The 71,573-nt window shown below is 40.7% G+C and overlaps 5 protein-coding genes across 6 annotated transcripts; 2 read left to right on the forward strand and 3 right to left on the reverse strand.

Moving 5' to 3' along the window:
* Nucleotides 1-11,985: 11,985 nt before the first annotated feature.
* Nucleotides 11,986-16,030, reverse strand: LOC311038941 (leucine-rich repeat-containing protein 14). The gene is made up of 3 exons (XM_084048573.1): nt 15,440-16,030; nt 13,673-14,551; nt 11,986-12,830 (listed from the first exon to the last, which is right to left on the reverse strand). The coding sequence occupies exons 1-3, from the start codon at nt 15,724-15,726 to the stop codon at nt 12,263-12,265; spliced, it is 1,734 nt and encodes a 577-aa protein (XP_083904699.1). The 5' UTR covers nt 15,727-16,030; the 3' UTR covers nt 11,986-12,262.
* Nucleotides 16,031-18,035: 2,005 nt separating this feature from the next.
* Nucleotides 18,036-27,924, reverse strand: maf1b (MAF1 homolog, negative regulator of RNA polymerase III b). Of its 2 annotated transcripts, XM_084048053.1 has the most exons (8): nt 27,365-27,924; nt 25,574-25,661; nt 21,658-21,798; nt 21,267-21,429; nt 20,986-21,107; nt 20,755-20,874; nt 20,553-20,645; nt 18,036-19,274 (listed from the first exon to the last, which is right to left on the reverse strand). In XM_084048053.1, the coding sequence occupies exons 2-8, from the start codon at nt 25,654-25,656 to the stop codon at nt 19,250-19,252; spliced, it is 747 nt and encodes a 248-aa protein (XP_083904179.1). In that variant the 5' UTR covers nt 25,657-25,661; nt 27,365-27,924; the 3' UTR covers nt 18,036-19,249. The 2 variants fall into 2 exon arrangements, with proteins under 2 accessions (XP_083904179.1, XP_083904180.1); XM_084048054.1 differs by lacking the exon at nt 20,553-20,645.
* Nucleotides 27,925-30,639: 2,715 nt separating this feature from the next.
* zfand1 (zinc finger, AN1-type domain 1) lies at nt 30,640-34,458 on the reverse strand. The gene is made up of 8 exons (XM_084048610.1): nt 34,336-34,458; nt 33,231-33,273; nt 33,071-33,110; nt 32,575-32,702; nt 32,004-32,095; nt 31,695-31,813; nt 31,390-31,545; nt 30,640-30,903 (listed from the first exon to the last, which is right to left on the reverse strand). The coding sequence occupies exons 1-8, from the start codon at nt 34,433-34,435 to the stop codon at nt 30,730-30,732; spliced, it is 852 nt and encodes a 283-aa protein (XP_083904736.1). The 5' UTR covers nt 34,436-34,458; the 3' UTR covers nt 30,640-30,729.
* A 553-nt stretch (nt 34,459-35,011) lies between these two features.
* Nucleotides 35,012-39,045, forward strand: chmp4c (charged multivesicular body protein 4C). The gene is made up of 5 exons (XM_084048868.1): nt 35,012-35,402; nt 36,277-36,454; nt 37,842-37,950; nt 38,172-38,298; nt 38,626-39,045. The coding sequence occupies exons 1-5, from the start codon at nt 35,159-35,161 to the stop codon at nt 38,685-38,687; spliced, it is 720 nt and encodes a 239-aa protein (XP_083904994.1). The 5' UTR covers nt 35,012-35,158; the 3' UTR covers nt 38,688-39,045.
* A 1,080-nt stretch (nt 39,046-40,125) lies between these two features.
* gimap4 (GTPase IMAP family member 4) lies at nt 40,126-47,892 on the forward strand. Its single transcript, XM_084048441.1, has 3 exons — nt 40,126-40,262; nt 45,340-46,125; nt 46,431-47,892. Exons 1-3 carry the CDS (start codon nt 40,232-40,234, stop codon nt 46,433-46,435), a joined length of 822 nt encoding a protein of 273 aa, XP_083904567.1. The 5' UTR covers nt 40,126-40,231; the 3' UTR covers nt 46,436-47,892.
* The last annotated feature ends 23,681 nt before the right edge of the window (nt 47,893-71,573 follow it).

Below are 71,573 nucleotides of genomic sequence, written 5' to 3' on the forward strand. Positions count from 1 at the left end.
GGGGATGTTCTGGTCGTTTCTCTTTTTTCATGTATTTGAAGGGAACTGACATTTACACTCTATTTTCACAGTATCTCTGCACGCTGGCAACAGAGCCTGTTTCTGACATCACCCAGAATAAAGCCATGTCCAACAAACACAGGTAATCCACTTGGACCACTTGAACCCTGGTGCCCCTATTTTGGACATGTCATTATAGGCGGAAATGTTAAATATATAAAAAATAAGTTATTATTTATTTATTTACTTACTTAATTACTTACTTAATTACTTACTTATTATTGACTTATTGACTTATTGACTTATTGACTTATTGACATATTGACTTATTGACTTATTCATTTGTTTGTTTGTTTTCCTAAAAAATAGTAGAGCTACATCCAGCAATGCGTTACATTGACGCATTGTGAGGTTGTAGACCTAGGTTATTGTCAGAACATTTTTTAATAGGGCTTAAGGAAGTAAAACGACTATGAATAATATGTGGTAATGACAAAGCAAGCTGTGACCATGATCTTTACAAAAACTGCTCTGCTAATAGGGCCACAACAAAGGAAAATGGGAAAAACATTAGAGGCGTGGCCAGGGATTCATTACAGTGCGTTGATCTACATGTATGGAGACAGGTACAGTATGTGTGTGTGAGTCTGTCTTATATTTCCATCATATTTTTACACTTGTGAAACGGCACAGTGCAAGAGAAACAGACACAACACCAGTGAATCTCCTCTCCATCTCCCAACCTGCAGGACCATGAGGCTTTGCTGGCACGGAACAAAGACCTGGCTTCCCTCCTACAAGGGGCCGTACAATGCAAGAGAAGGAAGCCGGCCTCTACGCAGAAAACTCAGAAAGAGGCTTTTGATCGCTATATGAAAATGATTTATGGTACACCTCCAAACATTAAGGTAAGTTAAGTTAAAACCCACAAACGAATAGAATATGCACATCACTCGGTTGAGGTGCTGGGTTGGAAAGTATCGTGTAGAAAGAATAAACACACGCATCATCTGCTCCAATGGAATTTTAATGACAACGTTCCGAGCCGTTTGACCCAATGAAGAGCCTTGGCTCGAAACGTTCTCATTAAATTACGTTGGCTCTAAACGTTGTCATTAAATTACATTGGAGGAGATAAGTGTGCGGGTTTATTCTCTTTCTTCAAGTTAAACCACACCCACACACACACACACACACACACACACACACACACACACACACACACACCTGTTCCTGTTCGCAGATGACTCGGCTCTGCTGGTCTCGGACAGGGACAGGCTGCAGGTCGAAAAATCTCTCAGCTCTGAACTCAATACGATCCACATCTGGCTCTCTGACAACAAACTATCATTACACCTGGGTAAACCGAATCCATTTTCTTTGGGTCTAGTGTTAACCTTAACAAGGCTGAGAGCTTCACAATCAAAGCGGGTGACGATTTTATCACATGAAAGGAGGAAATTACCTACCTGGGTTCCATCCTGGAGGCAAACCTCTCTGGTGATAAGATGGCAGAAAGAGTCATCAAAAAGGTCAATCAAAGAACACGTTTTCTGTACAGGATCAAATTTCTATTCAGTAAGAATACCCTGAAGATTCTAGCAGGGGCCCTCATCCAAGGTCATTTCGACTATGCATGCTTCTCATGGTATCACAACACCACTAAGGCCTTAAAAACAAGGCTCCAGACATCCCAAAACAAACTGGTAAGGCTACTTCTTGGCCTCAATCATACAACCCATCTAACCCCTGCTCACTTTGCTAGGGTTGGATGGCTCAGGGTTGAGGACAGAGTACGGCAACTTGCCTTGGGCCTGGTCTACAAGATTTGACACAACATTGGGATCCCCCTATATTTGTCAAAATACTTCCAAAAGTCCACGATCATAACACCAGAGGCAGCTCCACTGATCATGTTCAACCCAGATTTGGCACAAACAAGGGAATGAACTCTTTTTCATGCTATACAACAAAAATGTGGAGTGCCCTACCCAAAGGAGTAAAGGAGTGTAAAACCCTACTCATTTTCAAAAAACTGCCCTAAAGAATCCCTTTCAGGAGGCTGCAATTCCAAACTGGCCCCTGTCAAAGTCCTAACCTACCCCCTCTCCCCCTCCCCTCCTCCTCAAACTGTCTATTGTACATATTTCTTGTTTTTCATACCAGTAACATGTAAGCTGATTGTATGACGTCCTGCATAGTAGTGATTATTTGTATGTCTTAAATGTCATCATGATTTGAGTGCACGGGAATCTCATTTTAAATAAGCCAAGTGCTTTTATGAGCGATCCAGTTTAGAGGACCTTGTATTGTGATTTGTACTTCCATGTACTGTTACCATGTCTTTCTAAATAAAGTATTCAATCAATCAAAAACACGCACACACACACACACACACACACACACACACACACACACACACACACACACACACACACACACACACACACACACACACACACACACACACACACACACACACACACACACACACACACACACAAATTAGCCCCAACAGACATACATACACACGTCTGTAGCAGTTTGATCAAACATTTGTGTACCAATCTGCATGCAGTTTACATCCCACAGAAGTAGATCACTAATTATATACTTTGATTTGAGATTGAGGAGGAAGATCGGAAAGCTCTCCGGTTTCGGCCCAAACCACGACAAGAACAGCCCTGTTCGGCTCCAATATTGGTAAAAGGCTTCTTCTCTGAGCCTAAACTGGCCAAGCGTGTGGATTCAGAGACTAAGAAGAACCAGGTAAAGACTCACTGTATGCATTGATCATTGGTGGTAAAAGTACTCACATTTGTTACTTAAATAAAATCAATTAATACTGCAATGTAGAAATACTCTGTTACAAGCAAAAGTCCAGAATTCAAAACTGACTTGAGTAAAAGTACAAAAGTACCAAAAGTAGAAAGTACTCATTATGCAGAATGTCCCATTTCACAAGTTTTCAAATGTATAAAAATCTACAAGCTCATAATGCGTGACATTGTGACACACTGTGAGCTTGTAAGATTCTCAAATGGCCGAAATGGATATATATAAGGCTGAAGTGGGTAATGTATGTTTTGTAATAATAATTAAAATATACAAAGTAACTAGTAACTAGTTACGCTAAGTTTTAAAATAATTGTACTGGAGTAAATGTATAATATTTGCCTCTGAGTTGTAGTGGAGTAGAAGTAAAAGTATTGAGAATTGGAAATACTTAAGTAAAGTAAAAACAACACCTCAAAATTGTACTCAAGTGCAGTACTCGAGTAAATGTACTTAGTCACTTTCCACCACTGGCATTGATAGGATGGTGAGATTGGGGTTAATTTTGGATTGCTGGTGTCTCACACTGTAGGATCAGTTCATATTTTGAGGTTCAGTCAGAAAATGTCAAATTGTATCATATTTTCTTAGCTCAACACCTTGGCATATACAGAACAATATGTGCTACTGCCTATGAAAAGCTACACTTGCATCAAGCAAGTCCTCTGTCTTGAAGGAATACTCCACCAATATGGAGGTTAGGATATGGACAAGTACAGTCTAGCTGCTATTATGTGCATGAACGTCATACAATAGATAGATGTAGAATAGTTGAAAAATCACAGAATATTCCTTGAAGTCTTTCTCTCCTATTACAGAGAAACCAGCAAACGCCAGCTCCAGCCCAGAGCAACACATTAGAATGCATACCCAACTCAGTAGCCGTAGCAAAGCTGTGGCCTGATGTAGGGGCTGAACCAACCATCCCCAAGGAACGCTTCAGACTGAAGGATTACTGGGGTTGGAATGCTGAGGAGGTGAGACTCTGTGTGCATATATATTCTTCTTTTGAGATGGAAAGTGTCATTATTTGTGCGAGAAATTAGCAAATTGCTTTAAGCTAGGGGTGTGCCGATACACTAATTTCACGAAACGATACGATACGATATTTGGCTCACAACTTCGATACGATTTCGATACGATACGATACGCACTTTTTTTATTATGAAAATAAATAGGGGAGAAAAAAAGGAAATGCAAACAAATAATTCTGTTTTTGCATTATTCAGACATGCAAACTTGTAGCTTTTCAGCCGTTTTGAATCCAAATAGGGCAATAGTGTGACACCTGACCCGAAAAAAAACAACATGTTGTCACCCTTTTCACCTCGGGGCTGTTTGCATAACTGATTATTTTGATTTTTTTATTTTTTTTTCAAAACGATATTTTTTTTTTCCAAAACGATACATATCGTCGCGAAAACGTATCGCGATATATCGCGGGACAATATATCGGCACACCCCTACTTTAAGAGGTTTTGATGTCCCATACAGAGCAAAGAAGAGGAAAAGGACTATCAGGATAATACAGAATCATTAGTGGAGGTGAGACAGTGAACATAGAACATCTGCACCTCATAATGAATTGTTGTGCTGTGGTGAAAACACATCACTCGCTATGACAGCATGCACTGTATGTCTGAATGACTTTTAGCTGTTGTCTCCTAAGAACCCTTCTCCAAGAACGTCTATTAAGGCCCTTTCTCAAAGAAAACCTCCCAAGACCCTTTCTCCAAGAATGCCGCCCAACCCCAGATCCCCTACTCCTCCTTCTTCTCTACCAGCACCACTTCCGCCCCAGACATCTACGCCTGACATGCAATGGTTCCTAGAGCAGTTTGCAGAGGAGGGTTGGTTCAAGGACATCTATCCAGATCATAGGGTAATACAAGCTATCTTCAAGTGACATGCACCATTGCATATTCCCACCGAGCTCTGGTTCAAGGTTTCGTGTGTGTGTGTGTGTGTGTGTGTGTGTGTGTGTGTGTGTGTGTGTGTGTGTGTGTGTGTGTGTGTGTGTGTGTGTGTGTGTGTGTGTGTGTGTGTGTGTGTGTGTGTGTGTGGGGTTGTAGTGGTGTAGAGTAACTAAGTACATTTACTCAGGTACTGTATTTAAGTACACCTTGGAGGAATTTTTACTTTACTGGAGTGTTTCCAATTTTCAATACTTTTACTTCTACTTTTACTTCTATCTCAGGGGCAAATAATATTGTACTTTTTACTCGCTACAATTATTTGACAGCTTTAGTTACTAGTTACTTTGTAGATTTTGATTATATACAGATACATTCTGGTCATTTGAAAATAGCCGATCTAGCAAGCTCAAAATGTGTCGTGATGTGACGCATTGTGAGCTTGTAGATCTGCTATTTTCAAAAGATTTTTATACATTTGAAAACTTCTGAAATGGGACATTTTGCACAATGAGTAGTACTTTCTACTTTTGGTTATTTAAGTACATTTCGATACCAATACTTTTGTACTTTTACTCAAGTAAAATTTGTATTCCGGACTTTTATTTGTAACAGAGTATTTCTACATTGTATACATTGATATCTTTACTTAAGATTCACCTTAAAAATGTGAGTCCTTTTTCCACCACTGTATTTTTTATATACAATATGTGCCCCCTTATGCAGTGCATTCCATGCATGCTATCTCCAGAGGACATGTCCGTGCATCTGCTGGGCTGCCTAAACAACTGCAATACTACGTCCAAGTTAAAGATCCTGGCAGCACTGCAGACGCTGCACAGCCAGAGACCTCTGCAGAACACGGACAACGTGATCAAAGGCCTCATCGATTCTGTGTCTAAATGCGTGAGCCCAAACATGGTAATCCATGCCCAAGCTTTCCTCTTTGTATTTGCAGCATTAGATCAGAATGCCGTGTCCAAATCTTCACTTGATTGCGTGTGTGTGTGTGTGTGTGTGTGTGTGTGTGTGTGTGTGTGTGTGTGTGTGTGTGTGTGTGTGTGTGTGTGTGTGTGCGTGTGTGCGTGTGTGTGTGTGTGTGTTTCAGGGGCTCGAGGAACGAATCCTGATTAGTGAAACGTTAAAATTATTAGTAAATCTGAAGCCTGACAGCCATAACCTGACGATGACGCTTCTCTCTCTACTGGCCTATAAAGACTTGGCTCTCCAGTAAGATGCACAGTTCTACACTACGACTATACAGTAAACGGCAATGAATGGACAGCCTTTGTTTCTTCATATCGTAATTGAGCAATTAATTGACCATAATTGACCATATTCACCACACTCATGGGATCGGAATCTCCCACCTCACATTTGACGAGAAAGCAATGTGGCCTCCAGATGAGGCCACATTCTCCACACGTCTTACTGGTACTTCTTTAACCCATTAAGGCCTGAGGTTCCGATTCTACAAAATGTCTTCTAAGTGTTTTTTGAAAAAACGTACGTTGCTATGTCAGTGGTTCTCAAACTTTTTCATGTCAAGGACCCCAAAATGTATATGTAATTGGCCGCGGACCCCCATCTCAAAATATGTTGTTCCAGGGACCCCCAGAATCTAAGTTTTGAGTAAAAAATGTTTGCTTTAAAAAAATATATATATATTCAAAGATTTGCACACATTTTCTTGATTTAAAAAAAAAATAGCCAAAGTGTAAAACAATGCTTTTTAGCTCAAATCTATGTTCAAATACACATGGAGCAGAATATCAGTGAATGAGTCCAAATATATGTATGTGCAATGCTGCCTTCCTGTGTGCGAGCACAGAAAAACTGTGCTGAGCTTGCTGAAGGAGATGGGAGTAGAGGAGGCCGAGGAGTGGCTGTGGCCAGAGCTGGAGAGCTGGGAATCCGAGACCCAGGAGCACCAGCACCCTGACACCTGGAAGAGTCTGCAGGATAGAGCTGACAGCTGGCTGGAGTTTTGGACCACAAAATATAAGGTAAATGAAAGTCTGGTGCGAGTTTAGCTCTGTCTGTCTGCAGATTGAGTTTCTTGTGGTTTCAATAAACAAAAAAAAATGTTTTAGATTACCCATCGCCATTCATTTAACCCATTAAGACCTGAAGCCGATTCTACAAATGTTTCTAAATCCCAACAGTATGCTGAAAAACGTATGTTTCTGTATCAGTGGTGCTGATAGTTTGTTCCAGGGACCCCCAGAAGCAAAGATTTGAGCTAAAAATGTTTGCTTTAAAAGAATAAATATTCAAAGATTTGCACACATTTTCACGATTTTTCAAAAATAGCAGATCTACAAGCTCATAGCGCGGCACTCTGAGCTTGTATATCTGCTATTTTTTGATAGCCAAAGTGTAAAATAATGCTTTTTAGCTCAAATCTAAAAATGACACAGATGCGTCCCAGGTCTTAATGGGGTAAAGTATTTTTAAACATGACAAAAGAGCAGAGCGGGTGCTTGAAAAATGAGAGCATCCGTCTTCATGAATCATCTCTCCACTGTGTTTGTCCTTTTCTCTGACCCCAACACCTCTAAATACGACAGTGTTGATGATTGCCGTGACAATGTGGTGGGTCTCGCTCAGTGGTGGAAAAAGTACTCACATTTTTTACTCAAGTCAAAGTATCAATACCCCATTGGAGAAATAGTCTGTTACAAGTACAAGTTCGGTATTCAAACTTTACTTGAGTAAGTACAAAATATACTATGAAGTACCAAAAGTAAAATTACTCATTATGCAGAATGTCCCATTTCCCAAGTTTTCAAATGTATAAAAGAAATGTATACAGGCTGAAGTTGTTGTAATAATAATCAAAACCTACAAAGTAACTAGTAACTGAAGATTACAAATAACTGTAGTGGAATAAAAAGTACAAAAATTGGAAATACTCCAGTAAAGTACAAGTACCTTAAAATTGTACTTAGTACAGTTCTTGAGTGCATGTACCTGGTTACTTTACACCACTGGTCTCCCCAAAACTATTTTCCTTCTCTTTTTCATACCTCCAGGAACACAGCAGATGTCTTTTCCTCCACAGCAGCGCAGAGAACCCTTCCACCGTCATGATGGTGGACGTACTGAAATACTTCTGCTCAGTCCAGAGAGAGGACCCTGTGAGGCCCCAGTATGTTGCACCTGAAGGGCGCAAAGATGCAGTGCTTCTCCACACGTCTTACTGGTACTTTAACCCATTAAGGCCTGAGGTTCAGATTCTACAAAAATGTCTTCTAAATCCTAAGAGTTTTTTTTGAAAAAAACGTATGTTGCTATGTCAGTGGTTCTCAAACTTTTTCATGTCAAGGACCCCAAAATGTATGTATTTGGCCGTGGACCCCCATCTCAACATATGTTGTTCCAGGGACCCCCAGAAGCAAAGATTTGAGTAAAAAAAAGTTCGCTTTAAAAATATATATATTCAAAGATTTGGCACACATTTTCTCGTTTTTTTCAAAAATAGCAGATCTACAAGCTCGTAGCGCGGCACTCGGTGCCGCGCTATGAGCTTGTAGATCTGCTATTTTTGAATAGCCAAAGTGTAAAATAATGCTTTTTAGCTCAAATCCTACTGCATACAATAGATCCTATATAAGCTGTTATGTTGGTAGTCATGGTAGAAGTCCAACTTCAAGAATTTATCTTGCACTGTCTAGTATAATGACAAAATTCTTTCTTGAATGTTACACGGTAAAAACTGTATTCATATGTTTTAAAACACAACTAAGTAAGTAACCTTACAAAGTTCCTTGCCATTTACGATCCAACACATTAAATGAGAGTAAATGTAACCTTACCTAACAATAACTATTGGGGACATTTGTAGTTAGGGAGGGAGAAAAAGGTGGGTCTTCTTCAATACATACCATAGATCTGTAGGCTTTAATCTGTTCCTCTAATACTTACTGTACATCTCTGTGTTCAATAGCTCTCAGCCAGTCCACCGTCTAGGAGAGAATCATTACACGGCTCGGACCCGCAGGCCAGGTAGTACATTTCATAATTCATCTGGATAGAAACTAGCCTACTTGTATACTAGCCCATTGAGGCCTGAGGTTCAGATTCTGCAAAATGCCTTCTAAATCCTAAACGGTTTTCTGAAAAACATATGTTTCTGTATCAGTGGTTTTCACATTTTTTCATGTCAAGGACCCCCAAAATGATATGAATTTGGCTAAGGACCCCCATCTTAAAATATTTTGTTCCAGGGACCCCCCCCAGAAGCAAAGATTTGCGTTACAAATGTTTGCTTGAAAAAAAAGATCTGCACACATTTTTACGATTTCTCAAAAATAGCAGATCTACAAGCTCATAGCGTGGCACTCGGTGCCGCGCTATGAGCTTGTAGATCTGCTATTTTTGAATAGCCAAAGTGTAAAATAATGCTTTTTAGCTCAAATAAAAAAATATGCAACACAGATGCGTTCCAGGTCTTAATGGGCTAGTATACAACTATCTATCAGAGGAATAAATGCATGTTTTCTAACTCGCAGTGGATTCTTGTCCCACAGGCATGATCCTGCCCCCTGTGTCAAACCGGCCTTTCCTCTTTGGCTCTACGCGTGTCATCACCTTGCCATTACCTCGGGTCAGTCTCAGCCCTTTCTCCCTGATCCACCTACAATACCCAAAGGCCATACCACAACGACATTTCATTCTCAAACGCTCTTATGTAGAGTACTACAGATCATGACAATGCCAGATATGTTGCCAGGCAAAACGAATCGGGCAAATCTTGCAAACCTAGCAACAAGTTTGTATGTGTAATTGAGGGACGCAAACACATCTAGGGTATAAAACATGACAAAACCCAGAAGACACATTACCTGTGTCATGTCAAGGACCCCCAAATTGACACTGACGGACCCCCCCCATTTCAGCAGTGATTTTCAACCATTTTAATTTCAAGGACGGTTTGACATGCATTAGGGCTTAGGACCCCCATTTAATAACATTTCTATCTCTGGGACTCCAACTTGTATTGTAAAATCAATGTTAAGTTAACTCTGAGAGTGTACAAATGGAACCAAATGGACCTGTTAGGGTCCATTTGGTTCCATTTGTACACTCTTAGAGTTACAGACCCATAAGGGTCCATTTGGTTCCTAACTATTTTTCATTTACCTGGGGACCACCTGGAATCCCTTCAAGGACCACTGGTGGTCCCCGGACCACTGGGTGAGAACCTCTGACCTATAGCTATATTATCCCTGGAGAAGTAAAAAAAATAAATAAAAGCCCATTTCTAAATTTGTAATGAAAAGTTTATGACAGGATTAGGCGTTTAGCAGATGTTCTTATACAGAACAACTTACAAAGTACAAGGTCAGAGAAAGCGGCATGAACCCTAACAGAATAATTAAATGTAGAATCAAAAGTGCAACTTACGCAGTACATTACGAATTGCAAGGACATGCGTCACAAGGATGACCCATTTCAACACACACAGGCCTACACTCACACAATAAAGCAAATTTGACAAGTTGAGTGTTTATTGGATGTATTCTTGCACAATGGAGGTACAACGGTGGTTTGGTTCACCCACCGATTCTTTGGAAGTCGTATAGACCAAAACACACAAAATAAGAGTAATAATTCAATCAGGCATTTTCAAGTTATACAGTATGCCTACTACATGTATATGAATGTGGCACATATCGACTAATAGAAAGTGTCCGAAAATGGACTCCTATAAAATATATCAAAAGATAAAGTAGGAAAGCCACTTGAATGCATGTGTAATTGCTCGGATAGTGTACAATTACTGTTGGACACAGTTATCTTTTCTTTGTTTTGTCCACTTCTTTCATCATTTTTCTTTTTTAGAAATGTCAATTATTATTATTGAAATTTAGAAGCCTCCTCTCATCCAACTACACCTTTTGGAATTGACTAATTTAAGTTTTGGAACGTGTCATTTGGATTTAGTTAGCCTTTGGCATTTCCTTTTTCCTCTCAGGGTAAAAGCTTCCTTTCTATGTTGCTCTTGAACAGGTTGTTGTATTCTTTGTATTTTATTTTGAAAGGCTCACTTACAGACAGGATAAGGTTTTGCTTTAATAAGGTGACTTGACTTGAGTTTATAGGACAATGGAAAATGTTTGGTGAGGTCTAGGAGGCACACAGTTTTTGACCGCATGTATTTATAGAAAGGGTATTTTTGTTGTTTATTATTTTTTGGGAAAATATTTTTTCGTTAAAAGACAATTCTTCTCAGCACCTTTTATTTGGAAATAAAGCGAGTCATGACACCCTGGGCCTTCACCATGGAATAGAGGTTTGGTCTTGAAATACCTCTACAATTACTGTAAGTAGAAACTCATTGAATGCATGAATGAATACATTGATAAGCCTTTAGTGTGCTTCTAAAATGTGCACTATTTGAGCAATTAAATATTGTAGTTGTGCACCTTTCCTTTATAGAGATACCATATATGACGGTGATTAAAATAACAGGAATAGCACAAGAATAAAATAAAAACAATATTAGCAAAACACCCTGGAATACCTAGAGTAGTGATTTTTTTAAACTGACTGCAAAAACACAAAGGTGTCCTTGATTGAATTAGTTGTACTTATTTCATAGCCTATTTCCTTTTTAAGGAATAGTTTAGCTAGCATTTACCAAGTACAGTTCACTTGCAGTATAATGCCAACAGTCATAATATGACATTATGCAATGTTACAACATGTTTTTCACATGCATGGCGGAAAGGCCATCCCTACTGCAGGTATCTGTGGAAGTGCCTTTCATTGACAAATACTGGTGCCAGATGTGAAGGCACATGGGTGGACAGGCGGTAACTGCACACCTGGTGAGCTTGATGATGTGTGGCTATCCCGACTATGTTTCTACTCTGCTTATATAACAGAGGTCTAATTTACCCTTAACTAATCGTACAAAATCAATGCCTGGTATGTTACAACTGGATTCATACAGTTAGAAATAGCAATGAAAGTATTTAGGCTTTAAAGGGGAAATCCACCCATTTTCAATATTTAACTATGTCATTAATATAGCATAAAGGAGTTGTGTGGAAATAAGAAAAAAGTTCCCCCCTTTCTGTGTTGCCTTGAACTGGAGGATTGATTGTGGGTTTAACATTGAAAATTACAACGTGATGACTCATCATGTTGTAATTTGCAATGTTAAACCCACAATCAATCCTCCAGTTTAAGGCAACACAGAAAGGGGGGAACTTTTTTCTTATTTCCACACAACTCCTTTATGCTATATTAATGACATAGTTAAATATTGAAAATGGGTGGATTTCCCCTTTAAGCACCGTTTAATATAACAACAGAATATTGTTTGCGGTTTTACTCCAAGAAAAAGAAGATGATTAGAAAATAAACTGAAGATATTATACTCTAGTGCTTTTTAAAGCACTTAAATTCTCATACATTGATACTTTGATTGTCAAATTGCTCATTGCTTCAGTAGATGATAGTGAGGTTTAGAGCTCATCGGAGCTTTCCCCTTGACCTCTGTACTAGTCCACTAAGTCTTTGTCATAGTTCAGCAGGTCGCAGGTCAAAAATATGTCAGAGCGGCCGCTCTCTGTGAGCACCCTGTTTAGTTTGACGCTGGTGTTGTTGACTTCCATCAACTCATCCAGAGGCCAATCTAGCAGCTGTGAGCTGGAAGGCAAGTCAGGCAATCCCGGCTGGTAGTCTTCTAAGGGGTTGGGGTAGAGAAGCTGGCGGAGGGACGGCATTCTTGAGGCCGTTCTCACCAGATCCAGGAGGCCAGCTAACGAGAGTGGGTTGAGGGCCAAGCCCAGGCTCTTCAGGGAGCGGCAGCAGCTCAGAGAGGGCAGCAGGGTCCCCAGCAAACTGTCAGTGAGGCCACAGCCGCTCAGAGTGAGGTGCTGCAGGGTGCCGGAGGCCTCGGAGAGCAGGCGGCGCATGGAGGGCAGGGTGCTGTCGTCCAGGTGGTTCTCACTGAGGTCCAGCTGCTGCAGCATGGAGGCGTGCTGGCTGCAGGATAGATAGGCGAGGTCGGCCGGGGTCAGTCTCAAATAGGGCAGCTCCAGTATCTCCAATGGCTGAGACAGAGAGCTGGAACAAACGTAACAACAGGAGAGAGAACATTAGTCTAGTATTGAACACATACATCAGGCAAGTACTACAATAAGTTCACTTTTGAAGTGGAAAATTCTAAATCCATATTGAAGTAGAATACTTGAACTTGAAGAATGACAGGATAAGTCAATTGATGTACTTACGTTTGAAAGTCTGGTTTGAGAAAATTTCAGTGGACCAACAGAGGTTTTTAAAATAACTTCCAATTGTGTATCGTTAACCTTCTGGATAATATGATACATTTCCAAGTCCTTGTAATTTAAGGCATGATCACTGTGATGTATGCTAGTTCGCCTAAAAAAGGCAACAATTTGGCAAACAAACATGATGCCTCACATAATCAGCATGAGTTAGGAAACAGAAATCCATACCTTGGTAACAGGACACAGCTTTGAAAAGCCTTGACATTTGCAGTTTACTGTACTCAATCAATCAATCTATATTTAATTCTCGTAAAACACACTGAGGGTTACTTTAGACCCTCTTTTCCAGTGGTGCCGAGATTACAAGTTTGGAGAAAACACCAGCAATAGTCGACTCATCGTCTAAATCATATATGCAACATTAGACCCATTAAGACCTGGAACGCATCTGTGTCACTTTAGATTTCTTTGGCTATTCAAAAATAGCAGATATACAAGCTCATAGCGCGGCACCAAGTGCCGCGCTATGAGCTTGTAGATCTGCTATTTTTGAAAAATCATAAAATAGATTTTTTTCAAAAAACTGTTAGGATTTAGAAAACAGAAAAAATGATCGCCTCAGGTCTTAATGGGTTAATGGATGATTACCATGTTATATAGAGGCTAGAGCCGTACCTGAGCAGCATGCGTAGGTGGCCAGGGAGGCGCAGTGCAGTGAGGCTAATGTGTCGCAGTTGCTGCAACTGTCCCAGACCCAGTGACATGTCCCTCAGAGCTTCTTCCTGCCCAGGCTCATCTCTGCGGAAGTCCAGATTACAGTAGTGCATGCGGAGGGAGCTCAGCGCAGGGAAGGTGGAGAGCTGGGGCAGCAGCAGAGAGAGGCCGGTCACGCCCAGGCTGCTGTAGCGGATGTCCACTCCCAACAGGCTCTGGCCAGGCAGGAGATCCAGGAGAGTCCTGATGCTAGACACGGAGAGCTCCTCCACACGGAGGTATCTACACTGGAGCTTCAGAGGCCCCGTCGTGCTCAGGGCCGCACGCACGCGCTCCCAAGAGCGGGCGTTGACGAACAGATCGGCTCTCACGTGCACCAGCACCTCGCTGTCCGGATCTACGACGTCCCCAGTCACCCCTCTGCTACCCTCTGCCAGGCCCTTTGCAGCAACCTGTCTCATCCTCTCCATCTTCCTCCTTACCCCCTTAATCAACTCCTCTTCACCTGAAGGCCCCGGGGCTCCTATCTCCTCTCTAACAATTCTCACGGGGTCCCCGCTCTCCGTGCTCTCCTCACAGGGACCCTCTCCTCCCAAAACCTTTGCCGCGTCAGGCTTCCCTTCTTGTCCCCTCTCTCTTTTGGCATCTTTTTCTCTCTCCATGGCCAAGACCCTTTTTCTCTCCCGCTCCCCGTCTCTTCTCTGTGCCCTCTGAACTCCAGTTCTGGCCTGAACAACCATGGTGCACAGAGCTACAGTCAGAGACCAGCCACCCATGGGGTCTCCCATTCCTCCTTCCTCGCCTTGCAGGTCACAGAGGTCCAGCACCTGCAGAGCGCACCTAGAACATGTAATAATAGATGTTATAGATTTGAGGCAGCCTCAATACATATAGCATTGCAACATTAATGATGATGAAGATCAATATCGAATAATGCTACGCCAGTAACGCCACACAGTAAAATCCTCAGTGTAAGCATATCCATTTCCAACAATCCAACCCTGACTGAGAGTGAACAAATGTAACCAACAGGGCCATTTGGTTACATCTTGTACACTCTCAGAGTTAAATTAAATCATGTCTTGTAATATTTGTTTATAAATAATAAAGCAGGGGCGGCCATAGCTGAGTGGTTAGTGAGCCCACCTACGGACCCAGAGGCCCTGGTTGCCACAGGTTCGATTCCCGGCCAGGACAGCATATGTGTCGATGAAATGAAATTTGTCCCTGACTCTTAACCCCTAATTGCTCACAGGTTCTCATTGGAAACAAGACCGCAAGGACTTTCATAAACGACCTGTTAAAAGGAATTATCCTTATCCTTATCCTAGCACCTTTAGACAGGCATAGACACGTGCTTAAAAAAAAGACAAAAAAAACTTGACAAGACATAAAATAGACATTATTACATATAAACAAAAAAAATAAAAATAATAACGCATTACAATAAAACTTTCTACATTTCTAAATTGTTTGAAAATGTGCCCATTATAATTATAACAACAGCATAATATTGGGTTGTGCAGGTGAAATTTAGAAAACCCTGTGGGGTTTATAAAGTTAATCTCACCTCATTTAACATTAACAACATACAAAGAAAGTAATCAGAAAAATTAAAAGCAAACATAAATGATTTGTCAACATAAATGATACAACAATGGATACACAGCATGATTATAATGATGACATGCAGGTTGAAAGTTAAGTGCAAGCATTGCATCGGGTCACCTTTTGTCCAACAGTCCTCGGACCACAGCCAGCAACAGAGCCTGGATGCAAAGCCGGTTGGGGGTCCTGTGGCCCCGTCTCCTCTTCCCACCCACCTTCAGGGTCCTCTCGGGCCACCGCTGCACCAGCTCGCCCACGGCCAGCGGCCTCAGGGTGCTGAAGGCGGCCTCCAGCAGGGCGCCGTACAGCTCCCTGGGGACGCAGCTTAGCCAGTGTGGAGAGGAGCTGTGGTCACTCACCACCTCCCTGGCACAGAGGTTCACCAAGGAGAGCATCACCTGCACCATGGTGTCTGGTTGGTTGTTACAAAGACGTTTAAAAGATGGAAATGTTGTGGTTTAAGGAAGCAAACCACCCTGGAGGTGTCTGGTCTTATTAGACTAGTATTAAGCTGAATGAGCTTGTAAGTCAGCTAACATTAGTTTTATGAGAGTATAAGTAATTCGATGCGGTCCAATAAACCCCCCAAAAAGACTTTATAAGACCACCCGATAGCTTGCTATGATGCTGATATTAAGAAACTATGCTCCCAGTGATTGGAAGCATGCTGAGTGTTAAATATAAAACGTTCCAGACGTGTCTGTCTGTCTGTCTGCTCACTGCTGCTGTTGTTTACATACATGCACTGCCTGTCTCTGTCGCACACCGATGACGTTCATCGGAAAAACAAAACGCTCGCCCCAAAACACGGCCGGGCAAATCCGGCGACCGTTCACCTGGTATTCCTTAACGTAACTAAAGGCCTAAAATAAAACCTAACCTTATTCCCAAACGTAACCTCAGTGAAACAGTGGCACAACCTAGCTTTATTCCTTAACTTAACGTCAGTAACACTATGATTATATTCCCAACCTTATCCTCAGTAAAACAAATCGCTGGGGGCGTGCGTGTTTTGGGGCGAGGCTTCCGGTTATCGTTCATCGTCAACGCGTCATGAATAAGTCATCGCGTGTATTATTTTTTTACGTTTTCCGGCGCTGCAATTTATTATAACGTGACGTACACATCCACAGCCAAGTACTTAATTAATTGCGGTCCTCAGTTGTTAAGTGGTTATTAATTATGGTCATGTAATGTAATAAAAACACACGTTTAGCAAAAGAGCTGGTCGTGGAGAACCTGCAACTTCATCAGTCAAACTCCTGTCGACACTAGTGACCAGTTTAGTCCCCTAGTCCCCAAATGATCAGCACGTGACCCATGTTGTTGTTGTCAGCAGTGGGTAGGAAAAGTACTCTATTTTTTACTTAAGTAAAAGTATTAATACTGCAATGTAGAAATGCTCAAGTAAAGTTAAAAGTAAAAGTCCGGAATTGGACATTTTACCGCTGGTGCAGCGGTAAAGGTACTGACAATTGGAAATACTCCAGTAAAGTAAAAAATACCTCAAAATTGTACTAAAGTACTGTACTTGAGTACATGTACGTAATAGTTACTTTACACCACCACTGCTGTCAGTAAACTCAAGATGCTGTCAGTAAACCCAAGGTCAGCTATTGTAGCCTACTGTCCCTGGCTGCTGGCTCAGTCAAATGAAAATACATGTTTGAGTCGGGATACCAATTTAATTCAATCAGGAACAGAGCCCATTGTGTGGCTCTGAATCCAGAGGATAAACAAGTGAAAATAAAAATGAGAAGACAAAATTGGAACTGGAACACTAATCTCTCTAATTGGATGAAATTGATGCCCCACCTGAACATTTATTTTCTGTTTAGCCTATATACAAGCCTGCAGGCCTGCCATGAACTACGCTTGGTTGTGTGAACATGTAATATAGATTATAGATTTGATTTGATTAAGACATACAAAAGGAAAGTCATTCAGTATTGTATTCGATTTCTCATTCTTTAAATGGACTACATTGTTCAAAAAGTAGATGGGTTTTACCCATGTGAATATGACAACAGTAAGGAGGACCAACGAGGAGGCTGTTGATTCTCCCCCAACTCTATGTTCTCCCCTCCTTAATGTTTAGGAAAACGAAGGGTACGTTAGGTTTAGTCTTCCTCCCTCGTCAGTATACTGACATCTAGTGGCAATATTGTGAAACAAAATCACAAAGTTTGAATTAGATAAAATGGAGTTTAGGGTCGGTATGACACTGTTATAATGTAACGCTCACAAGAATGTAACTGACAAATAGTCTGCTGACAATCTTCAATTCATGAAGATTAGCACATCTTCACAAAACCAGGATCAGTTTATTGGCCAGATATGTTCACATAAAAGCAATTTGACTTGCATGCATTGCATCACATAGAAAAAGAAGTGTAATCTGTACTACTATGGTACATTTGGCATGACCTGTTTCTATTTTTCAAACTTATTGAGTTCAGTTGTACAGAACCACAAGTCACAAGACTGAGATATTCCTCTTTACATGGCTTATTACACAACTTAAAATGACCAATATCATCCAAGTAAATTTGCCCCTTGTGTTTTCTTTGCATCTAATCTGGTCATCTTGTTATTGTTCATATACGTATAGGCTGTTGGGCAGGGTTTTCATCCCAAACTATTATGAGCTTGTACCTTAACTATTTTCACGTTTAAAAGGTGTAATCAATACAGTTCCAATCAAACCACACAGTAATTTCATTCAAACAATTTTATTCACATATTCAACATACTGTATTACTCGAGAAAGTAATGGAATTCCAACCTATTTGTATGAAACATAAAAGAGGACTTTCTCAAAATTCTAAAACTACAATATAATTATTTCAGGGGAAGTTTCTGCAGCCACTGTCTTTAAGTACTGTACATTCACTTGCACCTCTCAAAGCCTTTGCAATGCAAAATGAAACAAACTGAGACAGACACATTGAATTGTGACAGGAGTTGGATCTGTAAAACGATATAGAAATATATGAACAGAAGCAAAAGAAAGCACACTGGAACTGTATAATGTGTTGTGTAGCAAAACAAATGGGTATCTTTTAGATTGAAAAAACAAAATGTTGTCTTACGTAGCTGCAAACTGGGTGCCCATAGTACTTTCCTTGGCAGTGTTCTCCCTTCTGATATTGAGGAGCAATGTGCAGTAATAAGATTCAATAGTACAAGGTTCAGTTACAAATGCAGCATTTAAATTCAAACTCAGTGCTAAAGAGTATTTAGTTGTCACAGTAACATCAACAAAAAAAGCAACACACAAAAACAAACAAAACACAAGAAGCAAAAATAATTATAAATGAGTCACACTGTCAATCACATCAACTCGCACGGCCAGCCCAGCTCCCTCTCAGGTAGGGATGCTACCAAGTCGCTCTCCTTGAACGGTTTCTCGTTAATGCTGGTGATGTGTAAACTCTTCTTCTTGTTTTCTGGATATTCATGACATCGTTTGCAACCAAATCTTACGCTTGCCTTGCCTTGCGTTGATCTGTGTGATCACCTGTCCGTCACAGAACCCACCTCCATTCAAAAGTCTGCGATGGAATCTCTTTGGAAGTGCCTCATCCAATTCAAGGCTGGTGCTGAGATGCCCCAATGTGTCACAGGAATGGGAGCCAAGGGTCAGTAATCACATTGGCCAAAGGAGCTGGCTGGAGCCTGCTAAAAAAAAGTTACCCAGGGGTATTTCCAAATGTCCTTCACTTATGGTACTTTTCAATATTAAGTCCAACTGATGATGAAAAGGCTTCAAACATGCATGTCTCTATAGGAAAAATGTCTTTATGAGACAATGGCTTTGGATCAGGCAGCAAAAAAAAAAAACACAGACAAATGGGTAGATCAAAGAACAGAAATGGGATATGTAGAGGCCTAGACTATCTTTGGCCCTGGAGTTTCTTCTGGGGAGCTTCACACACAAAGAGCTCTGGGGAACCTGCAGATGGGGAAGACAAGAACAAAATTATTTATTTGGATGCAGTGACCATATCTTCCATACCAATATGAGAAAACTGACCTCAGGGTATCTGCATGTGTCAGCACTTTAAAGACCTTTACATTTAAAACCAATTTTACATCAAAACGATTCACTGTTAAATGTCATCGGCCATCCTTAACAGTTATAGCAATGCAATGTTTCCAACTTTCAAGGATTGGTTGGAGGGGGTTATGGCTGCACAAATACTGTATATCATATGTTTACATATACGGTAATATGTAAACATGTTATACAAGTCATTTGTATCAGTAAATAGCCGATCTACAAGCTCAAAGTGCCTTGCATCGCGACACTTTTGCTATTAATATGTATTTTGTGAAATTTAACATGGTTAAATGTGTTTGTTGGCTTTATAAATATTAACCAATGAAAAAAATAAAATAAAGTTTTGGACAAGGTTTCCACCCAACAGGGACGGTTATATGAGTCACGTGACGTGATATATTGATTAGAGATGCATAGCTGTGTCTTTTCTTTTTAATGGTACTATCGAAAAGGTGGCATTACTATTTACGTGCTCTTTTCTCTCCCTCCTCATTGCTTTATATTTTTTATTTTCTATATTTACTTTTTCAGTTTTCTCTGAATTAATATGCACCTCCATCACATGACTTCTGTTCTGATTCTGAATCCTTTCCCTCTTATTTCTGTAGATCATCAATCAGCTGCCCTTCATGCACCATCTCCTTTATCTGTCTCTCCCGAGTCTCCATCCTTCCTTCTCCCTCTCTCTATATCTTCCTCCACTGTCAGTAATCGTTTATCGTCCATACTGTTATCTGACACAATATCGTATATAAGTATATATATTTCTACTGGTACTAGCTTAGAGTTAATTATAACAATAGAGGGATTCATAATTATCTTGTTTTCCTGTGGTATTTTAAAGTAAGCTAAAAGACTGTCCGTAAGCCAGACGATTCTAACTGTTCTTCTGGCTACTTGATAAACAAATAAAGGGATCTGGAACAACTATTAGCTTCACATTCGGGTCCTAGCACTCTTTCCAACCCTGCCGCCATCGCTGTGATTGGCTGAGACGCACAAAAGGAAATAAGTCACGATAAGGAAATCAAATCATCTCCAAATTTGATATCATGTTCTCTTTAAATGACACAGCAATTTAAAGGTTTCTATACATGCCATAATGGAGCACGTCAGTGCATTTAACAAGGTGATTATGGTAAGCTGTGGGGGATGGCTCTATCTATCTACCTGCCCTCTGTGAACCCATCCATCTCCTCCTCATCATCCAGCTCCATGTCCAGCTCATTGTCGAGGGAGCCGTGGCCATACCCGCTCATGACACTGCAAGGAGGAGGACCTCATTTAAAAAATATATATATAGAGTATATGCTGATGTGAACGTATTATTCAAATCCAATAGAAGATGAAAGGCCTTGTTGTGGCTGCTAACCTGACGGAGCGACATGTGAAGAACACAATCCTCTTCAGCTTCTTGTTGTAGAAGAAGTAGTTGAACGACCAAAGGCTGCCCTCTTCGCCGAAGGGGTCAGAGTCCAGGTCAGGGTTGTAGCTGTGGGCAGACATGGAAACATCCGTATTTCAAACCAGTAACATAGCAGTTTTAATGCAAAAAAAAAATGCATAGCTACCCTCCTTGTACACACAGACGTCAGACACACACCTATAAATGTCACAGCCCTGTAGGTTGATCTCCCCGTCGATGGCGTTCCACAGCTCCGGCCCCAGGGAGTTGAACTCCTCTCCGACAGCTGAAAATAAGCTGCTGTTCACTGCATTAGCCACCTGAGGGAGAGGTACACAACACAAGTCACACGTGTGTCCAGTTTGGAGGAATGCCCTTGTCAGTCCCCAAGGGGAGTGCCTCACGCATACAACTTTCAGACAATTCCAAGGTATCCCTCATTTGTCTTTTTATTCATTTAGGTTAGCAGCAGCACTGACCCAGTTGATGCTTGGCTCCCGGCTGAACTCGTGGGCCCGCGCCGTGCTGAAGTCGTAGTCGGGCCTGAATGACTCGTTGAGCGTCGTGATGAGGTAGAATAAAGTCTTCCTGCAACACTTGTCACTCAAAGGGTTCTCCCCGTCCTCACTGCTCTTCGCCAGTCTGGATAAAAGGACAGAGTGCAATAAGAGATGGAGAAAGAATTTTGAGGGAAACCTTTATACCGTAATCATAGCCATCTCAATCTTCTTTTTCTGTGTTTACATCCCATAGAAGGAGGTCATATACTCCTTTTCCCATTACCTAATGTGAGAGTTATGACTGAGGTAGAGCTGCTACAAGTCAAACCATATACTAACTAACTGTACGGTGGGCTGCAGTACTACTCACTGTGAAGGGCTGGCGGCTGACGGGCAGCTGGCAGACTGAGGCGGAGATAGGGCCTCCAAGACATGCGGCTCCCCCTCCTGGCAGAACTGCTTAAACATGTGTTTGTCGTCCCCTGCCATCTTACAAGAGTAGCTCTCAATCCTACAAAGACAGACAGTGATGTGTTATTACTATATCATTATACATTATGATGCATATGGGAGAATAAAAGGTGATAGTGATATTGTGCCCCAATTCCTTTACACACAAGTAACACTTGTTGTATTGTTTATTTATTTTCAAAGTACATTAGGTTTTAGCAAACGTGATCAACTTGAGCAATTTTAAAAGTGGCCTTTCAGTGTGCTTATTTTTTGTCCATCAGGACAGCTGTAAGCTACTTTACAAGCAGAAGGCTGATGATGTAACATGCCAATGTTACAATTTCCCCTACGGTGCTGTAAAAGTGTTTCTGGGTCAGATTCCACTGTAGGCAGAGATAGGAACAGGGTTGACTCGGCTGGTGTGTGTTTATTTTCCCCCCCACCATATCCAACACAGTTATGCAAGAGCAAAGTTTGTGAAACTTAAGAATGGCCTGTCTCAGAGCCTCAGATAGCCTGGCTAGTCTAATTATAGGGGCAATGGTTTTGCTGAGGGTACGCGATGCATTGTAAGTTCGTAGATATACAATGCACCGTGAGTGATGTGGTTCTGCTATCATCCGCGTTGTATTGTCATCTTGTAGATCTATTTTCATTGCGCAACATGATGCACATCCAAGTATAAATCAGGCTTTTAAGCTTGGGAACTGCTGCTGTCATGATGGCTGCTGTACTAATCCACTAAGCAGCCTAAACACCAGCAGACTTGGCAGCTACAGCAGCACTCAGCTGTGATATGGGGGTGTGTATACGTGTGTGTGTGCCAGTGTCCACTTCTATTATGATCTCCATTACAGTCTTCAAATAGCCACAAAGACATGTTAGAGGACACCGTGTGATGCGTCAGAGCAGGTCACGGCCGGTATGGAAGCATAATCGATGTCCTGAACAGAACATTACACTGAGGCTAGGTTGCTTAGTACCAATTGCTGTTTATGTGAGTACAGAGTATACAGAAATACACTGAGCCAACAGCAGGGGTTCTGAGTGTTGGTGCGTGGTAGTCTGTAACTTTGTGTGTATATTCTTTTGGCTGTAATCAGAATTCACATAAGAGGTTGGAAGTCTGATTTGTAGACAGTCAAGTTCAGGTCAGTCAGCATAATAGTTGAGTAGGAGAAGGGATGTGGGGTGGTGGCATTTTCTGCACAAAGAACTGTGGTTGTTGTGCAAATGAGAAAGTGATCCACTGATGTAATGAGAGCGCTCTGTCTGAGAAATTGCTTTGTTCTTTAAAGGGATCACAGCTACCTCAGCGAGCATAAACTGTTGTTTGAATTCCAATCGGGCTTCAGAACCTCCCATTCCACTGACACATGCCTGATGTATTTGACCGACTACATCAAACGTGAGGTAGACGCGGGCAAATACTGCGGCATGGTCATGTTGGACCTCCAAAAAGCGTTCGACACTGTAAACCATTCAATTTTACTTGATAAGCTGAGGGCGATTGGTTTTGACTGCACATCATTAAACTGGATGAGATCCTACTTGGAGGGTAGAGAGCAAGTGGTTGACATCAACGGAACCATGTCCTCTTCCCTCCCGGTGAGCTGTGGGGTTCCTCAGGGCAGCATTCTTGGGCCGTTACTGTTCCTTTTATACATTAACGACATGAATGCTGCCTGTAACTGCAAATTGTTCCTGTTCGCTGATGACTCGGCACTCCTGATCTCGGGAGAGGACAAGTTGCAAGTTGAGGAGGCGCTCAGCTCTGAACTCTCAAAAATCCGTACTTGGCTTACCGATAACAAACTGTCACTACACCTTGGGAAAACTGAATCCATTCTCTTTGGGACCAAACATTCCCTCAGACAGATGGAGGTAAATGATTTCAAGGTCAAAGTCGATGACACAATTATCGCTAGCAAAGAAGAGATTACCTATTTGGGTTGTGACCTCAGTGTCACTGAAGACTAAGCTTCAAACCTCCCAAAACAAACTGATTCGGCTACTCCTCGGATTGGGGCCCATGACCCACCTTTCTCCCGCCCATTTTGCCAGCCTAGGCTGGCTCAGGGTGGAAGACAGGGTTAAACAACTAAAAATGGGACTGGCCTTCAAAATTGTAAACGAAAATTTGCCCGATATGCCCCCTATTCCCGCATATCTGAGTAAATACCTCCAAAAGGTTAGTGACACCCACAGTCACAATACCAGAGGGAGCGTTAACAACAATTTGGTACCACCCACCCATAAAACAAACATGGGCAAATTCTCCTTCTACAGCACTGCCACCCAGGATTGGAATGGGCTAACCCCATCCCTCAAAAAATGCAGTTCGCTGGGCTCATTTAAAAGAGCCTTAAAAAATCACCTTTCAGGAGGCAAAAAGAGGAGGTAGTACCATTTTCCCATTAGATAGCCGACCCCCCCCCCTGTTCTTGTACATATCTCCCCCCCCCCCCCTTTTTTATTTTTTTTATTTTCTTTTGTTGTACATAGTATTATATGTATGTATATATATATATATATATATATGTGTATGGATATATATATATATAGATATATATATATTCTTGCTGTTTTTTTTATTTTCTTTGTGTAATGATATTCGAACTGTGATGCCACTATATATGTCTATGAATTGAATACCAAGGCCCTCATTGGAAACAAGTCCGCAAGGACTTTTATGAACGGACCTGTTAGACAAAGTATTTTAAATGTAAATGTGTTGTTTTACATTTTTTGCCTAATAAAATATTCAATCAATCAATCAATGCCGACCCTTGCTGCTGTGACCCCTGCTGTTGTCAGCCGGTTGTCAATTTGGTTTATTTTGGCCTTTTCGCTAGGTCCCCCAAATAACAGAGAATTTCAATTTACATTTAGATAGATGGACCTTTAATTTATCCGGTGGGGGTTATTGAGCCACCAGAGGCAGCACAAGTACAGATTTGCAGAATCAAAAGGGTTTGTCAATGTCATAAATTATATTAGCCAGAAATGTACTCATTCAATTGTGTTACATAACATGCAGAGGCTTGTTTGCTCTCCTGCCCTTAGCTATCAGCAGTGTCTGTGATCTCTAGAACAGCCACACCTGATGAAGCAACCTCATATGCCCCGTTTACCTACTTTTATGACATCTGACATAGAAAACCCCCAGTGTGTTTGTGAAAGTAGTCATGTAGGGACTTGTTGTTTACACTGACTGCACTACTTCAATGCTTCTCCTTCCAACTACTTGGGCACAAGTGTTTGTCTGGCAGGACTGTTGATGATGTGCCCATTGAGCTTCCCAGTCTGGACTACGAAAATAGAAACACTAAAAAACAAACACACTCATAGGGGGGCGTGAAAAGTGTGTGTGTTTGTGCACACACACTGAGTCAGGGGTAAGGCTTGAACCTGGCCCCTAGAAAAACACAAAACCGTGGTATTCATCACAAAAGCTTTAAGACCCATCTGTTCCATGCCGATTTAATTTTGACAGACAAGTAAATGTCTGGCCCTGCAAATCGCGCAGAGCTCTGGACTCTGTCACTCTATTTATATAGTATGCATATTACATAATTATAATCTGGTATTGTTGCTGTTAATGTAAGGGCCAGTCCACACCAATGCAACTACTTGCAACATGCCACCATTATCCCCAATGGCAGTTTCAAGGAGTCGCATTGGCGTGGACTGGCCTTAAAACTGTTTTGTTGCAGTGAGTTGCGACTAGTTGCATTGGTACGTTCTGACCTTTAAAGATGAGGCACATTCATGGCGTGCAGAGACACCAGATAACATTGGGACAAACACCAAGGCCGATTCGACCCGTTTACCTGCCAATGATGCGAGACTCTCCCGTTTCAACACACAGCTGAGAGCTCATCGCCTCGAAGCTGGAGTTCTCCAACAGTTTCATGTTGTCTGCAAAGTGTGGAGGGGGGTGAGGGTGGGGGGTGTACAAAATACAAGTTAAAACCTCAAACGCAGATAATCATATGGAGTGAGTTGGCATTAACATGAATTAATAATTAGCCTTGGATCAAGGCTATCATAGATGTATTTTATCGAATCTGACTTTTACTTTCGTATCTATGATAGTCTTGGTCTCTCCCCTATAAGTCACTGGGGGGTAAAGACCAAGACTATCTTAGATTTGCAAATGTCAGAATCGATAAAATACATCTATGATAGTCTTGATCCAAGGCTAACTAATAATAATAATCATCCATACAATTTATATACCGCTTTTCTGAGTACTCAGTCTCTTTACAAAACAACAAAATAAAACAACATTAGGAAAAACTAGTTAAAAGGTTAAAAGCTATAGAAGTAAAAGGTACAAAGGGGGGATATTAGAATTAGGTAGGGAATGCAATTAAGGTTACAGTTTTGTATATTTGGGCCAAGCAGCCACTGTGTTGCTGCTAAGTGTCAAATGACAAGATAATCAGGATGGAAACAAACTCAATACGTATCTCTCTTACACGGCAGCTTGGTGTTAGTACTGAAATACACAACTAGCCTTGGATCATGACTATCATAGATGTATTTTATCGATTTTGACATTTGCACATCATAGATACGAAAGTAAAAGTCAGACTATAAAATACATCTATGACAGTCTTGATCCAAGGCTGATGTTATGTTAACTGTAGCCTTGGGTCATGACTATCATAGATGTATTTTATAGAGTCTGACTTTTACTTTCGTATCTATGATGTGCAAACGTCAAAATCGATTACAAAATATATATATACACATTTATGATAGTCTTGATCCAAGGATATGTTAACTGTTGACACAGACAACTACTTACAAAGAGAACAGCCTTGGAGCAAGACTATCGTAGATGTATCGAGTCTGACGTATCTATGCAAATGTAAAAATCGATAAAATACATATATGATAGTGTTGATCCAAGGCTACAAAGAGAACGACGACATTATTGCCATGTTGCAGAGATAAAACATGGCTATTGACGTCGCTCTGAAACATCATTTTATATTACAATCAATAATATAACTCAGGGGTTTTCAACCAGTGGTCCGGGGACCACCAGTGGTCCTTGAGGGAGTTCCAGGGGGTCCCCAGCTAAATGATAGATAGGAACAAAATGGACCCTTATGGGTCTGTAACTCTGAGTGTGTACAAATGGAACCAAATGGACCCTAACGGGTCCATTTGGTTCCATTTGTACACTCTCAGAGTTAAATGAACATTGATTTTATAATATAAATTGGGGTCCCAGAGATAGAAATGCCATTAAATAATGCACATCAAACTGGGGGTCCTTGAAATTAAAATGGTTGAGAATCACTGCTAGAGCCCTAAAAAAAAATCTATTGGGGGTCCCTGGCATATCTTTTCAAAAGGGGGTACCTGGGCTAATGCGTGTCAATTTGGGGGTCCTTGACGCAAAAAAAAGCTTGAAAACCACTGATATAACTGACAGTTAGTATGACAGAGAACACAGCGCCCCCCTAAGACCAGTTACAGTAAATAAAACTCTGTGTAATCTCTACAGCCCGCCCCTCCCCCACCTCAATTCAACTAGAAGTTGCTGTAATTTGTCTTCCTGGTTCTTATTTAACACAATTTACACCCGTTTCACTTCCACAACTCACCCAAATAGTAACAATATCAGCACGAGCGGAAAGTTAGGCTCTTCTGAGACACTCGTGTCGTAGATAAAGAACAGTTATTTCGTGGATTTTCGACGTATCGTCCCGCTTTGTTGTTGTTGATCTGCGTTCGTTGCTGCTATTATGTATTTAATAGCTTCTTAATTCCAGGCTGATATTAAGCATCTTTTTCAAAGCACTCGGTCGAGAATGATTCGTTCTTCTGCAGACGTGCGTCGTCGTTTTTATAGAGAAACTGCTCTTGCCGATTAAATGCGACGAGATTAAATCCAGGGATCGTTTGGGTCCGTCTGATTCGCTCTGCAGCGGCATCCCTTTTGACCTGGTTTTCACTAAACGCTTTTTTTTTTGGTGCGAGCTTTGGATCAAGTCGCCTCCACAAAGCGCGACTCGATCACAAAAACGATAGTGGGAGAAAAAAACGAGCTGTCTAGATCAAAGAATTATGGGCCACAGTTTAGCTCCAAATACTCCGTGTTTTCCTGTGCAAAATATTCTCTTCAGTGTCGTCGATCGGAGCCACACACAACAACTGACAACAATCCCTCCTCCACTGTACAATGATGAAGCGGTGTTGCCGAGTTTAGCAAGAAACAAGCAAACAGGTCTATGAAATCAAGGCAAGCCCCAAACGATGCTACATGAGCCCTTTTAAACCGATTTGAAAATAGCAGATCTACAAGCTTACAACGCGTTGCATCGCTTGCAGATCTGCTATTTTCCCAAAAAATCTAAAAGAGAATTTGAAAAATGTGGAATATTCTTTTTAACATTTTAACAACACAAATCTTGTATAGTCCCTGGCATCAAATAATTTCAGATGGGGGTGTGCAGACAAATACATATTAATTTGGGGGTCCTTGATATGAAAATGTTTAAACAACATTAGGAAGCAAGCCCAAAATAAGCAACTATACTTAAGAACCCCCCTTCCCCCTACTTATATTTGTGATGATATTGTATTTTGGTTATTTTTTATGCTATGTTGATGAATTGAATATATAGGATAGGACCTCAATGGAAACAAGTCCACAGGACTCTGTACTCGTGCTGTTTGAATAGCTGTGTAATAAAATATTCAATCAATCAATCAATCAATCAATCAATCAAAACAAAGCAACCAGGTCCCTTTAAAATTTGAAAATAGCAGATCTACAAGCTCACAACGCGTTGCGATGCGACGCGCAGTGAGCTTGTAGATGTGCTATTTTCAAAAAAAGATCCAAAAGAAAATGTGAAAAATATGGAATATTTTTGAAACACAACACAAATCTTGTATGGCATAAAATATTCCCTGGCATAAAATATTTTCAGATGGGGGTCTCAAATCCGAATATTTCCTTGGCATGAAAATGTTTGAGAACCACTGGTTTAAACAACTTTAGGAAACAAGCAAGCAAATGAAGCAACTACACTTACTTTAGAAACAAAACCAAAACTATGATCAATATTTACAAGCCTAAAGTCGCTTATAATAAGCTGACATGGCAACCCTGTGATGAAGTCACGCCCCCTTTTCTTATAATAATTTCTTCTTGACACACGACACGCCTACTCTGCGTGTCACCGTGTGTGATTGGCTGTCAGACCTGTCCGTATCGTTAAATCCGATGAAGCGAATGGCTAAAGATTTATTTTAGCCAACAAAGCCTTTTTTATATAGAAGATTGTTCTGCTTGGGATTGGGAACAACTTTACATACAAGTTGATACAACATTAATATTCTAATATAATAAAACATAACAGAGTCAGGTTCGGTTCGCATGGGGATAAAAATATATATATACATAATTGGAGAGCAAAAAAATACAGACAGCCCATCGGGCTAAAGGTAATGTTTAATTGGTCTATCTTGTGTATTCATCAGATGCAGCTTGTGGGCGGTAAAACAATTCGAAATGCAGCTTTTATAATGGCTTAAAGTTTATCATGAAGATAGATCTGTTTTAGTCATTGAAAATATCAATTCCTTCATTTGACTGATTTAATAGTTTTGTTTAGTTTTCTTTCACATTTTGTGCAGCTGTGCATTCTCCTGGGGACAATTTTGCATACCGACGTATGCAGACTTATATTGTCCCTACTCCCTAGCAGTGGTTTTCAACCCTTTTCATATCAAGGTCTACTATTTATTCGGAAGTTGAGTAAGATTTTGTCCACAATTCCATGCTGTATTGATGTTGGTGGGAGAGATAACAGGCAGACGTTGATCAAAAAAGCAATTCTTCTACATTCTCTGATTGTGTAGACTTCTTGTAAATTAAGTAATGAAGACGTTAACAATAATTTTAACTCTTCAGTGCGTAAAATGAAACCAAAAGTTAAACATCTATAAGGGTCCAATTGGTTACCAACTCTCCGTCATTTAGCTGGGGACCACCTGGAACCCCCTCAAGGACCACTGGTGGTCCCCGGACCACTGATTGAGAACCACTGTTCTAGGCCTGGTAATTCATGGATGGAATGAATGCATGTGTAACCGCTGTTAAACATATAATGAAACACATACTGAAGTACTGCGTATTTTGAGAATGTGTGGGTCGTACTGAAAAAAGCGACAGACTTTCAATACCAACGTTCAGAATTGTGTCTGTTCTACACGACCGCATACCTATTTACGTATTTGTTTAATATTAATAATACCCATTGTCTTACTGTATAACAATAGCGGGCCCAGTGGCCTAATGGATAAGGCATCAGCCTCCGGAGCTGGGGATTGTGGGTTCAAGTCCCACCTGGGTCGAAAAATGTCGGATTTTGACCAACAACCGTCAGCGAAGCCAGATGAGTTAATTGTGAACATTGTTATCTCTTAAAACAGAACGGTTGGACTTTGACCTAATTCTCAGGTTGCAAGTGCTGCCACTGTGTGTTGTCATATCTTAATCATGCTGTAGTTATAAAAAACACCTACACATTAAACAAAGGCATCTTTTCTGATCCTATTATGCATTATATCTATCTTATTTGCACAAGACACAGAGGAACTCTTTTTTTATTACCCTCTTTACTACAATTTGTTTTGATATTTTATATATTTTCTATTCTTATTTAAAATAAAAAAAAATTTTGAGGGCCGCACAACATTGCATTTAGCTTCTTGTAATGAATAGCGATAAATAAAACCTTCCGATTATTCTGATTCAAGTGGGAAGCTTGCACTAAAGAATTTCACCCACTGTTACACACCTATAAACTTGCGATGTCATAATAACGTCAAGATGGAGTTGAAGTTGAAGAAGGTAATTATTGGAAAATTGTTTTTAATAAGAAATGTATTAACACAAATATACAGTAAATAGCAAACAATATGCCAATGGTCATAAAGAAAACACCCATGCAGTGAGTCACTCAGGCACATAGTCGAGCACATTGTCCAGGCATGTGGTTTCATTGTCCAGGTACTCCAAGAGCACATTACCCCCACTGTATAGGGGTGTCTCTGGGTGAGCCAGGAGGGACTGCAGCGTGTCATCCATCCGCAGAGCTTCACCCGTCTGGGGATGGCACAACCGCAGCTTCTATAAGATCAACAAGACAACATCAGTAAAGAAGACAGAAGCATGTTGTTATCTACATGTGTAAAGAGAGTGGTGCAACCGTAATTCACACATTTCTTATCAAATGAAAAGGTTGGAATGTATCTTTAGAAAGATACTGATAGGCTGAGTGTGAAATATCTAAAATAAACAAAAGGTTGTTGACATTATTCTTTTCTCCTTGACAAGTATTATTGTGTTACATTTTTATGCTATGTTGAAGAATTGAATACATAGGACCACAATGGAAACAAGTCCCCAGGATTTTTTTGTGTTATCCTTTTAGCCTTAATGTATGACTGTACCACATGCTGTTTACATTTCTGACTTGATTCAATCAATCAATCCTCCCTGGGGAGGAAAGGGAAAGATGGTTTGGCCAGGGTAGAGGCGAGGGAACTGGACGCCTCCTTTCTGTACTTTGTAAATGCATAATATCGCTGCTCAGAAATGGTATTGTGATATTACCTTAGCTGCCAGGACATTGTTGTTGTTTTTGAGGCTGGCTAGAGTGGCAGCATAATCCACCACTTTTCCCACACTCCACTTAGAACAGAAGAACATGGGTTTGCTGGAGTCGTCAGACTCTTTGGGGAGATGCACCTGAAAATAGGTCCTCTCTGTCTGGAAAGCAAAATGTAATATAAATACATGCACTAATCACTGATAATCATAAGAAAACTGCAGGCTGCATATCAACATTTTGATGATATATTAAACAAATTTCACAATTAACAACAACCCAGCTCAAAATTATTTATATTAGGATGTACCTGTGGCAGTCCTTTGTCTCCCACAGCATGCAGTTTCAATTTCATCAATGCCACCTTTGCTGCAGTTGCACTATTTTTTGCCCCCTTCCGTCCCTTTTTGGCGGGTGCCGACTTTGACTCTTAAAAATAAGAGGGGGGGGGAATCAAAAAACACAATTGGACTAGTGATACAGACCACAGAGTAGCCAGTGATACAGAGCAGAGTGTATTATACTGCCCTCGTGTGGATAAACAAAGAATGGCATGAGAAACATGTAGTGACATGTAGGCAATAGGCATAGCATAAGGTTGTCAAAATTTGTCACAGACCCACTATCCTTTGCACTAGCTCTTTGGTGGCAGCCATTCGAGGCTTGGGTGTCTCCAGTTTCTCACACTTGTGATCATCTTGATGCCGATGGCTGTAAAGCAAAAACAAGCAGGAGATCACAGGAGAAATGGGTGGATTCAAAAAAAATTTTTTTGTTATACTTATTGCATTCTTTGTATTTTGGATGTTGTATATTATTTACATATAAATAGTTCTGTCTTACTATAGGCTATTTTGAACTTGAGTAAGTCAACAGACACTCGAGCACACTGACTGCCCCTGTGTGATAACTGCAGCCCAGCACTGATTGGTTGCTAGTCTGAGGTCTATTTAAAGTGCCGTTTGTTCTATGCCTAATTCTGAGGAAGACTATGTGTCAAATGTTAATCTATAACAAAGCCTTGATTGGGAGCTTTTGAAAAGTCACAGTGTGCAGACTTCTATTTTTTATCTTGCATTAAAATGTTACACTACCTTTTGAATCAAAAGGCATTCTGTTGCTTAATACAACAATATGTAGTGTACAAATAAGACTGGCTTAAAGAATAAGAGATGAAAGTGGGAACCTACGCCAAACAAAAATGCTTTTCACACTGTGGGCATATAACTGGTAACAATTCTTTTCCCTTGCATTCTTGAAATGAACACGGATAACTTGAACTGCCGCCCGAGGTCTGAAACTCCCTTTGCACCGACACCTGTAGAATGAATATACAATATTAACATTATGTGCAAAAACTATATGTATAGCTAAAGGCTAATTCACACCAAAGGCGGCAAATGCGCTCGTCGCTGTCGGGTGGAAATCTCATCCATGTCCAAAACCATTCCTTTGTATTATTAAAAAATAATAATACACACCACTCAAGTAGTGAGCGATGCAACGTTCACGTGTTGCATAGTGTGAGCTTGTAGATCTGCCATTTTCATGATGAAGTAGGACATAGATTTACTTTAAAAAACTACAAAGTTAAGGTTTCTGCCAAACAGCGCTAATTTGTATATTTTTTATTAGTTAGTTTGTTTAAATCAAGTAAGAGTTTACTGCACACTACAGCCAGCCTACCTCTGGACATGAATGGGATGCTCTGCTTCTGTGCTCAAGACTGTAAAAGAAGGTAGTGTGGACATTTAATATAGTATACAGTAAAGGAACAGCCAAGTATAATTGGTGGTTAAAAAAAGTGGTTAAATGCTGTATGGGATACATTAATCTTACCACTTACCAGAAAATCCCACTACATGAAGCACATACAAAAGGCAGGAAATCTATCGGAAGAAAGTAAATAAGTTATTCATCTGACACTATAACGGGTTTCAAGGGAAAGCTCAAAACAATGAACAATGAATGAATACACCTGCTAATATGCCGTTGACATTAAACTGATTTATATTTAATGCTATAGCGTGTTGGCACTAAAGGTTTAACACACATAAATAATAGCTAACGAACTATGTTCTCAGTGACACTTTTCATATTAAGCCTCAACCTAGGAGCTTCCAACAGGATAGAATATCTAACTACCAGTGGTGGAAAAAGTACTGACATCTTTTACTTAATTAAAGTATCAATACCACAATCTAGAAATACTCAGTTACAAGTAAAAGTCTGGTAATTAAAATGTACTTGAGTAAAAGTGCTGGCATCAAAATACACTTGAAGTAACAAAAGTATTACCATTTCACAAGATCAATATGTACAAATCTTTTGAAAATAGCAGATCTACAAGCTCACAACAGCTTGTAGATCGGCTATTTTCAAATAGCCAAAGTATATAAGGCTTAAGTGGTTAATGCATGTTTTGTAATAATAATAATCAAAATCTAAAAAATAACTGGTAAATAAAGTTTTAAAATAATTGTAGTGGAGTGTACAAGTATAATATTTTCCTCTGAGATGTAGTGGAGTAGAAGTAAAAGTATTGAAAATTGGAAATACTCCAGTAAAGTCAAAATACCTAAAAATTGTACTTACAGTACTTGAGTAAATGTACTTATAGTTACAGTGTAAAGTAAAGTTTACACCACTGACATTAGCTAACGTGGTACATGTTCTCAGTGACACATTTCATTTTATAATCCTCAACCTATGTCGTAGGAGCTACTATCCAACAGGAGAGAATATCGAACTACTATATAGTTATAATATAGTTATAAATACACAATTCTGTGATGCTAGGCCTACGAGCTTAGCGTTAGCTTAGCTAGCCAACATTGACAACTAAATGACTGACAAAAAGATGAATTGATCGATTATATGGCCAACAGAGGCTCATAAGTGGATATTCATTTAGTATTCCATACAACGTCGACACTACTTTCGACACAAACCTTGTTGATGACATGTATCGATCTGGCAATGAGTTCCGATGTCTATTTCAGCCATGATGACTCTCTGGATGTCAACATCAACTTTGACCCGATGAGTCATGTCACGTGACTATGCAGCCTCCCCCTGACCCCCCCTCCCCCAGTGGTGGAAAAAGTACTCAAATGTTTTACTTAAGTAAAAGTATCAATACTGCAATGTAGAAATACTCTGTTAAAAGTAAAATTCCGGGATTCATTTACTTGAGTCAAAGTACAAAAGTGTTGGTATCAAAATGTACTTACAGCACGAAAAGTAGAACATAAATTAAAAACCTGGAGATCGAGGCTACTCATTAGAGCTTAGATCTGCTATTTTCAAAGCATTTTTATACATTTGAAAACTTATGAAATAGGACATTCTCATACTTTTACTTTCAGTACAGTACTTAAGTATACTTTAATGCGAATTATTTTATACTTTTACTCAAGTACATTTTGAATACTGGACTTTTATTTAACACTGTAACAGAGTATTTCTTGTATTGGTACTTTTACTGAGTAGCCAGTACTTCTTCAGCACCACTGCCTGGAGTTTCCACTTTCCATGATATTAGAGGGCGTCGGTCTTCAAGATACGTGGCGTGACGTCACACAGGTGGTGTGAAGGTTCACTGGCTGGCTCTCTTTTGAACGCAGGTAGAAGCCGTTGGGCAGGAAGATCAACTCCATACCGACTTAAAAGACCAAGTTTTGACGCTGGTGCTGAACGTGGACGGTTGGCTTATCGTCTAAAAAGTAGTGTAGGCTTACTGTAGACTGAAACCCCCAAAAACCTACTTTTACAATGAGCAAAATTGCTAAACTGTTCAAGGGGAGCTCCTCCAGCCATTCCCCCTCACATTCCTCCAGTTCTTCTCGGTCCAAGCAGCATCGGTCGGGGGACAGACGGGCTGGACCGACCCCCCAGGAGGCCATCCACAGGCTGCGGGAAACGGAGGAGATGCTGACCAAGAAGCAGGACTACCTGGAGAAGAAGATAGAACAAGAAATAACGATAGCCAAGAAGAATGGCTTGAAAAACAAACGGGGTAAGCAGGCTGTTTTGTCTTTTGCTGTGTGTGTGTGTGTGTGTGTGTGTGTGTGTGTGTGTGTGTGTGTGTGTGTGTGTGTGTGTGTGTGTGCGTGTGTGTGTGTGAGAGCGTGTGTGTGAGAGCGTGTTAGATTTTAAAATGTAGAGACAACAACAACACTAGGGCTGTCATGATTACAAATTTAAGTTGACTATTACATGTCACAGAAATAATTGTGATTAACGATTTAATTGTGTTTATGGCATTGAACATTGAAACATTATGAATACAAAAGTAATCTGTTTGCCTTTTAGCCTTCATAATAAACAAATGCAATTGGGCAAATCACTTAAATACATAAAGAAGAAAATAGCTGATTTACAAGCTTACTGACGCGTTGTAACTTGTAAGCTTGTTGATCTGCTATTTCAGCTATTTTTGGCAAATGTTTGAAAATGTATGCAGTTTTCAACATGAAAAGGATTACTGTATGACGATTGTGCAATAATAATTGTGATTATCTCAAATAATTTGGATTAGGCGATTATATAATAATTGTGACAGCCTACACACTACAGTACATACCAACAGATATAGAAGTAACCCCACATGAGGGAGCAAGTGCAGGCTACAGTACTTAATGACAAAAATATACCTCATTTTACAATTATTTGAAAATTTAGTTACTAGTTACTTTGTAGATTTAGGTTATTACAAAACATGAACTAGTAAATTATTATTCTAGGTTACGCTACCCAGCAGCACATGAAGTCCAAATTAAAATCATCCCCAGCTTATTTTTCGTAATCTACCCTGTGCAATTGTTGTTTTCAAAGCCTAAAAGGTAAACAAAAATGTTTTTTTGTTAATGTAAATGTTTGTGCTGTTTCAGCTGCCCTGCAGGCCCTGAAGAGGAAGAAGCGTTTTGAGCAGCAGCTCACCCAGATTGACGGGACCCTCTCCACCATTGAGTTCCAGAGGGAAGCGCTGGAGAATTCCAGCACCAACACTGAGGTTCTGAAGAACATGGGCTTCGCTGCCAAGGCTATGAAGGGAGTCCACCAAAAGATGTAAGTACGGCTGGGCAATTAACCGAAATATATATATTACATCGAAACCGATATTTAGAGCCAAAAATTGACTTCTTAATGAATAATCGAGAAGAAAGGTATGTTAAGCCCTGTATTTTTGTACAGTGGGTGGCGTCAACAAACAGTGAAAATAGCCGATCTACAAGCTCACAACGTGTTGCGCTGTGAGCTTCTAGATTATCATTCATTAATCATAATCGAGGCAAAAGTAAAAAATAATAGTGATATTGATTTGAAGTCATATCGCCCAGCTTTGGGCAAGAGACATTAAAGTGTACGACTGACGTAAAATCTGTATTCTGCCACTACGTCTTTTAACCACATGAACTCTAGTCTAGTGTCCCGATTCTGGGCATGTCATGATAGGCAAAAATAGGCAACACGTTGTGAGCTTGTAGATCGGCTTGATCAGACAACTGACTTCCATTATAAAATGTTTTAGAAAATATGTTAGTAGTCTGCTGCCTACTAACAGCGTGCACAAGAATTCTGGTGCCGGTCCCAAGCTGCTACCATTACCTTCACTAGGCTACTTAACGTATAACAATACATGTAGGGTTTTACGTGGTTAATATTCGATCTAGGAATGGTGTAGTGTGCAGCATCGGCTCGTTTCTGCAACTGTGGAGTCCGTTCTGATTTACGGTTGTGACTGCTGGACACTGACCAAGTGTATCAGAGAAGATGGCAATCAGGAGAATGACAGTAGCCGGTCACTGCCATCGACACCGGGAACTCCCTGCCAGCAAGCTTGTACCAACACACAGGCATCAATCAAAAGGACATCCCACACCTACCTAGTACCTACGTGGATGTGCTAAAGAAAGATGCTCGTGCAGGAAGCACAAACGAGCCGGCCAGATGTTTGGAGAATCGAGATGACAGGAGATGCTGATTGATTGATTGACATTTTTATTGACAAAACGCATGATGCAAAATACATGAACATATACTGTACTAAAATAGAAACGGTAGCAAAACAACATGAGTACTGTATGGAACCTGCTACAAACTCGACTAATTTCCCGATAACCGATTCCGATACCTACAACTTGAGTATCGGTCGATACCGAGTACAGATCCGATATACCAGTGTGTAATTTAAACAAATCTAGGACAGGGGTTCTCAAAGTGCGGTCCAGGTGCTTAGGGGATTCCAAATGGACCCTTATACTGTAGGTCTGTAACTCTGAGAGTCTACAAATGGAACCAAATGAACCCGTAAGGCTAAACGAAATATCATCATGTGATAAATTACGTGGTATCGGATTGGCATAGACTGGCATACTCACCCACCGATACCAGCATTTTAGGTAGTAAATTATTATTTTTTTACCACTCACTCTCTACTCTGTCTCTTTCTCAGGGACATTGATAAGATAGACTCCCTCATGCAGGATATCACAGAGCAACAGGAAGTGGCTCAGGAGATCTGTGATGCCATCTCCCGACCTTTCGGGGACACATTTGATGAGGTAATTACTTTTTAATTTATGTATCAGAATTAATCACTTCTATTTTGCCTCTTTTGTTTTTTCTTCCTGTCTTTGTAAATCCATTTGTTACCACATAATGTTACTGCTATGGCACAGGTGAATTATGGCACATGTCCTTTTGCATGTCATGTTACTGATCTATAATCATAGAATGTCGTAATATTAATTCACAAATTTCTGCTTATTATCTTCTTTGTTAGGATGAGCTGTTGGCAGAGCTTGCAGAGTTGGAACAGGAGGAGTTGGAGGAGAGCATGAAGAACAGGAGCAGGCTGCCCAGTGCGCACTCCGCCAAACTCCCCTCCACACGTCCGAGTCAGCGTGCATGTAAGTATCACAACATTTCACTTTTCACCTTTGAAAAAAAAAAGTTAACCCATTTGAACCTCAACATCCATATTCTGGGGGGAACATTAGCCAAACATAGCAGCTCTACAAGCTCGAGCTTGTAGACAAACAACCTTTTTATATTTTCTTTTTTAGAATAGAATGCGATCTCTGACAAATGGCTAGTTACTGTTAAATGTCAACAAAATTGCCAGCCATAGTCATACCAACTTCCAACTGATTAACTACCATATTATGCCCAAACAATAGTAGAATAATGATGTATCAACTATATAGTTGATGTAATGGTGTCTCCTCCATTTGCAGCATCCAAGAAGAAGGTTGAAGAGGACGATGACATGCAAATGCTTGCTGCCTGGGCAACTTAGGTCCACTAATGTGAACTGATACGGCACACATTTTGTATTATTAGCTATTTTGATGGGGAATATGAAGTACTTATTTTTTTTTGTTTTACGTCTTTCTTTATGCACACATACTGTCATGTGTCTTGTTTATGGTTAGGGAATGCATGAAGGATTCAATAAATGGCTCTATGCTTGTATGTTATTCTGTTCTTCCCATTGTTTCATCCTCAAAGGTTACTAGCAGTCATTCTAAGTTATGAGTACATGGATATTTTAATATGATTGATGTTTGTACGGCAATTCATGTTTAACATATGTCAGAACTGTAAATAAATGTCATATTTTGCATTTAGATGCTAATCAATAAAAAACAAAAAGCTATGTATATTTTGTATTCTGATTTGTTTACTTATTTTCTGTTATTTAAAACCTTGGTATGTGTGTACTGATTTGCAGAGATGTCATCTGGAGGTCTCCAGGGTAACAAGTCTTGCATCTGCTCTGCCTGTCAACAAAACAGGAAATATAGCACTGGTGCAAACAAACAACTATTGAAGCTTGCAGAGAGAATGCTTTAGTTTTTTTGGGGGGGGGGTTAATGTATTGATTTCAGAATGTGAGAAATATTCAGGAGTATCTGGAATTATAGTCTACTTGGGCTGTTAACAGTGGTGTAAACAAAGTAACTAAGTACTCAAGTACTATACTTAAGTACAATTTTGAGGTATTTTTTACTTTACCGGAGTATTTCCAATTTTCAGTACTTTTAGTTCTACTCCACTACATCTCAGAGGCAAATATTATACTTTTACTCCACTACAATTATTTGAAAACTTTAGTTACTTTGTAGATTTTGACTATCATTACAAAAAGATACATGACCCACTTCAGCCCTATACATTTCGGCCATTTGAAAATAGCAGATCTACAAGCTCACAATGTGTTGTGATGCAACACATTGTGAGCTTGTAGATCTGCTATTTTCAAAAGATCTTTTTTTACATATTTTGAAAACTTGTGAAATGGGACATTCTACATACATTTTGATACCAATACTTTTGTACTTTTACTCAAGTAAATTCTGAATTCCGGACTTTTATTTGTAACAGAGTATTTCTACATTGCAGTATTGATACTTTAAAGAATGTGAGTACTTTTTCCACCACTGGCTGTTAATTGTTTCCTGGTATGTTCATTTTTCCTACACTGGCATTTTTATGGGCCATGCCATTGCTCTCGTGCCTATAAAATGTACCAAATGTACAATGAAAACACTGTCTAGTCTCTCTCTTGTGTGTGTGTGTGTGTGTGTGTGTGTGTGTGTGTGTGTGTGTGTGTGTGTACACGTACACACTGTACTGTACTGTACTGCCACTGATAAAGAAACTAATCAGAGGGGAGTTTTATTTTGAAGATCAAGACAGGACGTCATATTCCCCTTAGTGACTCACTTCACTTTAGAAACTAGAGCCGGAAGAAGTCCTTGTTGTTTCTTGCCTCGTCTCGGCCTTTTAGAATCATATAACTTGATCTTAATCAAGACTTAAAGTAGTATAAACTCAAGAATGGAGACGAAGACACCGATAGAAGCAACAGGTGAGTCCTCAAACAAACACGAAGTTATATTTATTTGACCAGTAACCATCACCAGTGTGTGGCGAAACATGGGGAGTTCACGGGATTTTACTTTGTAAGGAAGCGTCGGCTTTACGATGTAACCCGGGAATGCGACACGTTTCACACGCCAGTCTTGTGTGTCACTGGTTGACGTTTAGAAGGCCAAAATGTCACTCAGAAAGAATAACTTTAAACGTTGACGTTCTTCTGAACGTTGAATACGTCCAGAAGCTCACCTTGCTCTGACTTTGGCTGGACGCTTTATGTAACTTGATCCTGACTTGTATATTATCAACAGAGGCTACACACAACACAGCCTGCTGGACGGTTCTTATGGCTGAACCTTGTTTTATGATGTTATGCTGAAAGTTTGGGACAGGAAAGCAGTAAATAGAAAAATCCGAAATTGTCCATTTTTCAGGCAGATTTATTATTATTATTATTATTTTTACAATTACGAGGTCGAGAACACACAGACACACACACGCACACACTCTGTCAGTCTGTCTGTGTCTATCTCTCTCTCTCTCTCTCTCTCTCTCTCTCTCTCTCTCTCTCTCTCTCACACAGTCTCTGTTTGTCTCTGTGTCTGTCTGTCTGTCTGTCTCTCTCACACAGTCTCTGTTTGTCTCTGTGTCTGTCTGTCTGTCTCTCTCACACACGCACTGTCTCTGTGTGTGTCTGTCTGTCTGTCTGTCTGTCTGTCTGTCTGTCTGTCTGTCTGTCTGTCTGTCTGTCTCTCACACACGTACTGTCTCTGTCTGTCTCTCTAGGCGGCTGCAGTTATGAAAAAAAAGCACCTAACCCAAAACTAATTGCAACAAAACGTTTTTCAACTGTTTCTTGCAGTATTAGGTGTCCCTAATAACATACTCAAAGTTTACCAAAGTTTGAGCACTGGAAAGGTGTTATTTTCAATATGGCGTCCAAGATGGCCAAAACATCTTTAAAATAACCTAACTCCTTCATTATTTATCCTAGACAAGTACTTTTTGTGTCTTACCCTATGTTTTGGGGGCCTAGACATCCACTGGAATTGTCCAAATTGCAGAGATACAATTAGATAATTGTGAAATCCAATATTTTGTTTGTGACTCTATTAAAACCCTCTGAAATGGTCACCCGTTTCAAGTTAACTAAACTAATTATGCAATAAACTAGTTATATATTTTTTTACTGGAACAAGGCTTCAAGATATCCTTAAAACACAAGTCACAATTTTCATTTTTGTCAATTTTGTCATTCAGAAGGCATGGCAGAGAAAGAGAATATTGTCAGTTGATATAGTATTGCATGCAATATTGAAAGGTTTTGGATAGCTCTGTGGATCAAATGTGAATCAAAGTGTCATCTTGTAGACACAAGATTTTGAAAAACAATAAATAGATTTTTGAAGAACTTTTTAACACATTAGGAAGGCAATCAGTGTGAGTGAGTAAAGAGGGGTGGGGGTGGCTACGGAGGTTAGTGAAGAGCTGTCAAAACCCATGTCTCTACTGGGGGCCTAGGCAGAGGGGAGTATGCGGGGTAGGGTTATGTGAGGAGGTAAAAAGGGGTCTGGTGTAGAGTTTAGAGGGCCTAGGGTTCCCCTCAGGTGGGTGGAGGGGAGTATGGGGAGTGGGGGTCACTGGATTGCTCCCTGGGCACCTGGGCAATTTTTAAGTGACAGCAATTATGACGTGTCACACAGTTGGATTGCTTCTATTTCGGAGCTCGGAGGGTTGTCATGTGGAGGAGGAGAAATTATATGCCACCACGCATTTCAACAAAGACAGTTCCGCAAACGATACATGAAAGATATACAGTACTTGGCTTAGGGAGCCTGCGCTCACCTGGTTCTCAGCAAGTCCAAAAGCAAATTAGCATTTGGGATGCAAACAATTTCTAAGTCACGCTGGAGGACGGAGTGAGGAGGAGGCAGAAATTAAAGTTATGCGTTAGGCTGAGAGGAGTGTCCCTATGTCGCCTGGCTCACTGGATAGTCCCACTGGTGCCAAGTGGACCTCCATGCTGGCTCCTATGCCCTATGGCACTCGTGAGTGGCCATAGTTAGTGAGGAGGGACCCCCCATAGTGGTGGTTGTAAGACCATGTGGTGCATGACTGTGTGTCAATCATCCTGGGGGGGCGGGGGGGGGGGCTGACCCCCAGTTTGGGAACCACTGCCCTAGGGGACTAGGATTATTATTTTATTTTTTGGCAGACACCTTTACAAACAAAATAGTGAAGAAACTTCTCTGTAAGGAATTTCTTCCAAGATTTGTGTAACATTCCCAGTCTGTGAGTTACAGCCATGTTTTTACAAATGTCACAGTAGCCTACCACCCAATAATAATGAATTTATTCCTTATTGTTATCAAAAGAAATCTCCTGAAAGCTTCAACAGTGAATTCATGTATAGGTGATGAATTCACCAATCCTGGGCATTATGGCACGTAGAAAAGGGAGAAATGTCCAATTACATTGTTAAATATGCTTATAACCAATTGCTTTATAATTCTATACTTAATCACTTGAATATAATTTATATTATGCTAATTAGATCCAAGATCACCAAAACCTGGGGTTAGGCACCAAAATTACTTGTCTAGGATGAATAATACAGGAGTAATGGTATTTTAAGGATCTGACGGCGGCCATTTTGAAAATCGGACCTTTTTAGTGGTCAGATTTTGGTAAACTTTTGATATGTTATTAAGTACACCTGATACTACAATAAACCATTGAGAAACCTTTTGTTGCAATTTTTTTTGGGTCAAATCATAACTGCAGCCGCCTACTCTCCTTTCAGGTTTATTGGCGGTTAGCAAACCAATTACTAGGTGCATTACCGCCACCAACATAGTGCACTGCTGTTCAACCTACATTGTCCATATAATAAAATAATGTCAATATAGTCCATTCTATAACCTAGACCCAGCGGCCTGAGTTGGAGCAAATCCTTCCCTCAAGATAATTATCAAGGTCCTCTCCATTTATGTCTTCAATATTCAGAAATCTCCTGGCTGCATCAAATATCATCTCGATTGTTTCTGATTTCCTCTTCATCTCGACTGCACAATTTTCCTAGCCTCGCATTGGCCAGACTAACTAACTAATAACGTGGATTCACTCTCACATGAGAGTGGATCCACGTTATCAGTCTGGCCAATGCCAGGCTATAATTTACCACCATGGAGATAAATGCAAAAAACTGTCTCTTGTCCATGCAAATTGTTTGCTCATCTATTTTTGTTTTTTTCCTCCATTTCATGTTTTTCAGCCGCCCTTTCATTTCCTCCCTCCATTCTCTTTACTGCTTCTGCATACGTTAGCCCTTTTTCTACTCTAATCTTAGTCACATTTCTTCCCTTCTTCTTTTAGGACACTGTTGACCCTGTGTAATGCACGTCATACACGTCGGTTCACTCCTCTGTGTTGACTCATTATTACATTTCTCCTCCCCACATCTCCCACATTTCCTGACGACTCTACAGGCTGCCGCAGCATGTCCATATATATGCCTGGCAACAGAAACATCTGAGAGGACCTCTCTCAAATGGCCTGACCTTATATGTCACATATTCAACATAGATCCTTTCTGGCAGATCTCCATGAAACATGATGTACAATGACTGGCTATCCTCTCTTTTCATCTCTCATGAATCATTTCAACCTCTTGACTTTGCTTACTCCCACCAGGTCGAGAAATGGGTCCAACTCCATTGAGAGTGGCACCCCACTTATCACGCCCATCCTATTTGATTTACCCCTAAAGATCAAAACAAGATGTTAATCATTGCATTCAACACTCAATCACCACTATTCCACTTCTAACTTCCTTCCAACAAACATTGCAACACTGTGCAGATCCTTAAATATCCCATCCGCTTTTTTGACCGCTCTCATTCCTACTACATGGCTTTCTTCCAACTGACTTTCATCATTTTATGAACTAGTTCCAATACTCCTTTTCTTTTCATTTCCACTTGAGTCCTCCTGTTTGTATTTCACTCTCTCTCTCTCTCTCTGTCTGTCTCTCTCTCTCTCTCTCACACACACACACACACACACACACACACACACACACACACACACACACACACACACACACACACACACACACACACACACACACACACACACACACACACACACACACACACACACACACACACACACACACACACACACTGTCTCTGCCTGTCTGTCTATCTGTGTGTGTCTCTCTCTCACACACACACTGTCTCTGCCTGTCTGTCTCTCTCTCTCTCTCACACACGCTGTGGGTCTGTCTCTCTCTATGGTAACAGTAAGAGTGGGCACTAAGGAAAAGTGGGCACCTCGATGTAAAATTGCATGGCTATTTTTCCCAAAATGTTCAAAAATTAAATATTTGGAAAATGTTTTTTAAGTATTCATGATTAGAACATGATTGAACATTTGTCAAATAAGGCCTAATATTTCTGCAATTGCAACAAATTCACTACAAAACCTGTTTATCCAATCATTATGGCCATAAGCAAGAAGTTGAAGGATACATTTAGGTCTGATAATGATGTACCGTGTATGTTCTAATCGTGTGTACTTTACATGACTTCAGACCTTTTTTTTATAATTTTATTTTTTAACATTTTGGACAAAATAGACAATTTTAGATCAAGGTGACCAATCTTATTGTATCCAGCTTTCTTGTTTTCTTTCTTTTTTTGTTCTTTATTTACCCAGGGTAGTAGCTGCGCATAAGTGCTCATTTCCAGCAATGCCCTGCCCATAGAAACACACACAGACACACATTAAAACCTGGGCACTGACCAGTGAGTACAACCACAGTCTTATACTGTTGGCCACGGAGCAGCTCCACTGGAGCAGTTGGGGGTTCAGTGCCTTGTTCAAGGGCACTTCACTATCAAGGTTCAGTATAGAGATACTGTATAGATAGTTAGACAATGAAACCACACTTATGGTGGAAAGACAATAGTGGTATAAAGTGCACAAATTATTAAAACCCCCCCCCCCCCCCCCCCATTATAAAATACTGTAGTTTGTGACATTACTACCCTGATCTACCACTACAGGGACGACAGGAAATGGCATCCCCGGCCTGGAGAAGGAGAAACGGGAGGCGGTGGCCGCGTCCAATCATCTGTCTGAGATTCGACTGGTGATGCTGGGCTGGAGGTGGCCAGGAAAGAGCCTGACCGGTAACACCATCCTGGGCCGCGAGGAATTCCACCTGGAGCGAGCAGCCGAGTTCTCGGTGAAGAGAGAGACCGAGGTGGCGGGGAGACGGGTGATCGTGGTGGACACGCCGGGCTGGTTCACTTCCCAGGATACACCAGCCAGCTACCAGCAGGAGATAGTGAAAGGTCCCACCATGTGTCCTCCGGGGCCCCATGCCTTTTTGCTGGTCATCCCCGTGGGCATGTTCTCGGAAGTCGACCGCGTTCGCATCGAAGAGCACGTGGGCCTGTTCGGGGAGAGCGTGTGGAGGCACACGATTGTGGTGTTCACCTGGGCAGAGGTGTTGAGGAACATTTCCATTGAGAGGTACATCCGCAGGGAGGGCAAGGACCTGCAGTGGGTGCTGGAGAAGTGTAAAAAGAGATACTTTGTCATTAATAACTGCATCTTTGGGGAGCATCCCCAGCTGGGGAGGTTAATGGAGAAAGTGGAGAAGGTGGTGGCGGAGGAGGGGGGTGTCCTCTACAGCCGAGAGGAGGTGGAGCGACAGAAGAAAACCCTGGATCAGAATCAGAACCCGGCTCAGAACCAAGCCAGAGAGGGGCGAGAGCTTGGGGCTCGCCCCAAACAGAACTCTTCTGCTGCACTGGCCCAAGCCATGGCGGTGGACCCTCCTGTCAGTGAGTGATGTGTTGATCTTCTTAACTCACAAAGTTCAAGTGTGATTGCATACATTAGATTCTAGAACACATTCAGTCTATATTAGTATGATTAAAGGTAGTATTTCTAACCTGTTGATCATGATTTAAACTGCAGCAAGCGATGAATGTAATTGTATCCTGTACATTGTAACATCTTTCCCCAACTCGACAAAAGAATGACAAGTTCTTGTCTGTCTGTTATATGGCCATGAATGACCTAAGAATTGCACTCATATCCATTGCAGATGAAGGCCCTTTAACAACAGATGTGTTTTTGATTTCAGATTAACTAGACACTCAAGCTGGCTGATGGATCCTGCAAGCTGCCACTAGGGGGACACAGTAAATGTTCTGCTTCTGACCCTAAACATGCAGATTTTACGTCCTCTTGAAACAAAGCCTACTGAATATGCAAAGTATGATTGTTTATTTTGGTGGAGAAAGCATATTTTGGATTTCTTAGTGTGTGGGCAGTCATTATTATGCAGTATCTTCCGTACTGGTTTGGTGTGTCTGATGTTTTTGCAGTATCACTCCATTTTTAAGTTAAAGATTTTGGCGCATCGATTTCAACAGGCCTTGCGGCCTACATTTTCATAAATGTCTGTGTGATTTTAATAGACCAAGAAAGCTGTTGGTTCGTGATGGTAATGGGATGAGACAGACTTAATTGGTTCTGTAACAAGGAAGAACATGCTGTTACTCAGGCAGCTGTGACAAATTGCAAACCCGTGATGAACAATGTCTTGTCTTTGCTGACACCCATGGAACATCTGCACTACTAAATTGTTACTGTAACGTTCAGGGGAAGATTCCCATTTATTGTGACCAAACTAAAATGTATTTTTCTTGCTTCCCTTTACTCCCATTATAAGTGTATTGTTTTAATGGTAACAGGATAGGTGGGCACCAAAGAAGAGTGGGTGTTAAATTGGCTATTTTGTCCAAAATGTTTAAAGATAAAATAATGTTTTTAAGTAAAGTATACATGATTAGAACATGCTTAAACATTCGACAATGAAGGTCTAATATTGCTACAATTAATACAAATTTCTACAAAACCATTACTTATTTCTCTAATATTCTTTTTTTTTTTGACAAAATAGCCAATTTTACATAGAGGTGCCCAGATGTCCCTAGTGCCCACCTATCCCGTATCCGCTTTAATGCTACTGTTTTTGATTTTCCTTTTCTTGCAACAGTGCTTACTGAAAGCAGTGTTTTTCTCGACCATGAATGTCTTTTACTGCACTAGCAGTATATATATATATATATATATATATATATATATATATATATAATATCCTGCTACAGTGCAGCATTTTAATTTTTGTGTGTCTGTTTTGCTGTGTACAGTATACTGTATATATGTATACATTTATCTGACAATCATAACATGCACTATAACTGTCTTGAAATGTGGCCAGATACTGACTCTTGTATTGTACTGACGTAAAACCATAGGCCTAAATGTAGGCCAAGTTTGGCCTATGTTATTGAAAATTGTGTATATACATTGCATCTAACTTTATCCCTTATGCTGCATGTACCAGCATGTGAATCAAGTTACTTTTAAATGATTTATATGGGAAAGAGGGTGTTACAACTCCATATTTTAACCTCCATGTCCTGTTGTAGCCTAGCTACAACTCTTCAACGTTTGTTATCAAGAAAATAATTTCTATATTTTAACAAGCACTGGTCTTGTCTTTTTTTCTATTTCATCAAAATAAATGTCTATTTTTGATTAAAGTCTAGACCTAGTTCTTTAAGTTTAACAGACGGTGACTTGGACTTGGACTATTTTGTGGTGTTGGCCAGGTAGAGTAGCCCATTATTTGTTACCACTTTTTTCTCCCAAGAAGAAAGTAGTCGTTGCCAATGAATTGCTTCCCACCCATTTCTGTATTACCACTGCTGTTGAACCTTACTGGTTCACCTTTACCCATACTTAAGCCCTGCTGAGCGCCCCTTGCTCAAAAGCTCTTGACCTAATAATCATTCATAGTAGGGGATGTAGTTTGGCTGTGCAACTTTGACAGTGTTGTTTGTGCCACTAGATGGCAGTAAGATATCACATTTAATTTCAGATAACATGCATATAATGTACGACTTGATGACTGCATGGTAGTGACCTTGGCAACAACAGACTCATTTCATTCACCATGAGATACGAAATGGCAAGGGTGTCCAACTATCACATCTACATAATGGCAAAATACATGTACGTGGTAATAATTGTTTGTGTCCCCTTTAAAGGAGTAGGTCACCCCAAAAAAGACTAATTTTCTATCACTTACACATCCCATGAAACCTTGAATTCATGGAGTTTTTTTTGTTTTTGTTGTATTCCTGAGCCAATAATTTGATGACGGGATGGCTGGTCAGTAGGAGACTCAATTGAGTCTACTCCGATGGTCATCAAATTATTGGCTCAGGAATGCGACAAAAAATCTCCATGAATTCAAGGCCTCATGGGGTGTGTAATTAATAGAAAATAGGTACTGTGCGGGCCACATGCAAAATCTTTTATTTGATTAATTCTTGCTCCTTTTAATTAATGCTCCTAATAGCAGTGAGTGACTACTATTTGTAACAGTGTCTGGGGAGCAGTTCAGGGACACTTTAACACAAAGCCTGGATGGAGGAGCCAAAGATCAACCGGCAACCTCTAATTCCCAGAAGGCTTCTCTACCTCCTCATCAACCGTGGTTTTATACAGTTGTCTGAGTTATTGAGAGCTCATGCAGTGATCGGCGTATTGATTTAAAGTGGTAGGCTACAACTTTTCTACTCGGTTTTTTTTTTGTTCATTGGGCGCTTAAAGTTAAATATTTCAAAACCTCAATTGAAGTGGGGCTTTACATCATTTGCCTGTTGTAAGGACCTAGCAGTCCCATTTAAAGTAATGGAGGACCACAAATTATGTATCAACAAGGTTCAGGTTCTGACCTAGCCTTTCTTCTCTTCTCCTTGACTTTTCAGTCTCCCTCGTCTCTTTCCTGTCCATGGCCTGCTGAGGTCTGCTCCATTCCTCTTTTGAAACTCGTTTACTGCTATGTCTTCTCTCCATACTGCTGACAGCTCTATCTGTGGGAATCTGCAGAGAAGCTATTTTACTGTCGTCTACCCCCACCAACCATAAAGATTCCAATAAACCAGGGGTGGGCCCATGCACCCCTTTGCCTGGCACAGCTCTCGTTGTGGATGGATGCAGTTGATGTAAAGAAGAAATTTATATTTTTAAGGCAGAGAGTCCAGTTGTTGCATGGATGGTGGAGGGTTTCAGGTTTTACCGTCTAAATCTTCAATGTTTTCCAGGCCAAGGACCCCCTAGCTGAGAGTGAGATGAAGCAGGGACCCCCACCGCCCCACTACATAATATAAAATGGTGTTGCAGATTAAACTTCACTACATCTCAGAGGCAAATATTGTACTTTTACCACTGCAATTACTTGAAAACTTTAGTTAGTTACTTTGTAGATTATGATTACAAAACATGCATTAACCACTTTAGCCTTGTATATACTTCGGCTATTTTAAAATAGCAGATCTACAAGCTCACAACACGCCGCAATGCAAGGCGTTGTGAGCTTGTAGATCTGCTATTTTCAAAATATTTGTATACATATTGAACTTGTGAAATGGGACATTGTGCATAATGACTGCTTTTACTTTTGGTACTTTAAGTATATATTTTGATGCCAATACTTTTGTACTTTTACTCAAGTAAGTTTTTAATACTGGACTTTTACTTGTAACTGAGTATTTCTAGTTTGTGGTATTGAAGAGGACCAAACAACCCTGTTGATTGCTTTCTCTCTGTGTGTAGAGATGGGCCATCTCTTACCACAGTCTCATAGGTAATGCAGACAGATTTAATTAACGTTTCCATTGGGCTCAGCAGCAACAACACTAACAGGTACATGGCACCCTGTGTGTGTGTGTGTGTGTGTGTGTGTGTGTGTGTGTGTGTGTGTGTGTGTGTGTGTGTGTGTGTGTGTGTGTGTGTGTGTGTGTGTGCGTGCGTGCGTGCGTGCGTGCGTGCGTGCGTGCGTGCGTGCGTGCGTGCGTGCGCGCGCGTGTGTGTGTGTGTGTGTGTGTGTGTCTGAACTTTTTCAGCATTTCACTGTAGATGTGGAATCTACACTTACAAACCTTGCCAGGCTACTAGTCCTACATACTTACACCTAGAACCCCCATTCAAACTTTAAAATGTTCATCTTACTGTGGACATGTTTGCCTGAAAAGGAATATTTGAAATGTTTCATAGTTTTAGAATTGTACTCCTTTAAAAGTTCAGAGATTTGTAATGGAGGCCGATGGAAGATTTTGGGACCTCAAAAAAACACTTTCACCTAGAAACTCCATTCACACTTTTTATAATTCAGCTTACTGTGGACACAAATGCTTGAACTTTTTACTTTGAAATGTTTTGTAGTTTTTGAGATATTTAGATATTTAAAATGTACATCTGAAAACTTTGGCACCTTGCTGTTTCTTTCATACTTATTACGTTATGGTATAATGCATAGTTTCCTATGCATTTCGGGGTTTTGGGGGGTTTGACCCCCAAAATTAATATTCGATAGCGCGCCCAGGATAGGTGTCCCTTATTTTAATCTCTGGGAGTTGGCAACCCTAACCTTGCCATATAGACTGGGCAAAACCTATAACAATTCGATAAAAGGGGGTACCAAACTTTTCTTAGTTGATTCTTATGTGTTTTTAGACTTTTTACCTGTAGAATCCATTTCTACCATGTACATTTTTTTTGCCCAGTCTACAAGTGTCACAATGCGGTTTTGAACCTAGGTTTGAAGTTTCACTGTCAGCACTAACTAGTTGGCTAAAGCGCCAGGTCCACTAGGGAGCAGACATGCAGCTACTTGGTCATTTATACCAAGCTCATGGTAGCAATGTCATTGGGCATCCAGGTATCAATCAACTCTAATCTACATAGCAGGTTCTGACAGGGGGTGGGACTAAAAAAAAGCAGGAAGGAAGACAGTCAGAGAGAGAGAGAGAGAAACAGGTGAAAACAGAGATGTTTATACATTCAATAATCTGGTAAATGAAGAGCTATGGATTAATATCAGTGTGGATATATTAGCATGTTTATGTGTTTGGAGCTGGGTTTTCACTCAGTATTTCTACCATAACCAGCTGACATTAATAACTACAAGATGGACTGTGGCTGGTCAACTAACACACTAGCCTGGAGGAGAAGAGAGTGTGTGAGACATTTGAACACATTTCTGAGTGAGTATGGACGCTATCTGAGAACTTAAATGACATGGACATAGTGGTGGAAAAAGTACTTGAATTCTTTACTTAAGTAAAAGTATACTGCAATGTAGAAGGACTTTGTTACAAGTAAAAGTCTGGAATTAAACATGTACTTGAGTAAAATATAAATGAAGTACATAAGTACTCATTATGCAGAATGGTCCATTTCACAAGTTCAAAATGTATAAAAATATTTTGAAAATAGCCGATCTACAAGCTCACAATGCGTCGCATCATTGTGAGCTTGTAGATCTGCTATTTTCAAATGACCGAAATATATATAGGGCTGGGTAATGTATGTTTAGTAATAATGATTCAAATCTACAAGGTAGTTAGTTACCTTGTAGATTTTAATCTAGTAACTAAAGCTTTCAAATAATTGTAGTGGAGTAAAAGTACAATATTTGCCTCTGAGATGTAGTGGAGTAGAAGTAAAAGTATTGAAAATGGGAACAAATCCTCAAAAGTGTATTTAAGTACAGTACTTGAGTAAATGTACTTAGTTACTTTACACCACTGACACTCTGTTTCTCTCTCCACCCTCTGCCACTCAGGTTGAAGAGCCTCGCTGCATATCTGGCTGACATCTCAGTGGATGTCTTGTCTTCTCACCACCTTCACTCATTAAGACCGGGAACGCATTTGTGTAACCACTTTAAAACATTATTTTATACTTTGGCTATTCAAAAATAGCAGATCTACAAGCTCATTAGGCTACGCGGCACTTGTAGCTTGTAGATCTACAATTTTTTTTAAATCATGAAATGTGTGCACATCTTTGAATATCTATATATTTTAAAGCAAACATTTGTAACTCAAATCTTTGCTTCTGGGGGGTCCCTGGAACAACATATTTTGAAATGGGGTTCGCGGCCAAATACATATAATGTTGGGGGTCCTTGACATGAAGCAGTTTGAGAACCACTGATTTATAGCAACATACGTTTTTTTTTTTTAAACAGACATTTGTAGAATCCCCCAGAAGCAAAGATTTGAGTTACAAATGTTCGCTGTAAAAAAAAATATATTCAAACATTGATTTTTCAAAAAATAGCCAAAGTATAAGATAATGATTAAAGTGGTTAAAATCTAAAATGACAGATGTTTTCCCGGTCTAAATGGGTTAAACTGAACCCAGACAAGACCGAGCTTCTCTTCTTCCCAGGTAAGTCCTGCCCCATGCAGGATCTCACTCATTTCCATAGACAACTAACTCCCCGGTGGCTTCTGTTGGTGTTGTCCTGTTGACAGTCAGCTCTCATTCAAGGCACACATTGCAGCGGCCACTCCATCCTGTTGGTTTACACTCTATAACATTGGAAGGATCAGACCCTTCCTCACCCAGGAGTCAGCCCAGCTCCTTATCCTGGCTTCAGTCATATCAAAACTTGACTACTGTAACTCGCTCCTTACTGGCCTCACGCACTTAAGCCCCATCAAATAAAGCATGCCTGGTCTTCAACTAGCTAACTCGTTTTCAGGTCTCCCCCCTTTTCAGCTCCCTCCATTGGCTCCCAGTTGCTGCCTGCACCGAGTACAAAACACTGATGCTGGCCTGCAGAGCAACCAAAGTCATAGCCCCCCCCCACCCCCCACCCATACCATCACAGACTGTGTTGCACAAAGCCTGATCCAACCCTACAACCCCTCCCACTGTCTCAGATCAGCTAACACAGGGAAGCTGTCAGAACCAGTGGTGGAAAGTAACTAAGTACATTTACTTATGCACTGTACTTAACTAAACATGTAGGTACTTTTACTTAATGGAGTATTTCCAATTGTTTATACTTTTACTCCACTACATCTGAGAGGTAAATATTGTACTTTTTACTCCACTAAAATGATTTGAAAACTTTAGTTAGGGCGCGCTCCCACCGCACTTTTATTTTACCTCTGGGGCAGAATCTGCCAATGCCTTGTCAATGCAAATGCGTGGATTCCTGGTCTTGCAGATTTTTTCCATGAATCCACGCATTTGCATTGACAAAGCATTGGCAGATTCCGCCCCAGAGGTAAAATAAAAGTGTGGTGGGAGCACGCCCTTACTAGTTACTTTGTAGATTTGAATTATTATTCCAAAGCGTTATTAACAATTTCAACCCTAAACAGATTTTGGCTATTTTCAAAAGATTTCTATACGTTTGAAAACATTTTGCGTAATGAGTACGTCCTACTTTTGGTACTTTAAGTACATTTTGATGCCAATACTTTTGTACTTTTACTCAAGTAAATTTTTAATTCCAGACTTTTACTTGTAACAGAGTATTTCTACATTGCGGTATTGATACTTTTACATAAGTAACAAACGTGAGTACTTTTCTGGTCAGACCCTTCCCTAAAACATCCGGGACAACGCTCCACACGTCCCAGACTCTTCTCCCTTCTGGCTCTCAAACTGTGGAATGAACTCCCCATTACAGTTAGAACTGCAGACTCACTGCAGTTCGTCATAATCTGAAGACTCACCTCTTCAGACTGAACCTCAGCCCTTAGCACTTCACTCTCCCCGTACTCCTTCACTCAGTATTTCCACCATAACCAGCTGACATTAGTAGCTGCAAAGTGGGCTGTGGCTGGTCGACTAACACAGTGGTTCTCAAACTGTGGGTTGGGACCCCCAGGGGGGTCCCCACATGATTTGAAAAGATTCCATCAACATTAATCAACAAACTATACTTTAAAAACTTGTCAAACATTGGCCAAATTGTCAAATAATGTAAGAAAGAAGCAAACATTTAGAAAATAGCTGATCTACAAGCTCACAATGCCTAGTGCGAGGCGTTGTGAGCTTGTAGATCTGCTATTTTCACAATATTTATCTGTGGAACCAAGTCAAACTAAATGTCATGCCTCAACTCCTGCAATTCCAAATGCTTATCAGGGTGGGGGTCCCCAGAAATATGATTATTTTGGGGGGTCACAGCCTGAAAAGGTTGAGAACCACTGGTCGGACCTCCTCCACATTGAGTCTCAGTATAGGGGCACCACAGGGCTGTGTCCTCAGCCCTCTCCTATACTCCCTGTACACCTATGACTGCGTAGCGACACAGGCATCAAACCATGTCGTGAAGTTTGCTGACGACACAGCAGTGGTGGGTCTGATTTCTGGCGGCGATGAGTCGGCCTACAGGGAGGAGGTGGCCACCTTGGAGAAATGGTGCATGGACAATCACCTCTCTCTAAATGTGAGGAAAACAAAGGAGATTGTGGTGGACAACAGGAAGCGGAAGGATGAGCTCCAACCAGTAATCATCAACGGCTCAGCGGTGGAGAGGGTGGACACCTTCAAATACCTGGGAGTGAACATTGAGAAGGACCTGACTTGGGACTGCCATGTCACTGCAGTCGTAAAAAAGGCCCAACAGCGCCTGTACGGGCTCAGGCGCCTGAAGCAATTCGGCCTGAGACCCGAAACCATCAGGGACTTCTACAGAGGCACGGTAGAGAGCCTCCTAACAAGCAGTTTCACATCATGGTATGGCAGTTGCACGGACAGAAACCACAAGGCGTTGAGGAGGGTTGTCCGCACTGCAGAGAAAATCACCGGGTGTGAGCTGCCCAGTATGGAGGACCTCTACACCCAGCGCTGCCTCAATAAATCACTCAGGATCATTAAAGACCCCACCCACCCCCATAAAATACTTTTCTCCCCGCTCAAATCAAGAAGGGTAAAGGGATACAAGATCCTCTCAGCACGTACCAGCAGGCTGAGGAACAGTTTCTTCCCACAGGCCATCAGGCTGTTAAATGACAGTGGAAAATGAAACGTGCAATAACTGTATTCTGCACCATGCACTTTCCTTAAACTGATTTGCCTGTGTCTGTTTATTTATTGCTTATGAGCGTTTTTAGGTTGTTTTATCATGTTTTATTATTGGAGCTTCTGACCGTAAGTTTTTCACATGTATGTACCTGTGCATCTAAGTGACAATAAAAGTGAATCTGAATCTGAATCTGAATCTAACACACTAGCCTGGAGGAGAAAGAGCGTGAGACCCTTCCACGTTCTGTTCCATTGATGCTAGTGACTGACCTAGATATGACGACCATTTGTTCTCATGTGTTTGTTACTTGGTCTTGTTTTTTCTTGACCACAATGTTAAAATTTTTAATTTAGATAACATGATATTTAGACATATACTAGGTTCATTGTTTACCTGGTATCCTATAGTTTCAATGTACAGATAAAATTGTGTGGCAGATCAAACTTTCTCATAGATTTCACAGATAGCTTCATAGACTTGTTTGACTGTCATCAGTGTTGTGTTGCATTCATGTTAATGTATTAGTGTATTTTCAGACATTTAACCACTTAAACTCTCAATACTTACAAAACTTGACAGTTTGGCTCTGTACTTGGTTCTGTTCATTTTCTCCTCTACACCAAATGTCTGGGATGCATTGTAAGCTTGTAGATCGTCTATTTTACGGCGAATGTTTCGACCAGAATAGGGATGCTAAATAGGGTTCAAGTGGTTAACCCATTAAAACCGTGAAAAGCATCTGAGTCATTTTAGATGTTGCTATGTACTGTATGTACATAGCAACAGGATGTTTGTTTTAATTTTTGGGGAAAAAATTTAAGATTTTCTGAAATTTAGAAGGCGTTTTTAGGGTAGTGTTACTGTGTGTGTGTGTGTGGTGTGTGTGTGTGTGCGTGTGTGTGTGTGTGTGTGCGTGTGCGCGTGCACACTTAACCCTTTTAGAACGGGAACACATCTGTGTCATTTTAAGATTTATTTGGCTATTCAAAAATAGCAGATATACAAGCTCATAGAGCGGCACAGAGTGCCGCGCTATGAGCTTGTAGATCTGCTACTTTTTTTTAAATCATGAAAATGTGTGCAAATCTTTGTGTGTATGTGTGTGTATATATATATATATATATATATATATATATATATATATATATATATATATATATATATATATATATATATATATATATATATATATATATATATATAATATATATATATCGTTTTTTAAGGGGAACATTTGTAACTCAAATATTTGCTTCTGGGGGATTCGACAAATGTCTTCTAAATCCTAACAGTGAAACGTATGTAAGGACCCCGCAAAATGATATGTATTTGGCCGCAGACCCCCATCTTAAAATACGTTGTTCCACAGACCCCCCCCCCCCCCCCCCAAGCAAAGATTTGAGTTAAAATGTTCGCTTTAAAAAAAAAAAAAATATATATATATATATATATATATATATATATATTCAAAGATTTGCACAAATTTCACGATTTTTCACAAATATTTTTGAATATCCAAAGTATAAAATAATGGTTAAAGTGGTGACACAGATGTGTTCCTGGTCGTAATGGATTAATGTTAGTTGTTAACTTCTTTGAACACAGTTGTACATTAGAGGTGCAATCTGAATCACCCACAAAGGGCCGTAGTTGACCCAACATACCACAGTTGGGCGCTAAACTATAATAATCTTCCCCACCACCCCACAGGCCCCAGTGTGACCGCTCTGGCTGCTCTGTCTATGGCTGTAGGTCAGGATCTGATCATTATTCTACTGTTGTAAAAGAGCAACAGTGAAATGAATGGATTGTAAATATCACTGTGTGCATCGGTTTGTGACCTACTGTATGACCTTTGTGTTTGACCTCAGTGTGGATCCATTGTTGAGGGAGTGGATCAGGATCCTGATGCAGGGAACTCCACCTTCTATAGACCATGCACACCCTGGTTGAATGCTACCAGAGGGTAAGAATTTAACCCTAGCACCACAAGAATATACCCTGACACCACCCTATATAACACCACACCCTGCCAGAATGTTACCAGAGGGTAAGAATTTAACCCAAACACCACACCCTGCCTGAGTGTTATCAAAGGATAAGACACCACAAAACGACACTATTTGAGATTAAAAACAGGTTCTATACACCCATATTGTTAAATGTAGGGTATATGAGTTACTTTGGTTAAAATAAGTGTTACATAGCTCTATATTGTGATAGTACTCATTCCTATAGAGTGTTTGTTCAGTAAAAGGAGTCTCTCCCATGTCTCTCCAGCTCTTTATTAAACAGAAAATGCATTTTCAGTGCTCTCTCCTGATTGGCTTACATTTTGTCACTTACCTGAAAATGTGCTATATTCTGTTATATATATATATATTCTATAAGCTCACAACACATCGCAATGCTACACGTTGTGAGCTTGTAGATCGGCTATTTCCACTACTTAAAAAAAAAAAAAAAAAGATTAAATATGGCCTATTTTGGCCATAGTATATTATTTATTTTGATTATTGGTATCATTCATTTCTTTGTATATTTAAGTTATATGCCATATGCAATTTCTGTTTGCGAAGCCTAAAAGCTAAACATAAATTAACGTAATTTATATATTCTAATGTTCACAGAAAAAAGACAATTAAATTGTTAATCACAATTATTTGTAAGACAATTAATCGTCAAGTGGAATTTCATGATCATGACAGCCCTAGACACTGATCTAGGATCTGATCCTTATACTCCTTACTATTGGTTGATTGTAACAGTTGACACTCTGTTTCTCTCTCCACCCTCAGGTTGAAGAGTAGATCGCTGCATGTCTGGCTGACATCTCAGTGGATGTCTTGTCTTCTCACCACCTTAATCTGAACCCAGACAAGACCGAGGTTCTCTTCTTCCCAGGTAAGTCCTGCCCCATGCAGGATCTCACTATTTCCATAGACAAACTCCCTGGTGGCTTCTGTTGGTGTTGTCCTGGACAGTCAACTCTTCAAGGCAAACATTGCAGCGGCCACTCAAGCCTGTAGGTTTACACTCTATAACTTTTGAACTCCTTCCCTACCCAGGAGTCAGCCCAGCTCCTTATCCTGGCTTCAGTCATATCAAAACTTGACTACTGTAACTCGCTCCTTATTGGCTCCCGGCATGTGCACTTTTAAGCCCCATCAAATAAAGCATGCCTGGTCTTCAACTAGCTAAATAGTTAGCCCCCCCCATACCTTCACAAAGCCTGATCCACCCCTACAACCCCTCCTGCTCACTCAGATCAGTTAACACAGGGAAGCTGTCAGAGCCTTCCCTAAAACATCCGGGACAACGCTCCACACGTCCCAGACACTTCTCCCTTCTGGTTCCCAAACTGTGGAATGAACTCCCCATTACAGTTAGAACTGCAGACTCTCTCCCAATGTTCTGTCGTAATCTGAAAACTCACCTCTTCAGACTGGACCTCAGCCCTTAGCACTTCACTCTCACCATACTCCTTCACTCAGTATTTCCACCATAACCAGCTGACATTAGTAACTACAAAGTGGGCTTTGGCTGGTCGACTAACACAGTGGTTCTCAAACTATTTATCTGTGGACCGAGTCAAACTAAATTTCATGCCTCAATTCCTACAATTCCAAATGCTTATCAGGGTGGTGGGGTCCCCAGTTCAAATATGATTATTTTGGGGGGTCACAGCCTGAGAAGGTTGAGAACCACTGGACTAACACACTAGCCTGGAGGAGAAAAGAGCGTGAGACCCTTCCACATTCTGCTCCATTGATGCTAGTAGCGACTGACCTAGATATGACGACCATGCAGACATACCATGGTCATTTGTTCTCATGTGTTGGTTACTTAGGCTAGTTTTTCTTGACCACAATGTTAAAAATGTAATATAGATAGCATGTTATTTAGACAGATACTAGATTCATTGTTTACCTGGTATCCTATAGTTTCAATGTACAGATAAAATTGTGTCGCAGATCAAATAGTTAGTTTCATAGACTTGTTTGACAGCACTGTCATCAGTGTTGTGTTGCATTCATGTTAATGTGTATTTTCAGACATTTAACCACTTAAACCTCAATACTTAGAAAACTTGACCTTTGTCTCTGTACTTGGTTCAGTTCATTTTCCCTCTACACCAAATCTCTGCGATGCCGATGCGTTGTGAGCATGTAGATCGGCTATTTTACGGTGAATGTTTCCACCAGAATAGGGATGCTATAGGGTTCAAGTGGTTCACCCATTAAAACCACCAAAGGATCTGTGTCATTTTAGATGTTGCTATGTATATAGCAACAGGATGTTTTTTGTTTTTTTTTTAGAAAAAATAGAAGATTTAATGAAAATGTAGGTTAGGATTTAGAAGGCGTTTTTAAAACCGGCCTCGGGTCTAAAAGGGTTCATGTAAAAAAGATGAATTTCCTATCACACAAAGATTTGGTGGCCCCCCTGTAGTAACTCTGAGCACCCCTTTGGGCCCCAGAACCCCTGTTGAGGACACATGGTTTTAGACTAATGCTAGGTTCTTGGTTTACCTGTGATCCTAGTTTACTGAGGCACTACAATGTCTCTCTGCATTCTATGTACTGTATGCATTCTATGTGCTTAATGTAAGTCACTCTGGATAAGAGAGTCTGCTAAATGCCTACATTTTAATGTCACTGTTCTAGGATTTGATCCTTACTATTGGTTGATTGTGGTGTAGCGTTACGGCCTGTGTGTGTGTGTGTGTGTGTGTGTGTGTGTGTGTGTGTGTGTGTGTGTGTGCGTGTGTGCGTGTGTGCGTGTGTGCGTGTGTGCGTGTGTGTGCGTGTGTGCGTGCGTGCGTGCGCGCGCGCGCGAGCACACTTAATGTTAGTAGTTAACTTCTTTGAACACAGTTGTACATTAGAGGTGCAATCTGAATCACTCACAAAGCCGTAGTTGACCCAACATACCACAGGTGGTGGGCACTAAACTATAATAATCTTCCCCACCACCCCACAGGCCCCAGTGCGACCGCTCTGGCTGCTTTGTCTATGGCAGTAGGATCTGATCATTATTCTACTGTTGTAAAAGAGCAACAGTGAAATGAATGGATTATAAATATCACTGTGTGCATCGGTTTGTGACCTATGACCTTTGTGTTTGACCTCAGTGTGGATCCGTTTTGAGGGAGTCGATCAGGATCCTGACGCAGAGAACTCCACCTTCTATGGTCCAACAAGATGGGCTCTGGCTGGTCAAGTAACACACTAGCCTGGAGGAGAAGAGAGTGTGTGAGACATTTCAACACGCTGAGTGAGTATGGACGCTATCTGAGAACTGTAATGACATGGACATTTAGTTAAAGTATAGGACCTTTATAGCCCTGTAAGTCTGTGATACATTTAATTGACACAGGGCATAGGAGGGATCTATGGCTTTGTACATGGAATACATGGAATGAATGTAATATCACAGCCATTCTAGGACTAGGACCTTTAATAGTGATGTGGTGTTTTGTATAGCTTCCCAAGCTGTTGCAGTAGAGGCGCTCAGGACTTGTCATTGCATACCAGAGGAGCCAGGTGCACACAGACAGGCAGGTGGGGTACTGAGTTCACTAGCACACAGACAGACAGGTGGGGTACTGAGTTGTCTAGCACACAGACAGACAGGTGGGGTACTGAGTTCTCTAGCACACAGACAGACAGGTGGGGTACTGGGTTCTCCAGCACACCACTCATATTGCAGCAGCTGTCTAAAGTTTTCAGTTCAAAGGAACTGTGAGTACAGACAATACTTTCATTGCATATGTTCACGACAAAAACAAATGTGGCTTGTGAAGCTAACTGTAAAAAATGTTCCTTTGGACTGGATGGGTCCTTCATTTTAGAATCATTTAGAAATGAAAGCTTCTTTCTCTTTTTCATCTGTGATTGAAATGTCAGTGACAGGCCTGTCACAATTATGATAAAATCGGCGACATAATCATTTCCATGTTGCAAAATGTTCCTATATTTTCCACTACTTTGTCTTCCAAAGTAGTGGAAATAGCTGATCTATAAGCTCACAACACATCGCAATGCGACACGTTGTGAGCTTGTAGATTTGCTATTTCCACTACTTTAAAAAAAAAAGAGAAAAAGAGAAAATGATTAAATATGGCCTATTTTGGCCATATTTAAAAATATGTATATATTTATTTTGATTATTGGTATCATTCATTTCTTTGTATATTTAAGTTATTTGCCATATGCAATTTCTGATTGCAAAGCCTAAAAGCTAAACATAAATTAATGTAATTTATATATTCCAATGTTCACAGAAAAAAGACAATTAAAATTTGAATCACAATTATTTGTAAGACAATTGATAGTCAAGTGGAATTTCATGATAGTCACTGATCTTGGATCTGATCCTTATACTCCTTACTATTGGTTGATTGTAACAGTTGTAAACACTCTGTTTCTCTCTCCACCCCCTGCCACTCAGGTTGAAGAGTGCATCGCTGCATGTCTGGCTGACATCTCACAGTGGATGTCTTGTCTTCTCACCACCTTAAGCTGAACCCAGACAAGACCAAGGTTCTCTTCTTCCCAGGTAAGTCCTGCCCCATGTAGGATCTCACTATTTCCATAGACAAACTCCCTGGTGGCTTGTGTTGGTGTTGTCCTGGACAGTCATTTCTCATTCAAGGCACACATGCAGCGGCCACTTGATCCTGTAGGTTTACACTCTATAACATTCAAAGGATCAGACCCTTCCCTACCCAGGAATCAGCCCAGCTCCTTATCCTGGCTTCAGTCATATCAAAACTTGTAACTCGCTCCTTACTGGCCTCCCGGTATGTGCACTTAAGCCCCATCAAATAAAGCATGCCTGGTCTTCAACTAGCCAAAGTTTTCAGGTCTCCCCCCTTTTCAGCTCCCTCCATTGGCTCCCAGTTGTTGCCTGCACTGAGTACAAAACACTGATGCTGGCCTACAAAGCAACCAAAGTCATAGCCCCCCCACCATACCTTCACAAAGCCTGATCCAACCCTACAACCCCTCCCGCTCACTCAGATCAGCTAACACAGGGAAGCTGTCAGAACCTTCCCTAAGACATCCAGGACAACGCTCCACACGTCCCAGACTCTTCTCCCTTCTGGCTCCCAAACTGTGGAATGAACTCCCCATTGCAGTTAGAACTGCAGACTCACTCCCAATATTCCGTCGTAATCTGAAGACTCACCTCTTCAGACTGAACCTCAGCCCTTAGCACTTCACTCTGTGGGGACCCCCCCACACACATGATTTTGGGGGGGTCGCCAGCTAGTTTAATACCTAAAAAAAAGTAAAGAAAGAAAAGAAAAAGACCCTTACTCCATCAAAATTAATCAACAAACTATACTATAAAAACTGGTCAAACATTGGCCAAATTGGCAAATAATATAAGAAAGAAGCAAACATTTTGAAAATAGCCGATCTACAAGCTCACAACGCCTCAAGTTGCGATTGTGAGGCTTTGTGAGCTTGTAAATCTGCTATTTTCACAATATTTATCTGTGGAACCGAGTCAAACTAAATGTCATGCCTCAACTCCTACAATTCCAAATGCTTATCAGGGTGGTGGGGTCCCCAGTTCAAATATTATTATTTTGGGCGGTCACGGCCTGAAAAGGTTCCTATCACACAAAGATTTGGTGGCCCCCCTGTAGTAACTCTGAGGACCCCTTTGGGTCCCGGACGCCCTGTTGAAGACCCATGGTTTAGACTGATGCTAGGTTCTTGGTTTACCTGTGATCCTAGTGTACTGAGGCACTACACTGTCTCTCTGCATTCTATGTACTGTATGTGTTTATCTTGCTTAATGTGAGTCGCTCTGGATAAGAGAGTCTGTCACTGATCTAGTATTTGATCCTTACTCCTTCCTATTGGATGATTGTGATCAGTGGTGTGTTCTACCGTGTTACGCTGTATACGTAGTATACCGTGCAGAATTTTGGGGAACAAAGTGTATACTGTCTAGTGTCCACTAACCATTTCATCCATTGAAAACACACTAGCGTATACCCACAACCACGCGCATGTGGTCGTGGGTATATGCATTAAATAATTCTCGTGCGCACACTTAATGTTACTTGTTAACTTATTTGAACACAGTTGTACATTAGAGGTGAATTCTGAGTCACTCGCAAAGGGCCGTAGTTGACCCAACATACCACAGGTGGACGCTAAACTATAATAACCTTCCCCACCACCCCACAGGCCCCAGTGCGACACTCTGGCTGCTCTGTCTATGGCAGTAGGATCTGATCATTATTCTACTGTTGTAAAAGGGCAACAGTGAAATTAATGGATTATAAATATCACTGTGTGCATCGGTTTGTGACCTATGACCTTTGTGTTTGACCTCAGTGTGGATCCATTTTGAGGGAGTTGATCAGGATCCTGATGCAGAGAACTCCACCTTCTATATAGACCATGCACACCCTGGTTGAATGCTACCAGAGGGTAAGAATTTAACCCTAGCACCACATCCTACCTGAGTGTTTTCAAAGGACAAGACACCCATATTATTAATTTTATTTCAGTTGTATGGTTAATTGGAAATTGTATTAATTCATGTATTATTTATTTTGTTTTTCTGTAATAATTATATCTGCTCTCCTCCCAACAGACACACACACACACACACACACACACACACACACACACACACACACACACACACACACACACACACACACACACACACACACACACACACACACACACACACACACACACACACACACACACACATGTTTATTCATATGCATTGTCAATAAAGATGTCTTGAAATCAAAACCCATCTTTTCATGTTTTTTGACGACGTAGGGTTAGTTAGGTTCATGTTTTTTGACTGTATTATATTACAGTATGTTGTCATGGGATACTATGTAGTGTCCTATGACATGAGCTTTTTACTATATTGATGGTTATATTGAACATAGCATAGTATAAATATGAGGTTTTTATGTTGTAACAAAGACATTGAATGGAAGTGGTTGGCATCAATTCAATGTAAATTTCAAGTCAGGCAGAATGCTGTCTAAAATCAGTTAAAACAGAATGTAGTTGAAAACTATGTGGCTCAGCTTATAATTGTTCATTAAGGTGACATGCTGCATGCCATGAGTGATATATACATATTTTCAGTTAAACTAATTTCAGATAATCAGAGAGAAGTTTATGTATGGGTGTAATACCACACTGTCTGACAACCTTATAGCCACTAATTATTTTTAATGTAAGCTAATGTGTTTGATTAGAAAATAACTTGAAAAGTTTTGGTCATCGAAAACTAATAATCAAATTACTTAAATATGATGAAAAAACTAAACACCACATTAATAAATATAATATTAATATGGAAACATTTGAATATTTGTATCTTTTGACCTGCCATCTCTGCCTTCAATGTCAAATATCACCTAAAATAATCATTTGATGTGAAAGACCTGGTGGCGTGAAGGTACAGCACAGGATTCACATGCAGAAGGTTTGGGGTTTGAATCCTGGCTATAGCAGTTCTAGTTTTTGTGTTCATAAGAAGAGGAGGATGGATTTAGCCCGCCTTCCTCGGGTTGTAGAGGGAGGGGCTTAATAATAATAAAAAAAAAGAAAAAAACTTTTTTCCCTTTTTCTTACTCAGCTTTCTTCCTCCTTTCATCTCTGCCATCTTGAGCCGTGTCTCCTTTCATCTCTGCCATCTTGAGCCGTGCCTCCTTTCATCTCTGCCATCTTGAGCCGTGCCTTATTTCATTTCTGCCATCTTGAGCCGTTGGAATCTCGTTCGTATCATTTCTCTCACTGGTTGTCACCATGGTCCGAGGCTCTCTTTTACAATCTTTCTCAGTTTCGCTTTTACCATCTTTCGGGATTTCTCTTTTACCATCTTTCGGGATTTCTCTTTCATCTTTCATTTCTCTTTTCATCATCTGTGAGGTTTGAACTCACAGCCTTTGCACTCCGAGGCGTTGATCTTAACCACTCCGCCACAGTGGTTCATACTTAATCTGTTCTCTTGCTTGTTAAGTGAAGGATTAGAGGTACAGGTACAAGAGCCAAATACAAACTTGGAAAAATGTCCTGGCTGGGTTTGAACTGGGAACCTTCTGGTTATAAGTCCTGTGTCTAAACCGCTACACCACAGTGGTTCTTGCTAACTCTGTCCATTTGTGCGGAGGTATTCACTGAAAGATTAGATAAAGGTGCAAGAGTCAGGTAAAAGTCGAAAAAATTTCCTCGCTGGCTTTGAACTGGGAACCTTCTGGTTACAAGTCCTGTATTTAAACCACTACACCACAGTGGTTCTTGCTAACTCTGTTCACTTGCGTGGGTGGTATTCACTGAAAGATTAGATAAAGGTGCAAGAGTCAGGTAAAAGTTGGAAAAATGTCCTAGCTGGATTTGAACTGGGAACCTTCTGGTTACAAGTCCTGTATTTAAACCACTACACCACAGTGGTTCTTGCTAACTCTGGTCACTTGCGTGGGTGGTATTCACTGAAAGATTAGATAAAGGTGCAAGAGTCAGGTAAAAGTTGAAAAAATGTCCTGGCTGGGTTTGAACTGGGAACCTTCTGGTTACAATTCCTGTATTTAAACCACTACACCACAGTGGTTCTTGCTAACTCTGTTCACTTACGTGGGTGGTATTCACTGAAATATTAGATAAAGGTGCAAGAGTCAGGTGAAAGTTGGAAACATGTCCTAGCTGGATTTGAACTGGGAACCTTCTGGTTACAAGTCCTGTATTTAAACCACTACACCACAGTGGTTCTAGATTTTGGCCTCCACACTTAGTGATTTTTTTGGATTTAACTTTCGTTTCGGTGGTGACCAACTTTCGTTTCGGTAGTTTGATTACAAAATGTAAGTTGTGTAAAAAATAATCTGACTATACTAAGTTGTTATTTGTTTGTTTAAGTCAGGCTATACTCTACTCAGAGTCATAAGTTTACAAAATGTACTAAAGTACAGTGAACGTCTGTGCGGTTCGATTCCCACTCCGAGTCAAGTGTCCCCGGTAACTTGGGGCAACGGATAAATTGACTGATATCCTTCGTGATGCTTCCCTTTGCAGAATAACTTCTAGAAAAACAAGTTAAAACCACCAGGAAACCTGTAACTCTCAGCCAACAGCATAGCTCGACTGGTAGAGCGTCTGTCCAATAACATGACTTGACTTGAGTGGGTTCGATTCCCACTCGAGTCAAGTGTCCCCGGTAACTTGGGGCAACGGATAAATTGACTGATATCCTTAGTGATGCTTCCCTTTGCAGACTAACTTCTAGAAAAACAAGTTAAACCACCAGGAAACCTGTAACTCTCAGCCAACAACATAGCTCAACTGGTAGAGCGTCTGTCCAATAACATGACTTGACTTGACTTGACTTGAGTGGGTTCGATTCCCACTCGAATCAAGTGTCCCCGGTATCTTAGGGCAACGGATAAATTGACTGATATCCTTAGTGATGCTTCCCTTTGCAGACTAACTTCTAGAAAACAAGTTAAAACCACCAGGAAACCTGTAACTCTCAGCCAACAGCATAGCTCGACTGGTAGAGCGTCTGTCCAATAACATGACTTGACTTGACTTGAGTGGGTTCGATTCCCACTCGAGTCAAGTGTCCCAGGTAACTTGAGGCAACGGATAAATTGACTGATATCCGTAGAATAACTTGTAGGAGTGTGCTGGTTCAAATCCAGTACAACCCAGGACCGCTCGGTCCTGGGTTCGATTCCCACTAACGTCAAGTCCCCGGTAAATTGGGGCAGCGGATAAATTGACTGATATCCGTAGAATAACTTGTAGGAGTGTCCTGGTTCAAATCCAGTCACCACCTTAGTAACTGAAACCGAATCTGGCCAGTTCGGTCTCAGTTACTGAGATAGATAGAGGGTGTGTAGAGTAGGCGGAGTAGAGTAGTGAGTAGAGTAGGGCTAGAGTAAAGAGGGAATATAGTCGGGGAGTAGGGGGAGGAGTAGGAGTAGGTCCCAGAAGGGCCCAGAGTAGGGGGAGGAGTAGGAATAGGGGGGAGGAGTAGGGCCCAGAGTAGGGGGAGGAGTAGGAGTAGGGCCCAGAGTAGTGGGAGGAGTAGGAGTAGGGCCCAGAGTAGTCAAGTCATGTTATTGGACAGACGCTCTACCAGTCGAGCTATGCTGTTGGCTGAGAGTTACAGGTTTCCTGGTGGTTTTAACTTGTTTTTCTAGAAGTTATTCTGCAAAGGGAAGCATCACGAAGGATATCAGTCAATTTATCCGTTGCCCCAAGTTACCGGGGACACATGACTCGGAGTGGGAATCGAACCCACTCAAGTCAAGTCATATTATTGGACAGACGCTCTACCAGTTGAGCTAAGCTGTTGGCTGAGAGTTACAGGTTTCCTGGTGGTTTTAACTTGTTTTTCTAGAAGTTAGTCTGCAAAGGGAAGCATCACTAAGGATATCAGTCAATTTATCCGTTGCCCCAAGTTACCGGGGACACATGACTCGGAGTGGGAATCGAACCCACTCAAGTCAAGTCAAGTCATGTTATTGGACAGACGCTCTACCTGTTGAGCTAAGCTGTTGGCTGAGAGTTACAGGTTTCCTGGTGGTTTTAACTTGTTTTTCTAGAAGTTAGTCTGCAAGGGAAAGCATCACAGTAAAGACACCAGTGGGATTTGAACTCGTGGCCTCTGGATCATGTATACTGCGTCTCAACCCATTGAGCTAACAGATGGCTGACAAGTACAGCCTTCCTGGTAGTTTTCAGTTGATCTTCTGGAAGCCAGTCTGCAAAGGAAAGAATCATAGGAAAGACATCAATGGGATTTGAACTCATGGCCTCTGGATCATGTATACTGCGTCTCAACCCATTGAGCTAACAGTTGGATGACAAATATAGCCTTCCTGGTAGTTTTCACTTGATCTTCTGGAAGCCAGTCTGCAAAGGAAAGAATCATAGGAAAGACATCAATGGGACTTGAACTCATGGCCTCTGGATCATGAATACTGCGTCTCAACCCATTGAGCTAACAGATGGCTGACAAGTACAGCCTTCCTGGTGCTTTGACTTGAACAACAAACAAGACAAATAACTTTAAAAAAATGTGTTACAGCAAAAATATAAATCTTTTTCATGGGGGGCCCTGACACTACATCTTTTCACATTGGGGTCCACTGCCCAAATACATGTCAATTTGGGGGGTTGACAACAAAGCGTTTCAGAACCACAGATTTTTCGGATTTAACTTTCGTTTCGGTAGTGACAAACTTTCGTTTCGGTAGTGACACAATGGTGAGAAAATAAATGTACTAAGTCCAGAGCTCGATGAATGTTAGGAACCAAAAAAAAAGTCACTACAAAGTACTACCAATCAACTTTAAATTGCCTGAAACGTACTCCTAACAGGTTTTTGGGGGAACATTTTTTTTTCCGTTTCGGTAGTGACACAATACCGAAACGAAAAAAAAAATTACTAAGTCCAGAGCTCTATGAATGTTAGGGACCAAAAAGAAAGTCACTACAAAGTACTACCAATCAACTTTAAATTGCCTGAAACGTACTCCTAACAGGTTTTTGGGGGAACATTTTTTTTTTCGTTTCGGTAGTGACACAATACCGAAACAAAAATTACTAAGTCCAGAGCTCGATGAATGTTAGGGACCAAAAAAAAAGTCACTACAAAGTACTACCAATCAACTTTAAATTGCCTGAAACGTACTCCTAACAGGTTTTTGGGGGAACATTTTTTTTTCCGTTTCGGTAGTGACACAATACCGAAACGAAAAAAAAATTACTAAGTCCAGAGCTCGATGAATGTTAGGGACCAAAAAAAAAGTCACTACAAAGTACTACCAATCAACTTTAAATTGCCTGAAACGTACTCCTAACAGGTTTTTGGGGAACAATGTTTTTTTCGTTTCGGTAGTGACACAATACCGGAACGAAAAAAAAATTACTAAGTCCAGAGCTCGATGAATGTTAGGGACCAAAAAAAAAGTCACTACAAAGTACTACCAATCAACTTTAAATTGCCTGAAACGTACTCCTAACAGGTTTTTGGGGGAACAATTTTCTTTTCGTTTCGGTAGTGACACAATACCGAAACGAAAAAAAAATTACTAAGTCCAGAGCTCGATGATCCTTCAATTAACAAGCAAGAGAACAGATTAATTATGAACCACTGTGGCAGAGTGGTTAATATCAAGGCCTCGGCGTGCAAAGACTGTGAGTTCAAACCTCACAGATGATGAAAAGAGAAATGAGAGATGAAAGAGAAATCCCGAAAGATGGTAAAAGCGAAACTGAGAAAAATTGTAAAAGAGAGCCTCGGACCATGGTGACAACCAGTGAGAGAAATGATACGAACGAGATTCCAACGGCTCAAGATGGCAGAGATGAAAGGAGACACGGCTCAAGATGGCAGAGATGAAAGGAGACACGGCTCAAGATGGCAGAGATGAAAGGAGGAACGGCTCAAGATGGCAGAGATGAAAGGAGGAATGGCTCAAGATGGCAGAGATGAAAGGAGACACGGCTCAAGATGGCAGAGATGGAAGGAGGCAGAAAGCTGAGTAAGAAAAAGGGAAAAAAAGTTTTTTTTTTTTTTTATTAACTAAGCCCCTCCCTCTACAACCCGAGGAAGGCGGGCTAAATCCATCCTCCTCCTCTTATGAACACAAAAACCAGAACTGCTATAGCCAGGATTCAAACCCCCAACCTTCTGCATGTGAATCCTGTACTGTACCTTCACGCCACCAGGCCTTTCACATCAAATTAATATTTTGGGTGATATTTGACATTGAAGGCAGAGATGGTAGGTCAAAAGATACAAATATTCAAATGTTTCCATATTAATATAATATTTATTAATGTGGTGTTTAGTTTTTTCATCATATTTAAGTAATTTGATTATTAGTTTTCGATGACCAAAACTTTTCAAGTTATTTTCTAATCAAACACATTAGCTTACATTAAAAATAATTAGTGGCTATAAGGTTGTCAGACAGTGTGGTATTACACCCATACGTAAACTTCTCTCCGATTATCTGAAATGAGTTTAACTGAAAATATGTATATACCACTCACCTTAATGAACAATTATAAGCTGAGCCACATAGTTATCAACTACATTCTGTTTTTAACTGATTTTAGACAGCATTCTGCCTGTTTGACTTGAAATTTACATTGAATTGATGCCAACCACTTCCATTCAATGTCTTTGTTACAACATAAAAACCTCATATTTATACTATGCTATGTTCAATATAACCATCAATATAGTAAAAAGCTCATGTCATAGGACACTACATAGTATCCCATGACAACATACTGTAATATAATACAGTCAAAAAACATGAACATGAACCTAACTAACCCTACGTCGTCAAAAAACATGAAAAGATGGGTTTTGATTTCAAGACATCTTTATTGACACAAATGCATATGAATAAACATCTGTGTGTGTGTGTGTGTGTGTGTGTGTGTGTGTGTGTGTGTGTGTGTGTGTGTGTGTGTGTGTGTGTGTGTGTGTGTGTGTGTGTGTGTGTGTGTCTGTGTCTGTTGGGAGGAGAGCAGATATAATTATTACAGAAAAACAAAATAAATAATACATGAATTAATACAATTTCCAATTAACCATACAACTGAAATAAAATGGGTAAAATAATATGGGTGTCTTGTCCTTTGAAAACACTCAGGTAGGATGTGGTGCTAGGGTTAAATTCTTACCCTCTGGTAGCATTCAACCAGGGTGTGCATGGTCTATATAGAAGGTGGAGTTCTCTGCATCAGGATCCTGATCAACTCCCTCAAAATGGATCCACACTGAGGTCAAACACAAAGGTCATAGGTCACAAACCGATGCACACAGTGATATTTATAATCCATTCATTTCACTGTTGCTCTTTTACAACAGTAGAATAATGATCAGATCCTACTGCCATAGACAGAGCAGCCAGAGTGTCGCACTGGGGCCTGTGGGGTGGTGGGGAAGGTTATTATAGTTTAGCGTCCACCTGTGGTATGTTGGGTCAACTACGGCCCTTTGCGAGTGAGCTAGAATTCACCTCTAATGTACAACTGTGTTCAAATAAGTTAACAAGTAACATTAAGTGTGCGCACAAGAATTATTTAATGCATATACCCACGACCACATGCGCGTGGTTGTGGGTATACGCTAGTGTGTTTTCAATGGATGAAATGGTTAGTGGACACTAGAAAGTATACACTTTTTTCCCCAAAATTCTGCACGGTATACTACGTATACAGCGTAACACGGTAGAACACACCACTGAACACAATCATCCAATAGGAAGGAGTAAGGATCAAATACTAGATCAGTGACAGACTCTCTTATCCAGAGCGACTCACATTAAGCAAGATAAACACATACAGT

The sequence above is a fragment of the Gymnoscopelus microlampas genome (assembly GCF_963454915.1).
Source record: "Gymnoscopelus microlampas genome assembly, chromosome: 22".
Classification (NCBI taxonomy): domain Eukaryota; kingdom Metazoa; phylum Chordata; class Actinopteri; order Myctophiformes; family Myctophidae; genus Gymnoscopelus; species Gymnoscopelus microlampas.

Excerpts from the sequence above, each read along its gene's own strand:
- LOC311038941 (XM_084048573.1), bottom strand. The coding sequence starts at position 15,726 with ATGGTGCAGGTGATGCTCTCCTTGGTGAACCTCTGTGCCAGGGAGGTG. Across the intron at positions 14,552-15,439 it reads CGAGGACTGTTGGACAAAAG|GTGCGCTCTGCAGGTGCTGG; the intron begins GTGACCCGATGC and ends TACATGTTCTAG. Across the intron at positions 12,831-13,672 it reads CACCTACGCATGCTGCTCAG|CTCTCTGTCTCAGCCATTGG; the intron begins GTACGGCTCTAG and ends CGTTTGTTCCAG.
- chmp4c (XM_084048868.1), top strand. The coding sequence starts at position 35,159 with ATGAGCAAAATTGCTAAACTGTTCAAGGGGAGCTCCTCCAGCCATTCC. Across the intron at positions 36,455-37,841 it reads AAGGGAGTCCACCAAAAGAT|GGACATTGATAAGATAGACT; the intron begins GTAAGTACGGCT and ends TCTCTTTCTCAG. Across the intron at positions 38,299-38,625 it reads ACGTCCGAGTCAGCGTGCAT|CATCCAAGAAGAAGGTTGAA; the intron begins GTAAGTATCACA and ends CTCCATTTGCAG.
- maf1b (XM_084048053.1), bottom strand. The coding sequence starts at position 25,656 with ATGAAACTGTTGGAGAACTCCAGCTTCGAGGCGATGAGCTCTCAGCTG. Across the intron at positions 21,108-21,266 it reads GGGAGCCAAGCATCAACTGG|GTGGCTAATGCAGTGAACAG; the intron begins GTCAGTGCTGCT and ends CCTCTCCCTCAG. Across the intron at positions 20,875-20,985 it reads CAGGGCTGTGACATTTATAG|CTACAACCCTGACCTGGACT; the intron begins GTGTGTGTCTGA and ends GTCTGCCCACAG.
- gimap4 (XM_084048441.1), top strand. The coding sequence starts at position 40,232 with ATGGAGACGAAGACACCGATAGAAGCAACAG. Across the intron at positions 40,263-45,339 it reads GACACCGATAGAAGCAACAG|GGACGACAGGAAATGGCATC; the intron begins GTGAGTCCTCAA and ends CTACCACTACAG.
- zfand1 (XM_084048610.1), bottom strand. The coding sequence starts at position 34,435 with ATGACTCATCGGGTCAAAGTTGATGTTGACATCCAGAGAGTCATCATG. Across the intron at positions 32,096-32,574 it reads GAAAAGCATTTTTGTTTGGC|CCATCGGCATCAAGATGATC; the intron begins GTAGGTTCCCAC and ends TTTGCTTTACAG. Across the intron at positions 30,904-31,389 it reads ACAATGTCCTGGCAGCTAAG|AAGCTGCGGTTGTGCCATCC; the intron begins GTAATATCACAA and ends TTGATCTTATAG.